This window comes from Asparagus officinalis, chromosome 4 (genome assembly GCF_001876935.1).
Source record: "Asparagus officinalis chromosome 4, Aspof.V1, whole genome shotgun sequence".
NCBI classification, from domain to species: Eukaryota; Viridiplantae; Streptophyta; class Magnoliopsida; order Asparagales; family Asparagaceae; genus Asparagus; species Asparagus officinalis.
Window position 1 is genome coordinate 23,653,760 of NC_033797.1, and position 72,089 is coordinate 23,725,848.

The 72,089-nt window shown below is 39.3% G+C and overlaps 4 protein-coding genes across 8 annotated transcripts in view; 2 read left to right on the plus strand and 2 right to left on the minus strand.

Moving 5' to 3' along the window:
* LOC109838355 (serpin-Z10-like) lies at positions 26,013-27,925 on the plus strand. The gene is given in 3 exon segments (XM_020406806.1): positions 26,013-26,239; positions 26,697-27,015; positions 27,047-27,925. Coding segments are annotated over 3 exon segments (930 nt in total). The 3' UTR covers positions 27,431-27,925.
* LOC109836951 (signal recognition particle receptor subunit alpha-like) lies at positions 28,051-33,650 on the minus strand. Its single transcript, XM_020405010.1, has 9 exons — positions 32,644-33,650; positions 31,092-31,176; positions 30,470-30,565; positions 30,210-30,362; positions 30,018-30,125; positions 28,892-29,011; positions 28,656-28,781; positions 28,450-28,533; positions 28,051-28,361 (listed from the first exon to the last, which is right to left on the minus strand). Exons 1-9 carry the CDS (start codon positions 33,579-33,581, stop codon positions 28,236-28,238), a joined length of 1,836 nt encoding a protein of 611 aa, XP_020260599.1. The 5' UTR covers positions 33,582-33,650; the 3' UTR covers positions 28,051-28,235.
* Positions 35,193-36,362, plus strand: LOC109838356. Its single transcript, XM_020406807.1, has one exon. The coding sequence runs from the start codon at positions 35,193-35,195 to the stop codon at positions 36,360-36,362; it is 1,170 nt and encodes a 389-aa protein (XP_020262396.1).
* Positions 46,507-72,089, minus strand: part of LOC109836952 (BEACH domain-containing protein C2-like) — a 51,937-nt gene continuing 26,354 nt past the window's right edge. For 4 of the 5 annotated variants that reach the window (XM_020405014.1, XM_020405013.1, XM_020405012.1 and 1 more), the window contains exons 10-31: positions 70,304-70,923; positions 63,126-63,210; positions 60,843-61,037; positions 59,235-59,786; positions 59,016-59,159; positions 58,394-58,885; positions 57,798-57,931; positions 56,744-56,813; positions 56,466-56,549; positions 56,324-56,380; positions 56,171-56,239; positions 56,023-56,109; positions 55,819-55,935; positions 52,214-52,363; positions 52,003-52,087; positions 51,803-51,923; positions 51,561-51,657; positions 51,370-51,483; positions 50,407-50,773; positions 47,371-48,158; positions 47,152-47,274; positions 46,507-47,024 (exon numbers count right to left, since the gene is read on the minus strand). In XM_020405014.1, the coding sequence (XP_020260603.1) occupies positions 46,959-47,024; positions 47,152-47,274; positions 47,371-48,158; positions 50,407-50,773; positions 51,370-51,483; positions 51,561-51,657; positions 51,803-51,923; positions 52,003-52,087; positions 52,214-52,363; positions 55,819-55,935; positions 56,023-56,109; positions 56,171-56,239; positions 56,324-56,380; positions 56,466-56,549; positions 56,744-56,813; positions 57,798-57,931; positions 58,394-58,885; positions 59,016-59,159; positions 59,235-59,786; positions 60,843-61,037; positions 63,126-63,210; positions 70,304-70,923 (4,617 nt within the window). In that variant the 3' untranslated portion in view covers positions 46,507-46,958. The remainder of the gene's footprint in view (positions 47,025-47,151; positions 47,275-47,370; positions 48,159-50,406; positions 50,774-51,369; positions 51,484-51,560; positions 51,658-51,802; positions 51,924-52,002; positions 52,088-52,213; positions 52,364-55,818; positions 55,936-56,022; positions 56,110-56,170; positions 56,240-56,323; positions 56,381-56,465; positions 56,550-56,743; positions 56,814-57,797; positions 57,932-58,393; positions 58,886-59,015; positions 59,160-59,234; positions 59,787-60,842; positions 61,038-63,125; positions 63,211-70,303; positions 70,924-72,089) is intronic. The other variant, XM_020405015.1, reaches the window with a different exon arrangement.

A 72,089-nucleotide genomic window follows, 5' to 3' on the forward strand; every position in this document is an offset into this window, starting at 1 on the left:
GCAATGCCTATGAAGGCCGCAGGTGAAAGTTCCTACCCGACTGCTGCTAAGGAATCCGCCTGCGACATCCCTGCTCCAAACAACTCCACATCCATTAAGGAGTCGCTGATAAATGGCTCACTAGTGCTGACGAAGAGGGCTCGTCAGAGACAGCGCCAGCGCCGTGCTCGTCAATTGGCTAAAGCCTTACAACAAACCGACGGGGTCCATTACTATGCGGACCTAGAGTCGAGGAAACAAAAAATGACTCAGTTGCCTCAACGGCAAAATAATCATATTTCTGCACAGCTTACGACGGAGGAGTGGACCCTCGTCAAAAGGGCTCGTTCAACCCTTAAGGAACTAATACAAAGGCGTCAGGTGAAGGCCGCCCGCGCCCGCGCTCTTCGTTAACAAAAACAAGGAATCAAGAAGGAGTTGGTGTCTGAAAAAACACCAAAGAACCGTAGAGTTTGGATTCTAAAGGCGCCGCAAACATCCGTTCCGGGCCCATCTACTGCAACCCCCGAGAAATCTTAAAGAACTCAGAGGGTTACAAGGTCGATTGGCATATATCCGTCGATTTATATCAAATCTGTCTGGAAAATGTCAACTGTTCTCTAAACTCGCGAAGAAAGGCGTATCGTTCGTTTGGGATGAAGCATGCCAGAAGGCGTTCGAAGATATTAAGAAATATCTGGCGAATCCACCTATTCTCGTTGCACCGAAATCGGGCAGACCGTTTTTGATTTATGTCAAAGCGACGAGCCATTCGTTAAGTGCATTACTTGCACAAGACGACGATAACGGTCACGAACAAGCTGTATATTATCTGAGTCACACGCTGGTTGGAGCTGAATCTCGTTATCCAATGATCGAGAAAGAATGCCTCGCACTGGTGTTCGCAATCCAGAAAATGTGACACTATCTAGTTGGACAGACAATTTATGTCATTTCCAACATAAACCCAATCCGGGTATTCATGACCCAACCAGCATCCATGAATTGGCGTTTAGCCAGATGGGCTCTACTGTTATCACAATATGATCTGTACTTCAAGCAACAAAAATCAGTCAAGGGACGAGCTATTTGCGACCTTTTGGCGGAAAACCCTACGAAAGATGTAGTGGAGTTGTACGACGATCTGCCGGATGAAACTCACGAAGTTAATACCACCTCACATCAACGAGTGTGGCAATTATACTTCGATGGAGCTTCCCGAGCAACCAACGTGGCGAGCGCGCCCGGATATTCTAAAATCTCCTCAGGAGTGGGGGTCGTTTTAGTTTCCCCGGGAAAGCATGTCTTACCTAGAGCATACTCGTTGACCGAACCATGCTCTAATAATGTAGCCGAGTACAATGCGTTGATAATTGGACTCAATTTCACCAAAGAGCTGGGGGTCGAATACCTTGAAGCTTTTGTAGATTCTCAATTGGTAGTTAATCAGATTCGAGGAGAGTATGAAGTCAGAAATCGAGACCTGATTCCATACCACCAGGTGGCCATTGAGATGGCAAGCTCGTTTGAAGAATTTTTCATCGAGTACGTTCCGCGTCTCCAAAATGCATACGCGGACGCGTTGGCGGCATTGTCGGTATCTTTGGCTCAGCCTCCCGAGACAGAACAATTAATTACAGTGAGAACTCACCAATTTATTGTTCCTATCTACGATTCGGTTGCCAAAGAAGCATATTCAACAAGAGTTGAACCTGAAGTTTGAGATTGGCATTTCCCTATTATTGATTATGTCCTACACGGTATCTTACCTGAAGACGTGAAAGAAAGGGATTCGATTCGGCGGAGAGCACCGAGATTTTACTACAACGCTGAATCACAAATGTTGTACCGACGGTCATACGACGGTCTGTTACTCCGTTGTCTATCCAATAAGGAAGCAGAACAAGCACTCAAAGAGGCGCATGAGGGGACGTGTGGCGCACATCAACCCGGTCCTAAGCTCTGCGACCGACTTAGAAGAATTGGATATTATTGGCCAACTATGATAAAGGACGCAGCTGATTATGCCCGATGATGTCAAGCATGTCAATTACATGCAAATTATATGCACCAGCCTCCAGAGCATCTACACCCGTCAGCAACGTCATGGCCGTTTGAGACTTGGGGAATGGATATTGTTGGTCCTATAAATTCCCCGTCAGTCAAAGGTGATCGGTTTATCCTAGCAATTACCGACTACTTCTCCAAATGGGCTGAAGCGATTCCACTCAGAGAAGTTAAAACGAGTAATGTCATTGCATTCATCAAACACTATATCATCTACCGGCATGGTGTCCCAAGACGAATCATACATGACAATGGTCCGCAATTCATCAGCAACGCCTTCATCAGGTTTTGCGAGAAGTTTAAAATTCAGGACATTTCATCGACGGCTTACAATCCCACAACAAATGGATTGGCTGAAGCCTTTAATAAAACAATCATAAAGCTCTTGTCAAAACTCGTGAAAACTAATAAACGATATTGGGATGACAAGCTTGGTGCAGCTCTATGGGCCTATCGTACCACGGTACGTACACCAACGGGAGCGACCCCGTATTCGTTGGTATACGGATGTGAAGCCGTTCTTCCATTGGAAATACAAATTCCATCTCTTCGGATTGCTCTCGTAACCCAGATGACAACCGAAGAACAACATCAGAAACGTCTCGAAGAACTCGAGATGCTCGACGAAAAGCGTTTAGAAGCTCAACAGCATATTGAGTTCTACCAAGCCAGAATTTCCCGAGCTTTCGACAAAAAGGTTCGACAACGGAGTTTTAAAGAAGGAGATTTGGTCCTAGCTGAAAGACGGCTTATGATCCTTAACTCCAAGAAGAAAGGAAAATTTGAACCCAAATGGGAAGGACCATTTGTAATAGAAACGGTCTATTCAAATGGTGCCTATCGCCTGATTAACCAGGATGGCAACAAATTAATGATGCCAATAAATGGAAAGTTTCTGAAAAAATAATATCCGTAATATATTCAGGATAACCTATGTAAGACGGGAAGTTCCCAGAGAATCCTGCATAAGGATATTTCGGGATAACCCGAGATCAGTCGATTGTTCTAAATGAGAAACTGATCATTCGAATAATTCATTGTCTGATTATCATAAAAGTTCTTTCACAATTCTTGTTGAGATGAGATTCAAATCTGTGAACAGTTAATCTCTCCTTGCAAAATCCCTCACCGATCAAATCGATCGACGAAGGGTACACTGGAATCCGTCATGGATTAAAACCATTCAAACCCCCATTGTGCCTAAGCCTTTAACACTCCTACTGTTGAAGTCTTGACACAACATCCAAAATTTCAATCAGCTAATCCGTAGCGATTATCAAACCCCTTCATGTTAAGTCCTTATAGCTTGACACCGAAAACTCCCATCAGGTGTTGTGTACAAGTTAACATTCCCATCGTTATTTGTACCTCACTCCCACTACACATTTGGTCAAACCTTTAAACAGTTAAGACCAAAGCCAAAATCCCCTCTCGATTCCTTCAATGAACGAGAGGTCCACAAATCAAACGATCAAACCTTCCTACAGTTAGGATCGTCTCAAAACTCCCATTTGGTCAAACCTTACTACAGTTAGGACCACAACCAAAATCTCCTTTCGATTCATTTTGTGAACGAAAGGTCCACTTTTAAATTGAATAATCAAATCTTATGACAGTTAGGATTATTCGAACCAATTCAGATTCTCTAAGTGGAGATCCCACTTCGAGTTTCCTTTACTCCAGGAGATAGAATATAAAATTCTTCCTCTCCGATTTTGGGTTTATCTCTACCAACAAACAAGAGACCAGGCGATAGAATATAAAATTCTTCCTCTCCATCATTGGGTTCATCTCTACCAACAAACTCTCTGATTTTGGGTTTATCTCCACCAACAAACAAGAGACCAGGAGATAGAATATAAAATTCTTCCTCTCCGATTTCGGGTTCGTTATCCTATATAGGAAACGCAACCTACTCACACTTTAAAATCCGTGTCATTCACACATGGGGGATGTTATCTCTATCCCTTATTAGAGATAAGCCTACATCTAACACATGTAGCCTACATATTCAACATTGTAGTTTAAAGTCTAAAAGAGTCTAATTCTTTTAGCATAACGTTATATGTGGAATACATATTCAACATTGTAGTTTAAAGTCTAAAAGAGTCTAATTCTTTTAGCATAACGTTATATGTGGAACGGACTTAGATAATCCACATACTAGCCCGATTCAAACGGTGGTCGGTAAAGGCATACCAAATCCGTTGATGGCTGAGGATTTGCCAAAAATCCTATAAGTATTATGGTTATTTATTCTAAACAAGAATGAGTAATCATAATAAAATCTTAATGAGCAAAAGGGTTCACTATATTGACCAAAAGCGTTCAAATAAATCTACAAAAAATATATGTTCTTCAATTACAAAAGTTTATGTTGACGAATCTGATCTTCAAGTTTCGAAAGCTCTAACGCATAAGCCTGTTCTGTTCAAGCTCAGTCGTCAATTTAACCTTGAAAGCTTCTTCGTCAACACTTTGAAGCTCGACAATCTCTTGTTCCTTTTCAGCAAGTATTTTATCCTGAAGATTCAGTTGCTGAAACAGGTCTTCTTCAGCTTGAGTTACCTTCGTCAACTCAGACTCCAGAATTTCACGAGCATCCTTGGCATTTACAAGTTGCTCTTCTAAGCGAGCTATCTCCGCTTGATTCAACTCTAAGTCCCGGCGCAGGTTAACCTTGGCGTGTGTTTTCCTGCCAACACTCACCCTAAGTTGATTACTGCGGGCTCTTAGCTTTTGGAGTTCGGAGTTAGCAGATTTCTGAGAATCACGCCACGCTTGCAATCTGGAGTCCATGTGAGAAGCGATATAGGAGGGTACACCTTTGGTGCGGAGATCCTTCAGAAGTTCAACATGTCGCCTCAAGTCGACCAAATAAGCACTGAGCGAATCGGCTAACTCACCATATCCTTCCTCTCTAATTTCCGATATGTAGTGATCAAGAGGTCTCTTAAAATTCTCAAAAGGTGACCCTTTGAAGAGAATGTGATCGATCATGGTGTTCAAAAAGGAGACAAAGCCTTGGAGATCAGAACAAATGACCGCCTTGTCCGGATCCTCGTCTGTCAACAGAGTTTGGATATGATTTGATAATGATGAAGGAACTGCGATGAAGGCAAATAAGTCAGTACAGAACATATATATGCATACAAGACAATGAGCTGAAGCATACCAAGTTCGACGGAAGAGCCTTCAGCATGACTTTGTTCACCCAAGGACGGTAGTTCGGCTTCCTGAACAACCAAAGTTGGTTCAGGAATAGCAGCTTTGGACACACCAGCTACGTCAGAAGATTTTTTAATCTCAACCTCGGAAAACTTCGGGTCCAAGCTAAGAGGCTCCTTAGGAGGGGATTCTACAAACAGAAGGATTACAATGAGCATAATGGGATGTTAATCCAAAATTTGAAACAAATGATGGGTAAAACTCACCAACTCTAGGCACAACATCGGCTGACGTACCAACTTCTTCAGTTGGTCTCGCTTTTGTTGCGACCGGACTAATTTGGGGAGTGACGGTGACTTCTATCATCATGGGGTCCATAGGAGTAGTGGGTTGAGATTCAAGAATTGATGATTGCAAATCAACCTCAGTTCTTGCCCATGGCACGAGGTCACGACTATCCGGTTGATCAGATGTTCCAATGATTATAGTAGTATCAGTTCCAGCAACTGGTCCTATAATTTGAATACTTATATGATTAATCAAGTTAAAATATATATGTATGTATATATGGAGTTTACAGAACCAAGGCCTTACTCTCAGAAGGACCTGCTTCTGTTGAACCAATTCCAACATCTGATCCTGTAGCTGCATCAGGAGCTTTCCCCGACAAGAAATCGGAGATTTGCTGATGTTCATCCTCCGAGATATCAAGATTAAAGTCGAAATCATTAAAATCGTCGACTTTAGTGGCATGAGTAGCCTCTCTCTCAGTTGATTCATGCATCGTAGCATCTACAGAACGTGTTGAGCCATAAATAACATATAAATTTAGACGAATTTGCTCAAGACAAAGATTAATTTTACCTTCGTTGACGGGGACAGAGTCGAGAGCTCCACTACTTGCACCCGCTTCTTTTAGTTTAACTAAAAGGAGACCAAACGCATAAGTCATTAGAGGAGGCACACGGTCCGACTCATTCATTTCTCGGATTTCTCTTCCGAATGGAGAAAGATCAGTACCTGTGTTTGAAGCTGATGGATCAATGTCAGAGGTTGGTGGAACGCCAGCTGGTCCTTCCTTCAGAGCGTCCTGCATTTGTTGGACGAAGCTGGTTTCCTCGGTCTCCATACCGCCGGGAGAAGCAGCTTCAACTCGATATTCTCCCTCTTCTTGACTCCCTACAGAAGTTGAGAATAGAATGAGTTCGAGCGTTAAAAAGTATGAGAACAATAAAAACGAATTGTTACCTTGTTCTTTGGAAGAAGCGCTACAGGCAGACGTTTCCTCTAAAGCGGGAAGACGAACACGTGGCTTAGAAGCGGCTTTCTTTCGTCTTTTTAGGGGACGTGACTCGTCTTGAACCCCGGGTCCTTCATGACGATGTTTAGTGCGCAGTTCAATTCCGGGAGAAGCTTGAGTTTGAGCCTGAGTGGAAGATTGAGATCTTTGCCTACGAGCAAGAGGCACTGTATCCTCTTCATCCTCTTCGTCTCCGCTGAGGACCTCTACCCTCTTTCTTTTCGGAGCATCTTGCGGTTGGGTAGGAGCGACGGAAGGTTTTACAAGTCCTCTCTCGAAGAAAGAGTCGGGGAGATCTGCTGCTTCCTTGGAACTTGAACCAGTTTCACCTTCCTCCTCAGAGGTTTCTGTTTCCTCAGAATCAAACTCTTCTTAGCTACCAGTTGGGAGGGCCAATTCCTTCCTTTTCTTGAAGATTCAGCAGCCTCTTTTCCTCGGGGCAACATCACAGCTTCACGGGTCACTTCTGTTGCTTGCCGTGGAGCTATCTCTTCCTCTGAGTCTGATATTCTCCTACGTCAAGTGACGATATTGGCAGTTATCAACCACTTACAATACAGGAAAGTCATCCGTAAAGGCGCCACTTCTAAAGGGAGATCAAATTCAGCATTTGTGCAGCCGGCAATGCTCCAGAACCAAGATCTCGCCCCGTCAATAAGTCCACCTCGAACGCTAAGGTAACGGTTCAGGTTGCCGACATATATTTGATCATAGCCGAATTGATGGGCAAATCGACATGGAAGATAGGGTTCAATGTGACAAACGTCTCTTACCCGGAACAATAAATAACCAGGTCGAATGTTCATCAGCCATCTGAAGCACCCGACATCCAGAATGGTACGGTTCTGCCTTGGCTCTTCAGCATCCAACAAGGTCGTATTGTACGTACCGGAGAATCGAGGGAAGCAGGGGAAGAATTCCCAACACTTGTGAATTTTGAACTGCCTCGTTATGTCCGGCCATCGATGTTTGATCCATTTGCAACCCTCAAGGGTCTGTAAAAGAGGAAGACTAGGATCCACCGTCTCAGGAGCTTTCATTAAATCTGGCTGGTGCAGAACCAACCATGTCATCAAATAAGTGTAGGGTAATTCTAGCTTCGGAGCAGATATACTGGCGGAAGGTTTCTTTTTCTCTTGTGTGAATACGGAAACTAATTGCCGTAATCCACTGTGAATAGCCGCCACCATAGCAGGAAGCAAGGATAATCTGCGACCTGTGGCTAACTGGACGGCTGGATACAACACTTCCAATGGCATAGCATCAGAGGACTGGTGGGGAACTACACACCTCTTTAACCATAAGGCCAGAAAGCCAGCCAACAGGGTGGTAGAATGAATCGGGACACCAGCTTGCCACAGATAAGAGCGGAATTTAGTACCATGCGAAAACTTGTCTTCTGAATGAGAGGTGTAAGATTATGCGTTTGTTTTCTCCAACAGCCGATTGATTTGATCGATCATCCAGGTTCTTGAACAGATAATCGGCGAATTGTTTTAAGCTGATCTGGGGAGATTTCTTCCTAGCTTTAGTATCCATCTCAGCCATGGCTATGTGATAATGACAAGTCAGTTCCCATAGAGTGTCATGGGTCACTGTTGACTGATCTTTCATCTTGTTCAGCTGACTGGTGGTTGGGAAGAATTCTTGATATGGAACATCACCTATGGGTAAACCAGAAACCTTCATCATTTCGTGTAATGGTAATCCGAGCTCTCCATTCTTGGTGAAGAATGTGTTGGTGTCAGGGTTATAAATATTGAATAAACAGAGGAAGTGACCCATACTGATCTGCAGACCATACATTGTAGCCCGGATCGGGACCTCCAACCCTAGTTCTGCTAATTCTCGTCCCCAACGGTTCAACACATATCGAGTCATTCTGGTCCACCACCACTTGTCTCCAAAATAATGAACCCATCCGTAGCATCTGAAGTTCTGATTGGATAGTTTCTTCTTCACTGCAGCTAAACGGTTCCTCACGATATTTGCTTGTGCTGTCTTTTCATTCTGTGGAATATTATCTTGACCTAAGATGCCCGGATGAAGTCCCCGCACAGAAGCTCTTTCACTGGAACCCGGGGTGGTCTCTTTCCCAATGAAGCCACAGTGAATACGTTCATGGTTCTCGGTCAACCTCCAGAACATTTCACGTCCAACTGACAAATTCCTGAACTTTAACAGTGAGTGCTCTCGAGGAATAAAGGGCAAGTACAGGAATAACGAACCATCATCATGCAACCACTATGCAGGTCTACAAGAAACGATCGCCGGATCTTTCACGGAGTCACCAAATAAGAAGTCTGGCTTCCTTATGCATTGGTTTGAGTCCTGCTCCGAAATTAAGGTTGCGTCTGTGATTAACCATCGTAAGATACGACAACTCCCTTGCTGAATCAGTTCTCTGGCTCCCTCGCTATAATCTGACTTGAATTGAGGAGCGGATTCGATTAGTGGCAACCCCTCATAATAAGAGTGGGTAACGCTACTTTGGCCCGTAACTTCATCAACGGTGAAGATCGTGGAAGGAAAATGGACTGATAAAAGAGATACACATAAATTGTGTGAGGATGGTCCTAAAATTTTAGAGAAAATGGTATATCTTACTCCATAAGATATAGTCACTATCTCATAACAGGTGTGACGATTTCCCATCTACCACATGTAAGAAGGGGATATGTGTTACTATGCACGGGCATTATAACGGCATACCAAAACCTTTCAATACATGTGGGATGATATGAAATCGCCCCTGTGTATTCTGAAGTGTGTTTTGTCCAAGCAAAACAAACACTTTTAAGCGTCGATCCCCTCAAAGGAGGATACCGACTCTTCTCAAAGGTATCTCAAAGGATACAAACGAGGATCCGCATTCAAACACAAATATATACACATAAAGTTGACAAAATACAGTATATAAATTTGTGAGAGGGCAAAAGAAATATACCCCCATGTAAAACGGCAGCAGGAGCAGCCCCTTCGGGGGACTGGACAGTCGAACGGCCTCGGGGAGCTCGAGATCGGCGCGGCGACATGATGAGTACACAAGCTACAGTAAAACCCAAGGGGAAAGTTAAAGTTTTGAACGTGAAATTGAACAAAATATCATGAAATGTCGCCGAAACAGTGCATGCAAGGTCACAGTTAAAGGAACTTGAAATTTTAAAGAGAAGAGGGAAAACAAATATACCAAATCCGAAGGAAATCTCCCCAAACGAAAGATCCACACGAATCAGAAACGAAGAGAAGGAGAAAAGACAGAGAACTGGTCGAAACTTGCAGAAAATCGCCCAAGAAATCAACAGAAATCGCCCAAAACCCGACGTGAAAAGATCAAAAAAACCCTAAGTCCGACTTATATACTCGCTGTCTTGCAGCGCGAGACAGAAAACTCTGTCTCGCTCAGCGAGACAGCAAACCCTGTCTCGCTGAGCGAGACAGCAAACACTGTCTCGGACTGCTAGACGGCAAACACTTTTTCGCACCATATGAGACAGCGGACGTACTCTTAATCCAAAACCAAATGCGATACAAATGGATACTCCAATGGGTACACGAGTCAAAACTGTTTTCCTACATTCGACGGGAAGTTTCTGGAGAATATTACTCTTGATATTCTTAAGGATAACCTGACGAACTCTTGAACGATAAACGCAGTGCCGGAGAAGTATTAGCTATTCTACAAAGAACTGAATAGACTAATGGATGAAGAGATCAAGAGCCGAAGCCATTTTACAGATTCTTCTACACGATCTACTCAACCAAGCATTGAAGGGATCGTAAGTCAATTACTTATTCCAAGTTCTCTCAGACTTTCTTCCTATAAACGAATTTGCGTCGGAATACTTTGGAGGGGTATTGTACGGCTCAAAATGCGTTAATAATATCCAAACTTTTAAGAGGGGGAAAAATTACCTTTTTTCCAAACTGACAGTCATCATGATCACTGTTATCCGCCGCGAGCTTGTGTTTTTGTTCGCCAGCGGACAGTGTTTACTTGTCAGTCGCGCAGCGTAGACCGCGTTTACTTTGTCTGCCCGTTCTCGAGACAAGTCTTTTATTGTCTCGCGGGCGAGCAGTCTTTACTGTCTCGCCGGCGAGTAGGTCTTTTACTGTCTCAGGGAGATGTCTTTACTGTCTCGCCCAGCGAGCGTCTTACTGCTCTCGCCAGCCGAGACGATGTATTTCTGTCTGCAGCGAGAGCGAGTGTTACTTGTCTCGCAGCGACGACAGTGTTGAACCGACCAACAACACCTTAAATACTCCCCCACGTGTCCACTTAACTGCAAGAGGACGTTGGAACATCGTAGTGCCAAAATTCACGGTGTCAACTGCCAAAATAACGGCTTTGACGTGGGAAGACAGTTAAACGAATTGGAGGATATTACTTTTTCCGAGACAAATTTACTGTCATCGGCGGGCCGAGACAGCAACACCTGTCTTCGCCCGCCAAGACAGTAACACATGTCTCGCGGGCCCTAACGTTGTTTTTTTGTTGAGTTTTTTCAGTTATGAACTCCAGAGGCTATAAATACCCCCCTAGGGTCATTTCTGACAAGGATCGAGCATATTTTCGAGCATTCCAGAGCAGAGAGAGCAGATTTGAGTTTTCATATAACGCCTTGAAATTAAGCTTTGACTTGATTTTAAGAAGAACGACTATCTTACTTTGATAAGATATCGTTTCAAATTCTCACTTCGATAAACGAAGGAAGAGTCATAAAGCCCCCTTCACGATCTGTGATTCGGCGGTCCACGAACCAAAGCGTTCCCGGCACAGGCAAAGTCCCACAAAAACAAGAATCGGTAGACGATTTTTGTGTTAGTTTCTCAAGAGTTGTAATTTTCTCATTTTTTTTTCATTGTAATTCGTTGTAAACGACCGAAGTTCAATAGAATTATCAATGGAAGTAACTTTTGACGCAAACACCTGGCTTAAGACGTCGGTACCAATCGAAAGCGGGCCCACGAAGGGTGCCAACGAATGACCGGACCATTAAAGCCTCGTTTCCAGAGATCATGTCCAAATGAGACTTGAAATAAATCAAGTGCTGAGTAGGCGAGCTTTTCCCGTCAAACGGTGTGAAGTTAATCAGATTGAATTTTGCCGGCTACGGTATTGAATCCCATTCTCTTGGATAGGGATATGGAATACCCGTCTTTTTCACTTCTTAAGCTGTAATCAAAGCGTTGATTTTGTTTTCAAGCTCTTTCATTTTCTCATCATCGTCTATGTCTTCATTCGAAAGACGTTGAGGAGAATGAGTTAGACCAACCCCTGTAAGAAGTGTCATTGAACCACCCCCAATATCGTTATTGGGAGGATGCGTTAAACCACCCCAGCGTCATTGCTATTGGGAGGTGTATAAGCCATAATGACTTCATCCACTTCTGGATCACTGTCATCTATAACATTCTGAATGTGACGGCAGGATTTAGGAGGTTGAGATCGTTAATTTGTTGGATAGCCAACTCCATCTCTGTCTTCATCTCAGCTGTAATTTCTTCACGTTGTTTGGCTAGAGCTTCTTGAAGTATTTGAGCGAACTGATCAGAGGTGATTGTGAGTACTTCTCTGGTTTGCCCTGTGCTAGATACTGTATCATCCGAAGCGATCGCAGAACAGGTGTCCGAGAGCCCATCCTCTGATGACATTCCTTCATGCATTCTCTTGTAGTCTCTATGTCTGTTGGCTCCTAACTGGAGTCGGGACATCCGTTGAGCAATTCTTAAATTGACTTTTCCTGTCGGGGAAAAGTCAGGATCTGAATCACTTGAATGCTGCTTAGACTTTCTTTTATCAACCATGTTGATGGTGACTTCAGGGAATTCATCCTCTTGGACAGCAAGTTTCTTGCAGAAATGTCTCGGCTTGGGCTTTGACATTTTGGTGAAAAGTCTCTGGAACCTTGAGACTCTTTGCGGGATGGCTCCTCGTTTGGAGTAGTCATATTCCGACAATACTGTTCTAATGAGTCGTGCACAGGAACAATGAGAGCTTATTTCTCGAATAATTCTCTTTCGAAATTTATTCACACCCCCAACTTGATAATACGATTCATCGGTATGATTGCCAAAAAATCGTATCGTCTGTTGGCATGACCTCACAGGTATAACGATGTCTTTTAGAGAGCACGTCTTCTTCTGGAGGTGTAAAACCTTGTTGGCATTCTCAGGACAAATCATTGTTGCCTTTGAGCGATCCAAGGTTATGTCAGGAGTCACACGTTTAGAACCACCCCCTTGCGGGTGCGGAGTCTTAACGGGCTCCGAATGCAGATTTTGCACAACTCCAGATTTTGGAATCCAAACTTTGCAGAGTTTTGGTGGTTCTTTGGCCACCGTTTCCTCATTTCTTTCCCGTCTTTGTTGTAAGAGAGCACGGGCATGAGCGGCGTTTACCATACGCTTTTGTATGCGTTCTTTGAGGGTCGAACGGGCCCTTTTGACAAGAGTCCATTCCTCCGGCGTAAGTTTTGCTGAGATGTGAGTGATCTGATGTTGAGGTACCTGAACCACTTGATGTTTCCTCGATTCTAAGTCCGCATAGTAACGAACTCCATCGGTTTGTTCCAAGGCCTTAGCCAATTGACGAGCGCGACGTTGACGTCGCCTCTGACGAGCCCTTTTCGTCAGAGTTGGCGAACTTCGATCGAACGACTCCTTAATTAGGGTGGAATCATTATGAGCAGAGCTTCCGGCTTTGGGGGTCGCCGGGATAATGTTGTGAGGCAAGGCCTCAACAACGATTGGGTGAGAGTCTTCACTTTTAGCCTTCTTTGGCATATAAGCCTTCTTCAATGATGAGGCCGATCTGGAGGAGGATGACAAGTACTCCTCGTACTTCTGCTGGTCGAACTCATATTTGACCTCTTCTTCAACCGAGATGAGAATCCGAGGTTGCAACACGTCAGCCTTCGCAGAAAGGCCGTTGGCTCCCACTGTTGTCGCCAGTTTGTTTGCGTCAAAAGTTGGTCTCGTTGTGGAATTCATTATATCTTCGATCGATTACAATAAATTCAAAAGAGATAGCCTTTTTATAAGACTTCTTTTACACAACAAAAGGAAAATTACAACTTTTTAGAAACAAACGCAGGATCGTTGTTTGGATCGCTGCTTGCGCGGGATCTTTGCCTGTGCCGGGGGTGCGTTAGCCCGTGGACCACCGATTCACAGATTCTGATTGAATCGTGAAGGTTTTGGGAATTCTTCCTTCGTTTATCGAAGTAAGAATTTGAAGCGAATATCTTATCGATGTAAGATGTTCACTCTTCCAAAGATCAAGTCAGAGCTTAGATCTCTAGGAATCGCCAAAAGCTTCTTGAGGATGTTTGTGAAGAAGAAAGACTCTCTCTCTTGCTCTAATTCACCAAAACTCAAGGCTCTCTGCTCTAATCTCTATGGAAAATGCTCAGCCCCTGTCAATGATGGCCATAGGGGGGTATTTATAGCCTCCTTAGACGATAACTGAAGAAATAGCCGGTCAATAACTGTCTCTTTAGGCGCGGCAGCTGATGCTGTCGCGGCTAAAGGGCGCGACAGTCGACACTGTCGCGGCCAAAGAGCGCGGCAGTCGACACTGCCGCGGCTAAAGGGGCAGTTACACCCACGTTCATACGTGTTTGAAACAGTTCTCCCACGACCTTTAACCACCTTTTTCGTGGTTTAACTGCTTTTCCACGTCAGCACACGTTCTATTTCTGATACGCCGCCACGTGGACTTTAAATAATCATCAGATAACTGTATTATAACTGCTGTAGCATCCTGCTTTAACTGCCGCGGCACCATAGGTTGCAGCGGTTAAGCCGCGACACCATAGGCTGCCGCGCCTTAGCCGCGGCACCTTGGTCTGCCGCGCCTTAGCCGCGGCACCATGTCCTGCCGCGCCTTAGCCGCGGCACCATGTCCTGCCGCGCCGCCATATCCATGACGTTGCTGACGGGTGTAGATGCTCTGGAGGCTGGTGCATATAATTTGCATGTAATTGACATACTTGACATCGTCGGGCGTAGTCAACTGCATCCTTTACCATAGTTGGCCAATAATATCCAATTCTCCTAAGTCGGTCGTAGAGTTTAGGACCGGGTTGATGTGCACCACACGTCCCCTCATACGCTTCTTTGAGTGCTTGTTCTGCTTCCTTATTGGATAGACAACGGAGTAATAGACCGTCGTACGACCGTCGGTACAACATTTGTGATTCAGCGTTGTAGTAAAATCTCGGTGCTCTCCGCCGAATCGAATCCCTTTCTTTCACGTCTTCAGGTAAGATACCGTGTAGGACATAATCAATAATAGGGAAACGCCAATCTTGAACTTCGGGTTCAACTCCTGTTGAATATGCTTCTTTGGCAACCGAATCGTAGATAGGAACAATAAGCGTCTGCGTATGCATTTTGGAGACGCGGAACGTACTCGATGAAAAATTCTTCAAACGAGTTTGCCATCTCGATGGCCACCTGGTGGTATGGAATCAGGTCTCGATTTCTGACTTCACACTCTCCTCGAATCTGATTAACTACCAATTGAGAATCTCCAAAAGCTTCAAGGTATTCGACCCCCAGCTCTTTGGCAAAGTTGAGTCCAATCGGCTACGTTATTAGAGCATGGTTCGGTCAACGAGTATGCTCTAGGTAAGACATGCTTTCCCGGGGAAACTAAAACGACCCCCACTCCTGAGGAGATTTTAGAACATCCGGGTGCGCTTGCCACGTTGGTTGCTCGGGAAGCCCCATCGAAGTATAACCGCCATACTCGTTGATGTGAGGTGGTATTAACTTCGTGAGTTTCATCCGGAAGATCGTCGTACAACTTCACTACATCTTTCGTAGGGTTTTCCGCCAAAAGATCGCAAATAGCTCGTCCTTTAACTGACTTTTGTTGTTTAAAATACAGATCATATTGCGATAACAGTAGAGCCCATCTGGCTAAACGCCAATTCATGGAGGCCGGTTGGGTCATGAATACCCGGATTGGGTTTATGTTGGAAATGACATAAATTGTCTGTCCAACCAAATAGTGTCGCATTTTCTGGATTCGGATTGGGTTTATGTTGGAAATGACATAAATTGTCTGTCCAACCAAATAGTGTCGCATTTTCTGGATTGCGAACACCAGTGCGAGGCATTATTTCTCGATCATTGGATAACGAGACTCAGCTCCGACCAATGTACGACTCAGATAATATACAGCTTGTTCGTGACCGTTATCGTCGTCTTGTGCGAGTAATGCACTTAACGAATGGCTCGTCGCTTTAACATAAATCAAAAACGGTCTGCCTGATTTCGGTACAACGAGAATAGGTGGATTCGCCAGATATTTCTTAATATCTTCGAATGGCTTTTGGCATGCTTCATCCCAAACGAACGACACGCCTTTCTTCGCGAGTTTAGAGAACGGTTAACATTTTCCAGACAGATTTGATATAAACCGACGGATATATGCCAATCGATAAGAGAATGGCGTTTATCGTCTTCTCTTTGCCTTGAGTGGTATTTGGATGTCTGTAAGCATTTTTTGACACCTACAGATATTGTCATGTATGATTCGTCTTGGGACACCATGCCGGTAGATGATATGGTGTTTGATGAATGCAATGACGTTACTTGTTTTAACTTCTCTGAGCGGAATCGCTTCAGCCCATTTGGAAAAGTAGTCGGTAATTGCTAGGATGAACCGATCACCTTTGACTGACGGGGGATTTATAGGACCAACAATATCCATTCCCCAGGTCTCAAACGGCCATGACGTTGCTGATGGGTGCAGATGCTCTGGAGGCTGGTGCAGATAATTTGCATGCAATTAACATGCTTGACATCGTCGAGCGTAGTCAGTTGCATCCTTTACCATAGTTGGCCAATAATATCCGATTCTCCTAAGTCGGTCGCAGAGTTTAGGACCGGGTTGATGTGCACCACATATCCCCTCATGCGCCTCTTTGAGTGCTTGTTCTGCTTCCTTATTGGATAGACAACGGAGTAATAGACCATCGTACGACCGTCGGTACAACATTTGTGATTCAGCGTTGTAGTAAAATCTCGGTGCTCTCCGCCAAATCGAATCCCTTTCTTTCACGTCTTCAGGTAAGATACCGTGTAGGACATAATCAATAATAGGGAAACGCCAATCTCGAACTTCGGGTTCAACTCTTGTTGAATATGCTTCTTTGGCAACCGAATCGTAGATAGGAACAATAAGTTGGTGAGTTCTCACTGTAATTAATTGTTCTGTCTCGGGAGGGTGAGCCAAAGATACCGACAATGCCGCCAATACGTCTGCGTATGTATTTTGGAGACGCGGAACGTACTCGATAAAAAATTCTTCAAACGAGCTTGCCATCTCGATGGCCACCTGGTGGTATGGAATCAGGTCTCGATTTCTGACTTCATACTCTCCTCGAATCTGATTAACTACCAATTGAGAATCTCCAAAAGCTTAAAGGTATTTGACCCCCAGCTCTTTAGCAAAATTGAGTCCAATTATCAATGCGTTGTACTCAGCTACGTTATTAGAGCATGGTTCGGTCAACGAGTATGCTCTAGGTAAGACATGCTTTCCCGGGGAAACTAAAACGACCCCCAAATACAGATCATATTGCGATAACAGTAGAGCCCACCTGTCTAAACGCCAATTCATGGAGGCCGGTTGGGTCATGAATACCCGGATTGGGTTTATGTTGGAAATGACATAAATTGTCTGTCCAACCAAATAGTGTCGCATTTTCTGGATTGCGAACACCAGTGCGAGGCATTATTTCTCGATCATTGGATAACGAGACTCAGCTCCGACCAATGTACGACTCAGATAATATACAGCTTGTTCGTGACCGTTATCGTCGTCTTGTGCAAGTAATGCACTTAACGAATGGCTCGTCGCTTTAACATAAATCAAAAACGGTCTGCCTGATTTCGGTACAACGAGAATAGGTGGATTCGCCAGATATTTCTTAATATCTTCGAATGGCTTTTGGCATGCTTCATCCCAAACGAACGACACGCCTTTCTTCGCGAGTTTAGAGAACGGTTAACATTTTCCAGACAGATTTGATATAAACCGACGGATATATGCCAATCGACCTTGCAACCCCCTGAGTTCTTTAAGATTCCTCGGGGGTTGTAATTCATGTATCACCTTCACTTTATCAGGATCGATATGAATACCTTTTGTGATGACGACGAACCCAAGAAATTTACCGCTGAACATTCCAAGAAAGGACTTAGTTGGGTTCATCTTTAACTGATGAGTCCTCATAAGTTCGAACATCGTCTTCAGATCGTTAATGTGGTCGTTTTTATCACGGCTCTTAACGACCAGGTCATCAACGTAGCATTCGACTGTCTTCCGAAGATGTTCTTGAAAGATCTTCGTCATTGCTCGTTGATACGTAGCACCGGCGTTCTTCAAACCGAAAGGCATAACGGTATAACAAAAAACGCCCAGAGGTGTTCTGAATGCTGTATGTTTTTCATCGTCTGGGTGCATCTTGATCTGATTATACCCAGAAAATCCATCCATAAATGACATTCTCTCAAACCCGCATGTGTTGTCGATGATGACATCCGTAATTGGTAGGGGAAAGTCATCTTTAGGACATGCTGTATTTAGATCTCTAAAGTCAATGCAGATTCTGATCTTTTCGTTCTTTTTAAGAACTGGAACGATTTTGGCCAACCATTCGGGATGTTGTTCTTCTCTGACAAAACCCGAATCAATTAGTTTCTTGACTTCAGCTTCTATTGCCTCCATAATCTGCGGACGAAACCGTCTTTGTTGTTGTTTGACAGGTTTAACATCCGGTTTAATGTTAAGGTTGTGCATTGCTACATCTGGATCGAGTCCCGGCATATGTTCGTAATTCCAAGCGAACACGTCGATATATTCTCGAATGAGGGCTATTAGTTCCTCTTTCTCATCCGGTGGAAGATCACCACTAATAAATATAGGTTTCGGATTATTTTCGTCACCCATATTAACCCGGACTACTTTATCCTCAGTAGGAGGTTCTCTTTGCTCAAATCGATCACCGTATTGGATATTCATGTAATGTATCCAGGGATCTTCCCAAGTGGGTAACTGATCATCTCCTTCTGTTGTGGAAGGATCAATTGTCGCCATGTTCGACATTAGGGTTTTGAATCTTTCTCCAATGCTCACGTCAGAATCCCAGGTTGAAGCATCGGATGAATGTCCACTCTTATTTATTAGTTGGCTAATAATCTGTTGGCCATATTCGTCATCAAATGATGAAGTATAACCTAGACCCCTTTTATAGCTGTAATAATTATCAGGTCTCCCTTTTGGTACGTAGGCAGGACGGGGTGGAACCCTAACACCTTGACCAAAATGAAGACCTTCACCAAGCGAGAGGTCATAGCCTTGGCTCGTCATGTAACCATTCGCTTGTGAACCGTACCGAGAGAAATGTCGCCCGGGTTCTTCATCATCTGAATAAGTGTCTAAGAAAAGATCTGGGGTAGGGGATGGTTCTCCTTTCCCAAAAACTATTTCTTTTTCACCCCGTCTTTGCGGGTAGGAGCATAGTTGTTCCGTCTGAACTTTTGATGTGTTTCGTTGTCGTACAAGACGAACGAAGTGGCATATGTAGACTAGGATCGTCATACAATTCCTGCATTACATCATCGAGACAACGCGAGTACTCTAAATCATTGTTTATTATTTCATCGGCAAGCTGCCAGTTACAACTTTCATCCGACGAATTACCACTGTCAAGATCGATTACAAGAGGTTCAATGTCATTTAGCACAAGACCTTCACTATAATCGAGCCCAGCTTCGGTATCAGCTTCTTCTCCGCTGTCCGTACCATGGGGCGATGGTTCAGTATCGGATTCAGCACCATAAAGAAGGGAGTTAGTAAAGTAGTTTTCTAACCCCTTGAATGGTTGCTTATCCGCGACCACCGTCTTGACCTCATCATTAGTGTCGACATATTTCAGACACTGATGGAGGGTAGAGGGAACTATAAGATTACTGTGGATCCATGGGCGACCCAACAGTAAATTATAGGAAGTCTTCGCATCAATTACATAGCAGGTGACTTCAGACTTCAAGTCCCCGAGCTGACACTTCACCCGAATTTTTCCCAACGGTCTTGATCCACTAGTATTGAATCCGTAGATGACAGTTCCCATGGAGGCTAGTTTGCTAGCGGGAACTCCGAGGTGATACATCAACCGAAGTGGCATGATGCTAACAGCGGAACCCGGATCAACTTGAATCCGGTTGACGACGCTCGAGCCGATATATCCGGTGAAATATAGAGGTCGGTCATGCTTTGAGTTCCTAACTTGCATATCTTCTTTCGTGAAAGCAATGCAAGGAAACTTTGTGGCTGCCAGATTGCAATGCTGAATCGACGACTCTGGCTCTTCGGGAGTTGGCTTAATCTGAGTAAGGAATACCTCAGAATCAGACAAGGCTTCTTGTAATGCTTCTCTGGTATCTTTTGAGAGGCGCAGTAACTCGTATAGCGTAATCCTTGCTGGGATATTAGCTAGCTGAGCCATAACGTCGAAACGATATGGTGCGTTCGAGCTTTCCGGTTTATCTCGCCAGTTTGTTTGTGTCAAAAGTTGGTCTCGTTGTGGAATTCATTATATCTTCGATCGATTACAACAAATTCAAAAGAGATAGCCTTTTTATAAGACTTCTTTTACACAACAAAATAAAAATTATAACTTTTTAGAAACAAACGCAGGATCGTTGTTTGGATCACTGCTTGCGTGGGATCTTTGCCTGTGTCGGGGGGTGAGGGTGTTTAAAGATCCTTCCTTCGTTTATCGAAGTAGGGATTTGAAGCGAATATCTTATCGATGTAAGATGTTCACTCTTCCAAAGATCAAGTCTGAGCTTAGATCTCTAGGAATCACCAAGTGATGTTTATGAAAGATGGAAATTCTCTCTCTCTTCCTCAAAATCACCAAAAGCTCAAGCCTTTTCTGCTCCAATCTGCTCTCCCCCCTTTATTTCGTGTCTAGGGAGGTATTTATAGGGGTATGAGTGCACAACAGTTGAAATGGAGGCGAAACAACCGACCAGATGAACCCTCTTTGGCCGCGGCAGTCGATCTTGTCGCGGCTATTGGCACGGCAGTGTGGACTGTCGCGGCCAAAGAGGCAGTTAACAGCACGTTCCATCGTGCTTGAAACTGTTCTCCCACGACCTTTAACCACCTTTTTCGTGGTTTAACTGTTTGTCCACGTCAGCACACGTTCCATTTCTGATATGCCGCTACGTGGACTTTGAAAATCATTGTATAACTGCTTATTTAACCATCGTCGCAACTCTCTATAATGGCCGCAGCACCATAGGCTGTTGCGCCTTAGCCGCGGCACCATGGGCTGCCGCGCCTTAGTCGCGGTACCATGTCCTGTCTGTTGGCGTGTACGTGATTCTTCCATGTTGTCTCGCTTCCTTTGAATGATCCGCTCTGATTAAGAGAATGGCGTTTATCGTCTTCTCTTTGCCTTGAGTGGTATTTGGATGTCTGTAAGCATGTTGCATCCCATTTAGCAGGATAAGGTCGCACTACTCCCTCATCTTGGAGCTCGCTTCTGTGGGCTATAGCATTGAGGCGAGCTTTCAATTCCTCGATTTTAGCTGACTGAGGATTTTGCTTATTCTCATCTTCTTCTTCGGAGGATGATTCTTCGTGATGAGTTTTTTGCTCAGTAGTCTCATTCACTCTTTGTTTCCCCTTCGATACGGATGATCCTCCTTTCCGGGAGGGTTCCGACCGAGGTTGTGACTCAGCTTTCTGGAAATTGGCTCTATTTGCAATGATCTGAGCCATCATATCTCGAAGTTGATTGATGGTTTCCTGCTGTGCTTAGAGCATGGCCTCCTGCTCAGCAACCCTTTTTAAAAGATCTTCATAATTTTCTGCCATGTGGGCGAAGCTCTCATGCCCAACGAAAGAGCTTGATGATTGTGACTCCGAAATGGCTAAGTGTTCATCCTCGGAATTGGTTCATCTAGCTAATCTTTGATAGTTAACCGGAGGAATGGCTCCCGTTTAAGTCCGAATATGTTGATAAATTCCATCGGACCTATTCAGGAGGTCTTTTAAGCCAGGAGACTGATCTTTCTCTGACTCATCGGAGCTAGGAACTAATGATCTCCCTCTGTCGACCATGTTAGAAGTGACTCTAAGGTATTCATCCTCCAAAGTCTTCTTCGTGTGAGAACGTCGTCGGTTATTGAGCAAAATGATGTTCGTAGGTCGGTTGAACATCGACAAATTGACTGCGCATGAGCAACACTGGCTTCTCGAGAGAATCGCAGAAATCAGTCATTTGTATTAGCAAGAACAAGCAACTTGTTGTATCGGTCTTCCTCCCGATATGAACTCTCTCAAATCTGTTGCAAAAACTCGAGAAGAGTTACTCGCTGATCGCGAGGTTTGAATTAGAACCCCCAGTCTATGATTGGACGGGACTAGCTCCTGATGAACATGGATCTTCTTGAAATTCATTGAATCCATGGACTTCTTATATCCACCCCTCAATCTACCCGCGCTACGCAGAAACTCCACGATATACACCACGTTCTGTATTGGATTTCGTTACCCGAACGCATGCCTGAGCTCTAGGTTTTGCTGGTGAAACGTAGTCCTGAGGTCTGCGTTTTCCTGATGAAACGCAGTCTTGAGATCCGCGTTTTGGTTCTGGAACGCACTCCTGAGAGTTGCGTTTTGGTTCTGAAACACACTCCTGAGAGTTGCGTTCAGTTTGTGGAACGCGCCCCTAAGGCTACATTTTGATTGTACAACGCGCCACTGAGGGCTGCGTTTGGCATAAGATGAGCTCACTTCTTCGGAGGAGGGACTGTTCGAGCAATCTTGGCTAAAGGAGAGGACTTCCTTCGACATAGGAGCAACAATTGGAGCTTTAGTCTCCTTAAAGATTTTGCGGATCTTGCGCATAGCCTTAGGGCTAAGGGATCCGAATGAGAGTAACTTCTCATGCTTGGCTTGATCGAACTCGATGATCAGAGTTTCAACGGTCGTTCCAGCAAGCTTGATGTCGGATTGCACCACTTCTTCCTCGGTGAAAAAGCTAGTCCCCAGCGAAGTCGTAATCTTTTGTTTGGTGGGAAAATTCAAAGAATAATTCCGAGAACCATATTTGGTTTTATTCTCTCTAACTGATTTAGAAAAAGAATGATTTACAATTCTCTCAAAGTAATCTCTCTCTAACAAGCTTAAAAAAAGAAATTACAAAATATTCTCAATCGGAATACCAATTTACAAAAGAGAAGAAGATCGATAGAGATCCTCTCATTTGTTTAAGTATGGGTTCTTCACAGTAGCGATGAGATGCCTCCCTCGATGTTCGTATCGAGTTTGTTTCTCGTTGACGATCCGACCACCTTGTTTTGTAGAACGTGGTTGATTCCTCTGGATTAACGTTAAGGAGAACTTGTGTGGTAAGTTTGAAACTCTTGACGAGTTGACAACTCAGAGCGAGTTTAAACTCTTAAAAAGAGTTGATTTGAACCGAAAATCGGTTAATAAGCCAAGGATGAAAGCTCTAAGGACTGCTCCGCAAGATGAATGCCGATCTTTCAATCTTTTTGGTGCCGAAAGAGGATAAAATGGTGATCCCCTTTGTTGATCTCTAGATCCGAAAATACTCAAAGATCCAAAGATCGTAAAAAGCCAGCCCCTAACTCAGTTGAGTTTTCTGTGATTTATAAGGGATTAAGGGGTGTAACCTCCCCCTTAAATCTCTCTTTAATGAGGATTTAATGAGGTGTAACCGCCCCCCATAAATCTCTCCATGCTAGGGTGATGATCCCCTCAAATCGTGGGGAGAAAATGGTTTGAGGAACCGTTCAACTCGTTTTTGAACGAGTCAAACGCTGAAAACGGCGTTCTGGGCCCGAACTCTGCGTTTTAGACCTGAAACACAGAGTTGGGTATTTCCATTTGGCTCAGAATGCAGTGGCCGCACCGCTTTAAGAATCTGAGATGCAGGAATGAACTCTACGTTTGGATCTGGAACGCAGAGTTAGGTTCTGCGTTTTGGGCTGAAAACGCAGCAATGAAGCCTGCGTTTTGATGTTGCAACGCAGGAAAGACCTCTGCGTTTTGATGTTGAAACACAGGTCTGACCTCTGCGTTTTGATGTGAAGAGACCATTAATTTGTGATATCTTTTACTAGAGCATTACAAAAATCATCATCTTGTAATCTTCTTCTTGGCTCCTTAAAAATATGAGAGTCGTCAGATTGTAACTCCCGATGCATCTTGTAATCTTCTTCTTGGCTCCTTAAAAATATGAGAGTCGTCAGATTGTAACTCCCGATGTTGATTGTGAAGGCTTCGTCAGATTGTAACTCCCGATGTTGATTGTGAAGGCTGTTGATTAGAGCTTTCATCAGTTGTTGCGAATATCGTCAGATTGTAACCTTCATCGATTTACGTGAAAGTCTTCATATTGTAGCCTTCTGGAAACCATCAAATTGTAACTTTTATCATCGGTGTTTGATGGCGGATCAGCTATCTACAGTGATTTTTAGACAACCTACAGGTCTTCCGCCATTTTTGGGCTACAAGACCTTAGTCTATCAACTTGGTCTAAACTGAAAACTTTGGCTCATACCACCATTACTGATGTTCAATAGACATTAAATTGTCATTAAACACAATAATCGATCCCTTGAATTTTCACACTAAAAGGAACCAAAATCCTTTCCAATTTATGTGCCATATTAATGACTGTGATCTATGAATTATTATCTTGGTAGTATGCAAGCAACACTATAGATTTGGCGAAGGAATTGGTTTAGAACATGTTTTGGAAGCAGGAATTGGGTTAGCGATGTGCGGTCGACCGCGGTGCAAGGTCGGTCGACCGTATTCGTGCACGGACACTGGGCTTGATTCAGGTCTTGGTGTGGTCGACCGCTAGACCATGTAATCCAAACCCGTGAGTCTGGAGTTGGGTGCGGTCGACTGTCGCGGTCGACCGCCAAAGCCTGCAGCTGTTTTTTTGGGCTCTGTCATTTGTCGTGATCGACCGCATATCGGGTCAGACTCAAATTTGCAGTTTCCTATTCTCAATTTGTTTGGTGTTTGGTATATATACCAACACATTTTAGGGTTTCTGGGGAGCTGTTGAGGGGATATTTGGAGCACAAAAAAGAGGTATTTTCTAGAGCTATTGATTAGGGTTTTGTTTGAGAGACTAAGAGATTTGTTGGTGAGATTAATTGGTGAGTTTGAGTGATTTGTAATCTCAGTTGTACTCTTCTTCTCTATTAGTAAAAACATCATTCCCTTCTTGCCACGTGGACATAGGCAACTTGTCGAACCACGTAAAATTCGTTTGTTTGTGTTATGCCGTTATTTTGGATTATTTGACCTTCTCTCTCGGCGTTTGGTTTGGTTCGGTTCCTCGAAGCACAACAAGTGGTATCAGAGCTCGGGCTACACTTGGCTAATTGGAGGAGTAGATCGCTGTGGAAGTTCGTCCAGGGCTTCGATTGGTGATAAATGTGAGATTTTTACTATTATAGATCTTGTCTACCGTCGTATGGGGGTGAGATCTTTCGGAGGCTCTTGTTAGGGTTTCAGTTGAAGGTAAAAATCTCTCTTTTTAGTTTGATCTATTCTTCATTTGTTCCACATTAGTTTGGTGGTGCTTTGAAAAAAGATGACCGAAAAAGAATGAGTTGTGGAAAGTACTTCTAGTAGTTGAGCCCTACGCGATCAGCAAACTGTATGCACAAATCTGCACTTGGTTGATGAGTCATCAACATCTTCTAGTGGATGAGTCGGATAAGCCAGTGAGTAAACTGATTTCGCTCACTCGTCTTCTTCTACTATTAACAGGTATCCATATAGCGCATGCTCCGGGCTCTGCTGGCATCAAGTTTAAGCGAGACCGTTTGACAAGTGCAGTAAGGATCCAACGAGTTGCTCTTTCTTCACGTGTTTTGATTCCTTTATGGCACCGCTCCCTGGCAGCCCAGTTTTATAATAGAAAAAGAACAAACAACCAGGTAATGGGGGTCTTTATAAACATTTAGGATATACAAACACAACCGAGGGTATAAAAGTGCAAAGCAGGGGAAACTAAAGGAAGTTAAGTGCAACTAAGCCTTTATAGAACTTAGTTGGCCATTTAGGCTAGTGCATTAGTCCGAAGTAGTTCAGGTTCATTCATTCCTACTGCATCAATCTAAAGTAATCGCTTGGACTCCGAGTAAAGCTCATAGCACTATAAATATGATGCCATGGGAGACCAGTGATACCAATACACTGACTCGCTTTACCGAGTCCAGTAACTAAACGATCAACAAGCATTAAGTTTGCTGACCTCGTAGGACTCTAGGCTGCAGCCAAGGGCTCTAACTTCGTATTCTCATCGCTGTCAATTAGAGCTGCGCTCAGCCTGGCTGCAGTGGGATCAAAAGGGTCAGACTCTTGACCGTTTCCTCTCTTTCCACGGTTCAACCCCAGTCAAGGATCTCAATGTTACAACAGTTAAAACTACTGGAATCAGCTCGTGCAACTGGTTCTAATGATTCTAGTGAAGATGACGAATGTGATTCAAGCGAAGATGACGACCGTGCATCCATCTTATCATTGGCGAACGGTTTATGGGTTAACCGATCTTTGGATCTGAAGCCATCGTTCCAGGAGACTGCTGCCACCACCAACAATGCTGTGGCCAAATTTATTGACTTCAAGCACACAAGGTAATAATCAAAATGTCTTTTTGACAAAAAAAATTTTTGCATATAGCTCCCTTGGATCATGCGTATTTATAGAATTACCCCAAAATCTATGTATTTGCAACACTACCCAAATCATCAAATCAACATAGGCTGATTTATAACTGCAATGTAAAAGTATCAACAAAATAGTCAAATTTTTATTCACCACATCCAAGACAATTTGTTATGGGGAATTTTTTTCTCCCCAACAGTTGATGATCTAAGGGGCCACTTCGCAAATACGCATGATGTAAAGGGGGTGTGCGTGCGTGCGTGCATATACAAAAATCCTATCTTTGATCCCTGGAATTCTTATACTTTTCAAATTAACCATAGTTGTTGCATCTTGCGTATTTTTGTTGTCTTTCGATCAACGTAGCCTACAAAAGCAGCTCAAGTGAATCTCTAGGTCAAAAACAAAATAAACAAGCTGATCAAGGGACCCGGCTGATGCTGTGACCTCTAATACAAGACTCATCTTCGCTAATACTCTCTACTTCGAAGGGGCATGGACCAAGAAGTTCGACTGGTCTATAACCAAGAATGGATCATTTTATCTCCTTAATGGAAGAAAAATAAAAGTACCCTTTATGACAATCGACGATGATCAATACATTTCCTCTTTTGAAGGCTTCAAAGTCCCCAATTTGCCGTATGAACCAAATCAACTGGGAGAGCCTTCCATGTTGACCTTCCTTCCTAACAGTAGACATGGGCTTAGCAATGTCATACAAAAGGCTGTATCAACTCCTGATCTTTTTCAATAATCATGTTCCTAGAACGACCGTCAAGATTGGCAAGTTCATGATTCCGAAATTCAAAACTTCATCTGGATTTAACTTTCTGAAAGCTTTACAGGAACTGGAGTCACGAATTCCTTTTACTGAGGGTGTAGATTTCACAGAAATGGTGTCATCCTCAGATACCAATAATAAGCTTCAGATTTCAAGCGTGCAGCATAAACCTACTATCAAAGTAGGAGAAGAAGGGACCGAAGCATCCGCTGCAGCTTACTGAAAAGCATCATATTTGTGTTATAGATCTCCTACAAATTTTGTTGCAGATCATCCTTTCATGTTTGCCATTAGAGAAGATAAGACCGGTGCTCTGCTATTCGTAGGGCATGTGGCGAATCCAATGGAGAAGGAAGCATCAATGTTTACTAAAGAATAAAAGAGTGTGTGCCAATAAAGCAAAGGATTGATGTACTATTTTATCTGAATTAGAGCATGTATTTCTATCCTCACCTGCTGCAAGCAAAACCATCTTGAAGGTGTATCTATGTGTGTCTGTGTTTGTGTGGATATGCATATATGAAAAAATGGATACGAAATGACAAACTTATTTGTTTAATGACCCGCGAAGAAATTATCCAGTAGTGAGAGCCAACCTGTTAGTCGCATGCAAGTATATGGATCACATCACTCACATTTCTCAATGTTATTTTTTTGCCAAATGAGATGACAGCTCAAATCCATTATATATCTGTCATGAATGTTTGACTTTTGATCAAATCTGTTAAGTAACATTGGAGTATATCAATCTTATCACTCACATTTCTTGATGTATTATTTTTTGCAATGAAATAACAGCTCAAATCCATTATATAGATGTTGTCGATATTCGTAAAGCTTGACCTGACTAATTTTGCAAATCTTCTAGTCGAAGGAGAATTGCATTCAAGGTTGGACTTGGAAAAACTTGAACTTGCTACCATCCAAATCATACATCTACTTGAGCACAAATGCATGCTTCTCAAGTAAAAAAAGAAGCTCAAAAGAGATCAGGAAAGTAAATTTTCAAACAAAAGCCATAAACTAATGATTCATTTCCAGTACCAAGACAGTGAGATCACAGGGGATAAGTTCTTACAAAGTAGCAGTCATGATGAGAGGTGGACATATTAAGGTTCTTCATATGTCATGATGAGAGGTGGACATATTAAAGTTCTTAATAGGCAGAGTGCCAAGATTTACCTTCAATTAAGAAGGGTTTTGACAATGAACTTGACGTTAAGCTTTTTGAGATCGGTATAAGATTGACCGCAGCCCACAAACATCACAGGGGCTCCACAGATGTAGACCATGGAAAGTGCGGCTCCAACCTGAAACAAAAATCACAAAGTATTTCAGGGGGATAAAATGCATATAGTCAATTCCGTGCCATTAAAATTTTGGTTGTTAAATATCAACCTTATCATCAATTGTGTCAAACTTAGTGAGCAAGATTCCATCAATCAACCTCGCATTAGGCAATGTAGAGAGATCAGCTAATTTCTGCACAACGCATGAATATTTGTCAAGCTTACTGTAACAAAGTGTTAAACAACATTTAGCATTGCACATCACTCGTCTTTTGAAGAACATTACAAGCAGGCATCCCCAAGAAACTATATTACCTGGTTAAATTTTGACAGTTGATCAACAGCATCATTTCCGACCAATGCCTCTCCAACAAAGAGAACCAAATCTGGGTTGTTTAGATTTATCAGCTTTGACAGGGCTCGCATCAGTGGCTCATTATCCTGAGATTTAACAGAAGATCATATATGGCATAAGTACAACAGTTCAGGGCTGAAAGATAAAGGTCAACCTTAAGCAAATTCAAGCTGAAGGAAGATCAAAAATTTCTTACCTGCATCCTCCCAGCGGTATCAACAAGAACAACATCTGAATTATTACGACTAGCCTCTTGAATAGCCTCCTTCGCTACAATTGCAGGATCTTTTTCGTAGCCCTTCTCAAATATAGGTATCTGGAAGCATATTCTTAGTCATTGATTCAGATCGTGTCCAGCAAGCAATACTATTTAGAAATGATATTGTATGCATCTAAAGACCCATTTGCATATGTGGTATCAGTTCATTAATTCACCTCACACCAGAAAAACAAAGTAACATATGTAAGGTCCTTTTCGCCCAGAGTTCCAATTGTATATCAATGTACCATCACTATTGCCTAAAAGGCTAAAACCTTCTCCCATCACAAGTCAAGGAACAGTTCAAGGCCCAGATAGATATAAAAAGAAATAAAACCAAGTTTCTACAATTTCCTGTGAACATGGCATCAGTAGCAGTGTCCAGAATATAAATATGTCAGTCAAGGAACCAAATATATGAAAAAGTGTCTCCTTCAATATTAAGAAATAAGAACCAACGACTACAAGAAAAAACATGTTTTGTGTGCATATTTGTTGAATATATGAGATCATGAGGGAGTATATATAATTTCTTTCCTACGGAAAAAATGAGGAGATTATTAGGCAAATCAGAAGTATTTACGAACATCTACCATATATACTGGGCAGAATTTGAGGGCCTTTGTTAACCTATAGCAAAATAGGTTGACACAGTCACACGTCACAAGTGAAATGCTGTTGCTAGGTAACGAGCGGAAGATCACTGTCTAAGATCATGGGTCCAAGACTAGACTATGGATCTTTTCAGGAAAAGGGAAAACAATTGGACCCAAAATTAAGGCCTTCCATACGACATAGAACTTTCCCTATTGTTTCACATTAATGAACTCCAAATGTATGTCATATGTCAATGCAGCAAACATATACAAGATATGGAATGTTCCAATTGGTATTTTTGGAACAGTAAAGGACGTCTCCAGCAATAATCTGGGACAGCACTATATGTGTTCAACACCAGTAACTCAAGCAAATATACCAGGTCATTAAAAAGAATGCTATGAAAATTTGAAGGGTTGATATAGCATGAAGAAGGGTGATATAGCATGAAGAAGGGATCATATACCTGGAGTCTACGAGCATGTGTCCTCAGCTGCTCAACAGCACCAGACCTGAAGGTATCACATGCTGCCATCATTACACTAACATTATGCTGTAGCAGCCAGTATGCGACCTGTAAATCAGAGAAATTAATTAGATATTTAGAAACACTGGTGCACCAATAAAATCAAAAACTGTAAAGGGCAAGAAAATTAACCTTCGCAAGATTTGTGGACTTCCCAACTCCATTAACACCAACAAAAACAATAACATATGGTTTCCCCTGTTCCTTAGCAGCATGCACATCTCTCAAAATATCAATGGATCGCCTTGGAGTTAAGATACGAAGAAGGGCCTCTTCCATTGCCGTCTGTGCTTATAACCAACTTTAGAATATGACATTCTAATTATAAGTCTTTAACTCTAGTAAACAAAGTTGAAGACAACAAGTTATCTGGGTAAAACAAAATAACAAACCTGGACAGTCGAAGAGACTCTCGTGAATGATCCCAACTTCTTCCCTTCAAGACTAGCGGCTACTGATTCACAAAGCTTCTCAGCTATTTCCTCTGCCTGCAAATGGCAGGACGATACATCACAAGAAGAAACCCAAATACAATGATTTGAATATGACAGGAAAGAATGTCATTATAACCGGAAATCACATAGATTGATAGTTTCAACGATTGCCATTTTTATTTAACAGAAATCTCACTAACCGCTTATATAGTTTTAAGTAGTCTGGAATAAGAGTTTTTTTTCATTTCTTTTCTTTCATTTTTCCCTCTTCTTTTCTTTGTCATTTCCTTCTTCCTTTTTCTTCTTTTTTGCCACATCGCCCCCCCTCCCCCCTTTTCTAGCAGCATTTCACCAATATATAACAGGCTCGTTAAGATTTACTCTTATAATCCAAAAAAGGAAATCTCCAGAAGTGTATACATGAATGATAAGGTAAAAATGTGACAACACTGATTACTAGGGAAATGTTTCCCCAAATCATAGTCAAACTGGTGATTTATGTGAGACCTTTATATTGAAAAGAATATGGATAAACTCCAACACTGTAAAATGAGCATAACAGATGAGGAGAGCTACATACCACATTTTTAGTCATCAACCTATCCTTGAGAGCCTTCAGTGCTGGTTTCAAGTTCGACTTCTCCAAGACAGAGTTTCCTGAAATGCTGAGATCAAGAGAACACAAAATATAACCAACAATACAAACCCAAAATCGATAAATTCAATTGGAGTACATGACAACGGACATAGTTATGAAATATATAATACAGGAGAATTAAAATACAAATATCACCATGCATAAGCCGAAATGGCCAAGGTATAATACATAGAAAGTATTAATTGATATCACATCTAGTTAGAAGTTATTAGGCAACTGAACCCAATAACAGGTTCAACAAGTAAACTGCAAAAGCTTATCATTTTATTAATACTTATTTTCCTTTTGAAGAGTCTATAGGCAGTTATCCAAGTTTCTCATGACTCACATGAATATCCATTCCCCAGATTCATTATGAAAGTATGATGTTAAGGTGTAAGCTAATGCTTCAAGAAAAAGGTTATTAGCACTTTGGTACCATAAAGTTCACAACCTTTTTTAACTTCGATATCTCAAAGTTCGAATCTGACAATTTAATGCCCCAAATTTTACACCTTTTTTCCCCAACACTTTGATACCCCAAAGTTTACATATTTTTAACTTTGATCCACAAAGTTGATACACATTTATTAACTTTGATACCCTAAACTTTGGGTATCAACGTGTCAAAAACAAAACTTTAGTGGGCATTATGACAGGCTTGTCTTGAAGAACAAAACTTTGTTCTATAAAGTTTGATGCAGCCACAGTCACTGTCATCAATGTAATATAGGGGATGATGAACGACCCATAAAAAATACTAAAAAATAAACACTGAATGAGAAACAAATAAAATTATGGGTTCTCCTGGTTTTAGCTCCACAACCATGTATAGTTTGAAAGGTTTTTCATATTAAAAAAATTCTCTAATTTTTTGAAGTGACACCAGACAGGACCTGTTCAGTGTGACTTAGGGCCAGTTTAGTATTGTTGGAGCCTATGATTGTTGCTTATAAAAGCATCTTATAAAAGTAACTTATATAAGCTGTTGAAAATAGCTGCATGGTAATCAAATATAAAATTCAGCTTAAAAGGCACTTAATGTGTTTGTTAGAACTGTGCTTGATGATCATTATTAAAAGATAAAAGGAATATATGGTATATTAACTAAACAAAATCAGAAGCTACTTTTAAAAGCATCCTCATATTGCTTCTAAAAAGATCCCCTTAAAAAGCAGAAGCAATTTCAATAAGCATGCCAAAAAATTTCACTAAACACCATTATTGGCTGCTTATTGAAAAAATAAGCAGAATCACCCTACAAAAAACAGTGCCAAACTTACCCTAACAAAATGGGGATTTATTTGATAATATCATATTTTTGAGACCTATCTCAAATAGCCTTTTATTCCCAGGACCAATATCACAAAAGCCCAAGAAATCAAATTAATCAAAGACGGTAGGAAATTCATAGTACCAAAAGAATAACTAGCTAATCAGTAATCATATGCGGAAAAAGGTATATGCGAAAGAAAATGAAGTTATAGTGTTATACCTCTGAAACATTGACGAAAACCAGCCCTTCTTCTTTGCACTAGGCTTAGCACTCTCCATTTCCTCATCATCCTCGTCCTCGCTACTCAGAATTTCCTCCTTATCCATCATACTCTCACCCTCATCAACTGCCACAACCCCTCGAACCTCATCCCCTCCCTCACCAACAGGATCCGTAAAATCCAGCTTGGCATCCTCCTCCTTCGCGTCATCCCAAACCCTATTCTTCTTCACAATCTTTTTCTCTTCCCCTCTCACACCCTTATTAGTGTTAGTGTTAGCATCAGTCTTCTTCCCTCCTTTCGCTCGCAATTTCTGTAACTTATGTACATCGAAAGCCCCCTCATCGGGGTTCCCATTCTCTTTACCTTTAACAACAACATTGGGAAGCGATCGGGATTCTTTAACCCCATTATTCTCCTTCCCATTTGCTTTACCATTAGCTAACCATTTTCCATTACTCTCATCTCCATCTCCATCTCCATCATCGCCGCGAGACTTACCATCATTATTACCACTTTTGCCACTCTTCCTCTTGTTCATCAACGACCCAGTCCCCCAAGCCTTCTTCCCTAAATTGGAAGGATTCTTTCCAGACTGTTTCAATTTCTTCATCTCCTCCGCCCTCGCCTCCGCCTCCTTCTGAAGCTGCCGAAAGATCTCATCGAACTCGTCGTAGCTAGTCCTCTTCGGATCGTAGATCTGCTCGAATTCACGACCGACGAAGACGAGGCCGAGATCGTTGTGAAAGGTCCATTTCAGGGTGTAGGCCCCACCGCCGCCGCCGGCGTCGTAGTTGAAGGAGGTCTCGGCGGATCGCTCCTCGAGGAGGCAGGATTTGATTAGGGTTTCGATCGGAGATCCCTTGAGAGCGTTGCTTAGTTGTTTGTACCAGAGAATCAGGCCGCCTCTTGAAAGGATCAGAAGCTGCTCCAACATCTTTTATTTTTCCTTGGAAAAGTTGAAATCTTGATTGAAATTAAGGTGAATTCAGAGATTTGTACCCTGCAGAACTTTTCTATTTTAAACCTATTGTATAATTTATTCTTTAAAATCGACCCTATTTTACAAAAAATTGATCATTTTCTCGTCACGTCAGTACCGTAACAAGAATCGTGGGAAGAAACTGAGTTAATTTTTTAATATATTTCATATATAGTCGTGGTTGGCAACCCCGACTATGAACAAATTTTCAAAACAGACCATTTTGGGTTTTTATTTGCAAAAAACGACCTATTTCGAAAAAAATTACAAAAACCGACCTGTTTTCAGCCCAGCGCTGAAAACAGGTCGGTTTTTGTTAAAAAATTTTCGAAACTTTACGAGAGTCCAACTCCCGTGAAGTTTAATGTATTTTTAAACTTCACGGGAGTTGAACTCCCGTGAAGTTTAATTTATAAATAAATCTTCACGGGAGTTCAACTCCCGTGAAGATTTATGCCCAGATGCAACGCCAGGCTGCTCTCTGGAAGTTGGGATTTCTAAAAAAGCTATACCCTCTAATTTTTGTATTCTCCCACTATTTGATTGTGATTACATGTAGAAATCTAGATTTTAGAATTTAATTGTGAATTATTTATGAATTTTGTGAAGAAATGTGAAAATTAGAGGGGAAATTATCAATAATTTTGTGAAATTTGTGAAGAATTAGTGTGGAAATTATCAATAATTTTGTGGAATTAGTGTGGAAATTTCACAATTAAGAGGGGAAATTATCAATAAATGTGAAAATTAGAGGGGAAATTATCAATAATTTTGTGAAATTTGTGAAGAATTAGTGTGGAAATTATCAATAATTTTGTGGAATTAGTGTGGAAATTATCAATAATTTTGTGAAATTAGAGGGGAAATTATCAATTAATGCGAAAAATAGTGTTACCTACATATGTATAACATAAATTAGATTTTAGAATTTAATTATGAATTATTTACGAAGGACAAATTTTCGCATTTAGAATTTAATTGTGGATTATTTACGAATTTTGTGAAGAAAAATCAAATAATTTTGTGCATTTAGAGGTGAAATTATGAAAGAAAAATCAAATAATTTTGTGCATTTAGAGGTGAAATTATGAATTAATGTGGAAATTAGAGTTACTACATAAATGTAAAAATTAGTAACAATCAATATTTATTTTGCTTTTCGTGTAATATTGATCTTGAATTTTTCACTCTTCAGAGTTAACGATGAACGATCGAATCGTAATTCTCTGTTCTTATGATGGGAAGATTAATTACCTCGAGAATAATATGCCCGTTTATGAAGGAGGCACGACGAGACCGTTGTTCATAACAAAATCGTGTACTTTCGATGAGTTGGTTAATGAATTACACAAACTTACATTAACTAACTCACGTGAGTATCACCTCAGTGTGGTTTGCAATTATCCTGTTGTGGGGAACAGAACAAGTGGCATTCAAATATCAAGTGACTACGATATGGGTCTCATTCATGTCTTACACGACGAGAAGCGTTCGGTCGAATTATTCATTGAAAAACATCAGAGGGATTTGGGCAAATCGTTGAACTCCCAAGGAATGTATTCCCGCATGTTGGAGGATTCTGAAGTTGATTCTGTAGGCTTTTTATCTCCTCAACAAGATGAATGTTGGACACAATCACAATACATGAGCGGTCCTTCGTTCGTGGGCACTTCGAATGCTTTCGATACTAACACGGGAATTCAAGAAGATAATGCAAGTGTTGAATCCGAGAATGATGATGAAGAGGAGGGATTACAAATTAATAGCATGACCTTGATAGATCGTGATGACGGGGAAAACCAACACATCGACGGATGTTATGTTAATAATGAGTATGTCGTCTTAGAGGATCCGCCGCCCGATGAACTTCAAGGAGATGAATGGATTGATAACTCTGTGATGGAAAGTGTTCCTATTGGCACTAATAGTGGTGTTGATACACAGGCCGAGGACTTCTCATTCATGAAGGGAGATCTTTACGAGAGTAAGGAGAAATCGATCCATGCTATTCGCACGTATTCCATTACAAAAAATGTGAAGTTCAGGGCAACAAAAAATAATACTACAAGCTATAATGTGGTTTGTTTCTATCGCAAAGATGATGATGTCGAAGATAATAGTGGACACCACGACGGCAATGCGAGGTGTCCGTGGAAGCTTAATTCACGCTCTGGTGTAAGAGTAGGCGGGCAATTCAAAATCACGGCATACAATGGACTCCACACTTGTAGCAATCCTCGATTAGAGATGAATAACAAGAATGCGTCCTCTTCTTTTATATATCGATTGATTTTACCGCATCTGAGGGAGGATCTTGATCTAAGGCCGAAAGATATCCGTCTTTTAGTGCATAAAGCCACCAACTTGGATGTATCATATCACAAGTGTTGGAATGCTAGGAGGAAGGCGATGATAAAAATATTCGGGGATTGGGATAAATCGTATGAGATCTTACCTCATTATCTTGAAGCACTCAAAAGAGAAAATCCGGGGATTGTCTATGAAGTATCTTCGGACCCGGTTGATGGCGGAGAAAGGCGGTTCACCGGTGTATTTTGGGCATTTGGGCCCTATATTGAGGGGTTTCGATATTGTCGTCCTCTTCTTAGCATTGATGGAACCCACTTATATGGTAAATACAAAGGTGTTTTGCTTGTTGCAACCGGAGTTGACGCGGATGGCGGGTTGTTTCCTTTAGCATTTGCTATGGTTGATGTTGAAAACACAGAGAATTAGGCTTGGTTTTTTGCATGCATTAGATATCATATCCCTAGTGTGGGGACGCGGGCGATTACATTCATATCCGATAGGATGAAAGGAATTCCAAGAGCACTCCAACGACATTTCCCGCCACCACATGCACATCACTATTGGAGACAACTTCAAGAAGAAGTATGGTAATGCTCAGGTTCAAGACTTACTTTGGCAAGCCGGTTGTGCAACAGAAAAATATGTTTATGAACAAATACGAGAGAGGATTAAGTTCATTTCACGAGCTGCACATGATTGGATCGAAACTAGTTTGGGTCCAAACAATATTGATAAGTGGACTTTATGTGAGGATGGTGGCAAACGGTTCTGTATGATGACTACGAACGCGTCTGAGAGCTTCAATGGTGTGCTCAGGGGAGCACGCGGCATGCCAATACAGGCACTAGTTGCTAAAACTTTTTACAGGCTTAATAAATTCTTTCTACGACGTCGAGAACTTGGTGAAAATATCCGCTCAGAGCTAACACCAAAGGTTGATGAAATGCTAGAGGCTCGGATTGTACAAGCTCGGTCCTTTCAGGTCGTACGATACAGTTTTAATGAATGGGAGGTTATCGAGGGAATAACCCATAGAGAAAGTCGCTCTTACAAAGTCAATATGTTGGTAGATCATACTAGTACATGCACTTGCAATGTACCTCAACTACAATGTATTCCTTATTCACATGTTGTAGCAGCTTGCTCCGATCTACAGGGTGGTGCTCGAATTTCACATTATGAATTTGTCGCAGCTTGGTATTCTTCATACAACTATCAACAAACGTACAAAGAGTGTTTTCGTCCACCGTACGATAGTCGACATTGGACACAAGACGGGCCACGGATATTACCTCCCTTGTATAAAAGATCGGCGGGGGCGCCCTCGTACCGTGCGTATTAGAAATAGTATGGATGATGGACGTGAAGGAGCTAGGAGGAGAAATAAGTGTAGTAGATGTGATCAGCCGGGTCACAACAAAAATAGGTGTCTGGTTAGTATTAGGCGTTGATTTGTATTATGTAGCGTTTTGCACTATGTCAGATCCTGTATGACAATCGTATGATACTCGTATTCGTATTTGTAATATGTTCTGTATGACTTGCGTATTCGTATTTGTAATATGTTCTCGATCAGGCTGTGTTCATTTCATACATGCATTTGTATTATGTAGCGTCTCATATTTCTGTATATATGCTCATATTTTAATCACGGGTCTTTTCGTTATGGATCCGGGACCTTCATCTCCCGACGTTTTGTACCTTCAGGCGAGTCATTGTTCAGACCATATTAGTTCGGGACAGGTAATACGATTAAATTTTATATATATTTCTTCGATTTATTAAATTATGCATATACTTAAACATTTTTTGTTTTATGTGCAGCCCGTACCAGACATCACGATGGTCAAGCATTCCCAAAGTCATTCTGCTTGGGTCATTGAGGATGAGAGGGTACTAGCTCTGATCGCTCAGGCCGGATTTCGGGAGTGTTCGACGATTCGATATATTAGGCTTGATTGGCCGCTCATCACTACACTTATTGAGAGGTGGAGGCCAGAGACCAACACCTTTCACATGCATATAGGGGAGTGCACCATCACCTTACAGGACGTGGCCGTCATACTTGGACTCCGGATCGATGGACCGGCAGTTACAGGCACCGATGATCATAGTTGGCCGGAGGTATGTGCTAGGCTTCTTGGTCAGGTTCCCGACTTGAGGAGTGGTACGATGAAGCTATCGTGGCTTCGTCAGACATTTCAGAGCGATATACCAGAGGATGCCCCTATTGAGACGCTCCAGTTTCATGCTCGTGCGTACATATTGCACATGATAGGGTGCGTACTATTTCCTGATGCGAGCAAGACACTCGTACATGCACGATGACTACCACTCATGGAGGATTTCGGTGTATGCGGCGCACTATCGTGAGGCAGTGCGGTGTTGGCATACTTATATCGAGAATTGGATAGGGTATCCCTGATGCAGAATAAAGAATTCTAGGGATGTTGTACGTTGATACAGATTTGGTCATGGGAGCGCATTCATATTGAACGACCCATTTTACTTATGCACCGTGACCTAGAGGGGTAGTATCCTTTGGCATACAAGTATAACTGTACACACATATTTCATTCGTAATGAATTTGTACTTATATATTCTCTATTCTGCATATAGGTATAATGTGCGATACGTTCAGTACAAATCAGCGACGCATCACCGTTAGTTTTATCGAAATGAGCTTGATGTCCTCCAACACGAATAGGTAAATATAAAACTCAAGAAGTATGAATATTATAGTTTTCTGTGTGATACTGATAAATGTTTTATTTTATTTCAATTCAAGTGGAGACCCTATACACCGCCGGAGCTTGATATGCATTCTCTTGCACCTATCTGCCGGGATAGTCCCGACTTGTGGAGAGCCAGAGTTCCATTGATCTGTTGGGAGATCGTGGAGATGCATGTCTCGGACCGTGTGCTGCAATAGTTTACGCTCTCTCGGCATATTCCAGATCCTGTTGAGCAGATCGAACGTCGGCGGCGTCCTACATTGCACCGTACTGACTGGGCTGTAGTCCGTGCGGCCTATATAGATAGGTGGGTTCACAGGTGGGATTTCATACAGGATACGAGGCCCACAGCTGTTGACTATACCGCGTATATGCGTTAGTATTGGGATATCACACGTAGATGGATCACACGTGACCCACAGCCGTTAGCTGGACACATGTCACGCCCACCAACAGATAGTTACATCCCTAGTGGGATGAACGAGAGAGATTATGTAAGTTTCTAAGCTAAATTATAACATTTTTTATTGAATTGATACTTAATAAATTGTTTACCTCGCAGGTCCGTGTTTTAGATAGCATTGATGCTGATATTGATGCGCACGTGACTGAGATTCAGGATCAGGTGGCGTTAGGGCTCATCAGCAGGATCAAGAAGAGCATAGCGCAGGTGTTTCATAAGACTCACGTCGACGAGTTCGTAGGCCGTGAGGACAGGTCTCGCTCATTTGGACAGGCGTACGCTCGACGTCGACGGCCACGTGATGATGACGTCGGCACTTCGCATGCCGATGGAGCCGGTACTTCGCATGCCGATGGAGCCGGCCCTTTGCAGCTTCATACATAGCCGGATACACAGATAGTTGAGGCTCATCAGTAGGAACCCAGGGGGCGGGGAAGAGCGAGGGGGAGGAGGAAGAGAGGGAGAGGAAGGAGAGGAGCTATATTGGGTTGTATTTGAACTTATTTTGTTAAAATTTATAACTTTCCTGAATTTTCAAATACTAAACTTTTGAAGATCAATTATTGTTCATATATATAATCGTGCATGTTTAATTCATGGTTGAATCATGTATATATTGTTGTGATTGTTTGCAAATAAATTGGTGTATATATGAGTTAACAGGTATGTATACAAAACATGCATAGCATTCTGTGCATGTTAAGTATAACCTGCAACTTCACGGGAGTTCAACTCCCGTGAAGTTGCAGTCCCAACTTCCAGAGAGCAGCCTGGCGTTGTATCTGGGCATAAATCTTCACGGGAGTTGAACTCTCGTGAAGATTTATGTATAAATTAAACTTCACGGGAGTTCAACTCCCGTGAAGTTTAAAAATACATTAAACTTCACGGGAGTTCAACTCCCGTGAAGTTTCGGAAAATTTTTAACAAAAACCGACCTGTTTTCAGCACTGGGCTGAAAACAGGTCGGTTTTTGTAATTTTTTTCGAAATAGGTCGTTTTTTGCAAATAAAAACCCAAAAGGGTCTGTTTTGAAAATTTGTCCCCCGACTATTTAAGAGGACGTCTGCTGTTTATAAGACAAATTAGTCGGGGTTCGAAACCCGACTAATTTAGTCAATGCAAAAATGGTCGGAGTTGGGAACCCCGATCATTTCGACATTTAGCACAAACTTTATCGCATGCATTTAGCCCATGCCAGAACTCAGAATAAGCAATGTCGAAATGGTAGGGGCTCCTAACTCCGACCATTTTTGCATTTCGAGGTTTCTAAATAGCGGGCGACCTTCTAAATAGTCGGAGTTGTCAACCCCGACTATTTAGGAACAACATTAAAAAATCGACCCACTTTCTCGTCACAATGTTGACGTGACGAAAAAATAGGTTGATTTTTATAAGAATAAATTATAGAATGGAAATAGAAAATTTATTTTTTGTACAAGTGTTGAAATTGAAGAAAACGTAACGGAAAAAAAATTTTAAAAGTAAAAAGGGGCGAAAAGATGGGATTTGGATGACTGTTTCAGGTTTGGGTGTATATAAAAGTAGGGGGAGAGAGAGAGAACCGTAAACGAGTCAATATTCAATTGCTATTTTCATTTTCTTTCTTTTTTTATTCTTTTCTTTTTCCTTCTTCCACCCACTGAACAGATGATAATTTTACTCCAGTGATTGGAAAAAGAATCTCAATTGTTTTTTCGGTTTTTTTCCTTTTAAAAAATGTCACTGTAATGTAAAATTTCTTATGATCTTCCTTTCTATTCTATCACTAAATTAGGGGCATATTTAGACCGGAGGTGAAACTAAGCATGTCCAAATGGGCCGGCCTGACCCGGTCCGGCTCGGATTTTTAGGTCCAGGCCGGACGAAATGTCTTTGCCCGGGTTAGATCTGGCCCGGACTCGAGTCTATGTCCGAGTTCGGTCCAAACTAGGGTGGGCTTTGGGCCGGGCTGAAATTATTTATTTACTTATTTTTTATTTGTTTTTTTTAAAAAATATTAAAAAATAGATTAATCTTATTATATTTGTATATAAATATTATTATATAGCTATATATTATACTTATATATTAGTATATAGTTACATATTAGTATATAGCTATAAATTATATATAGCCATATATTATGTGTAAGTATATTGTATATACTTATAATATGCTTATTATAGTTATATACTTTACTTATATGATATACTTATATGTACTAGATGCAAAATACTTATAAATAATTATGCTTATGTACTTATATAAAATATATTTATATAACTATAAGTCTATAATATACACATATAAGTATACTTATAATTACCTTATATATACTCATATCTTAGTATTTTTACCATAGTAAGAGTATACATACAAGTATATAATACAATAAACTTGTATGCTTACAAGTATGTATATATATATAGTTGTACATAAATTAACTTCCGTACTTAAATAAATACAACTATATACACTTAGAACTAAGGCGCTATGACCATGTTTCTCAAAAAAATCATATACACCTAGAAGTATATATAAGTATACATCAATGATCGGGCTAGATACCGGGCTAGGTCCGGGCCGAAGCCCAAATGGACACCTCTTGGTGGAACGTATAAGTTAGGTGAAGCGTTAATTTGTTTGGACATTCATTTGATGTGGGTGTTTTCTTTTTTTTTTCTTTTTTTTCAAAAATATCACTGTAATGTACAATTCCGTATGATCTTCTTTCCTATTTTATCACTAAATTAGGGGCATATTTAGATTGGGGGTAAAATGAAGTAAGGAAAGTTTGGTGTATCATTAATTTGTTTGGGAATTCATCTAATGAGGATAATGAAGGAGAATTTTAAATGAACTGAAGTGAGAAATTGTGTGATTTTGTTCTCTTTCAAATTGGGGTGCGATTAAAGGGAAGGAATTAATCAAATAATAATTGTCCCGCATCGAAAATTTTACCCCCTCAAGATCAAATCCAGTGATTAAGATTGAGTTTGGAGTTCCCTTCATTTCCCTTTATAGTTCACAAACACATCGAAATAAGTTCCTTTCCTATTTCTATAATGAATTCTCAAACAAGGTTTACCTTTCTCATCACTCCCCATTACTTCCCTTAATCCCTCTTCACTTAACTTCACTTTTCCCAGTGTATTCTCAAACAGAGCATAAAGCTTAACCGTATATTTTGATCTAAAATTCTTTCTGCTTTTTGCCTTTTCCTTTTGTTTTTACCTTACATGAAAATTGTTGTTTCTTTTTTGGATAAATTGCAAAAGGCACTAAGTTTAAGACTTTGCACTATATTTATTCAGAATATAAAATATCATTTTTGCAGAAATAGCTTGCATGCATATAATAAATAAAGTTCGTTTAGGGGTAAATAATTCTTTCAACATGTAAAACATAAATAATAATAATAAAATAGAGAGAATTGTAGGATACATTCTCGTAGGTTCCCCACCTCTGATCTTTCGCCATTGGTGTTATGTAAGGCTTTTATCAATACCTTGTTATAGGGCTGTCCATCCGGGCCGGCCCGGTCCGGCCCGGCCCGGAAAACCGGGCCCGGTCCGGCCCGGCCCGGAAAACCGGGCCCGGGCCGGGCAAAACCCAAGCCCGGACCGGCCCGGAAAACCGGGCCCGGGCCGGGCAAAACCCAAGCCCGGACCCGGGCCCGGGTGGTCCGGGCCGGTCCGGTTTGATATTTTTTTAGAATTTTTTTTTTAAAATTTTAACAAAACCATAAACCATAAATTATTATAAAAAATATCATAAATTTAATTAATAGCTTGAAATGAAATGACATAAATTACAAGTACAAAAAATGATAAAAATAACTTCTTTATTAATAATCGGTAAATCCTTTACAAATCCTTTACAAATATAAATTTATTTCGAAATTCGTCGCATCACAATAGATGAGTACATCCCAACTAGGTTGGCACCTACTCACCCATATCACTATCATTTGCAACTTTTTTCGAAATAATTTAATTCAAATTTAAAGCTAAGAAATAAAAATTACAATTTTATGAATATTATCTAATCATTATATCTATCTGCTAGTCCCAACTCTTCAAATTTATCTTCAATCATAGCAATCCGTTCGATGCCTTGTGTTCGCTTCTCGTATCTCCACCAATCCTGTAAGCACATCACCGCTTGTACAGTATACGGATCTAAGCATGTCCTGTGGTCGTCGATCAAACGTCCTGCTGTGCTGAAAGCGGATTCCGAGGCTACAGTCGAAACCTGCACTGATAGTAAGTCACGAACCATGGTGGAAAGTATAGGATATGAAACTGATCCATATACTTTCCACCATTGCAAAATATCTAAAGCATTTCCTTGACATCTAACTAAAGAAGCAGAAAAATATTCATCTATTTCAGAAACATCTAATCCTGATGAAGTTCCAGATCCACCAGTTAGTTCAGCTACCATTGCATACCTATCAAAACTTACACTTTTACCTCGACCTGTGCTCGAAGCTGAAGGTGCCGAAGCTGAAGACTGTTGTGTAGCTACACCATATCTAGCTGCATACTCATCATATAAGGTTTGAAAATAATTTCTAATAGCTAAATAATGAGTAGTAGCAGTAAGGGTGGATCCATCATCTAAGTCTATAATCTGTCCACCATACAATGATTGTAACAAACTTCGAAGGCCAATTTCCTTCAAGCATGGATCAATAAGAACACCAATACCAAAAATATGAGGAATAGGCCTAAAATACTTATTAAATTTACTCTCCATTTGAAAAATTATATTTCCAAAAATATCATCCATACGATATTTTGCAAAATTTTTTTGAATATTTAAAATTTGTAAAGCAGCTAAAGTAATAGTTGGATAATAACAACCAGATAATAACATAGTAGCATCATAAAAAACTTGTAACATCTCATTTAATTTACATATAACTGTCCATTCATCTTCAGTTATTCCATAAGCACTACCAGAGCTAGAACTAGAAGCATAAAAATTTATAAAATCATTTATAATTTCTTTATATTCTATTGCTACAGATAACATTGCATAGGTGGAATTCCACCTATGGTCAACATCTTTTGGAATTAGTCTAGGCTTATAATTTTTTCTTTTACAACATTGTTTCCATCTTTTAATTCTCATTTCAGAAGCATTATGCATATTAGTAACTGTTCTAACTTTTTCTATCATGGGTTTAATTTCAGAAAATGCACTTTGAACAATTAAATTTAAAATATGACAGATACATCTAACATGAAAAAGCTCACCATGACATGGCAATGACAAAGTTATTTTCAGAAAATCAACAGCTACATTATTATTACTTGCATTATCTAGTGAAAGAGTAAATATTCTTTGATCAATTTCTAGTTTCATAAGTTCTTCAACAATTAAATTTGCAACATTAATACCAGTGTGTGACTCTTCAATTGCAATAAAAGAAACAACTCTTTTAAACATTTTCCAACTTTCATCAATCCAGTGTGCTGTTATACATAAATAACCAGTTTGCACTCTAGATGACCAAATATCAGAAGTTAAAGAAAATTTGCAGTTTAAATTTTTAAAATAAGAAATTATTTTTCCCTGTTCCTCAACATAATATTTTAAAATATCACGTTGACAGGTTTGACGAGAAAATTTTGTAAATGCAGGATAAAAACCATCTCTAAATAAATCTTCAAATTCATCATCTTCTACTAATTTAAAAGGAAGGTTTTTAAGAACAATAAACCTGATTACGCATTTCCGGGCTCGGGCAGCGTCATAATTCCAACTGCCGAGGGTACCTGAAGAGGATGATTGGGAAAGCATAGACTGCCGGATATCACCTTGTAGATTTTGGCCTTTGTTGTGTTTTTCAATATGCCGTTTGAGATGGTTGGTGCCGCTCTTATGATGAGCTTTGAATATCTGGCCGCACAACGCACATTTCGCATTCTGAGAGATGATCCTACCGTGTTCATCCTTGGTGACGTCTATCTTCTCAAAAAAATTCCATACATCAGACATCGGCCTTTTTGGAGCTCTTGGTGCCGTAGATTCGTCGCCACCAGATTCAGGATTAACACCGGTAGGATGAGGAGGAGTTGTTGTAGGAGGACTCATCTCTGGATCGGTAGGAGTTGCATGTTGCTCTTCATAATCAGACCCAGAAGCCATTTGTTGGAAGTATTAGAAAATACAAAAGATTATAGGATAGTATATTAGTATGAGATAGTATAAGATTGTATAAGAGAGTAGTAGAGAGAGAAATAGATGAGTTTTGTTGTGAGAAAATGAATTGAAACCCCCCCTCTATTTATAGAAGCAGCCCCCTAGGTAAATGACCAAAAAACCCTCGATTTTTAGCCGTTTTTTGACCGTTTTAAGGGGCAAAACGGTCAAAAGACCAAATCTGGCCGTTAGGCCAGATTTGGCCCGGGCCGGGCTGGGCAACGGTCACCTTTGTGACCGTTATGGCCGGGATTTTTCGGCACTGTTCCGGGCCCGGGCCGGGCCCGGACGTGGCTCGCCAACGGCGACCCGGGCCCGGGCTCCGGGCTTTTTGGACACCCCTACCTTGTTATCACTTTCTAAATTCATCTTTCTAATAAAATAGAGAGAATTGTTAGAGATATATTTACCAGATCTCTCAACTGCACATCTAAATTCATCTTTCTATGATTTTCACGCGCTAATTCTCTCTATAGTTCATTCAAAATCATTTTGACGACTTTTTCTTTCTTACTTTCTCTTCATAATATGTGTTTTGTCTACAACTCATTTCCAATCTTTTAACGTTGTTTCTCTTTATACATTTCTTACTTTCTGCCGCTTCCATTCGCTCAAAACTCAAAATCAGAGAGGTTTAAAAAAATAAATTAGAACCTTTAAACTTTTACATTATTAGGATCACTTTGCTAATATGTTATTTTCCGATGAACATTAAGATATACTCATTATTTTACACTAGATTTTCCTTATAACATATCATACTGACAGCATAAATATTTGATAGGGAGGCGCTACAGGCACACCATCGGACATACCCTCAGCCACACTCCCTCTCCTGCTACAGTACAGGGGTGCCCGCATGAGATTCCGTAGCAGGAAAGGGAGTGTGGCTGAGGGTGTGTCCGGTGGTGTGTCTCTATCATTATTCTATTTGATATCAGCTGGTTTCTGGAAAAAAAGATCACTAAACAAAATCGAGGTAAGTGCCGAACCTCAAGGTTTTCAAATGATGTTATGACAAGATACAACAAAAGAAACGTATCAGATGATATTGCAAGAATCTGTAGTTGGCCCATCTAATTAAAGAGGGGAAAATGAATAACTCAAAAAGACAAATTATCTACATAAACTAAAACGGCATAATGAGCCCCCACCAAGAACAGCAAAAGCAGAATGTCAAAATACAACATATTCCTGAAACCACCAAACAAGAGTACGTATGTGAAGACAATCAGCTATAACATCCCTCAATGACACTTTAAATTTTTCTACTCACTGTCCCTGAAGAGACAAAATGCTTAACTCGTAAGAAAGACAATAAAAAGAGGGCCGGAGTTAAAATTGTATATATTCAAAACAAGAAAAGGAAAATGTAATCCTTTTGGAGAAAGAAGGCTGCCTCCCAAAATTTGCTCTTCTTTTTTCTTCCTCTTTTTTATTCTATATTAAAAAATGAATGTAAAACATACCTTTATCTCTCCTCTCACTTGTCTACCTTTTCAATGCTCTAGGGGAATATGATTTACAAATGGGGCAATTTCCCAGCTGGTGTACAAAACAAATGTAGCCTTCTTCATATAACCCTATCAAAAAATCTTCTACCCAAATAATTCTACCCCTATCTAACACTATTTCTTGCTTGGAGTCCCACCTCCTCTCTTCTCGGTAATTTGTTCTCCTACCTTTCTGCACAGCTGCATAAGAGAGAAGAAGAAGAAATATATATATATTCATATATTCATATTAAACTTGGAAATAATCCGTGCAAGGACTCATAATCAACCAGTTCTTGATTTGAATAACTATAAACGAGAAACTTACGTCAGGATCAGTGAACACAATCAGCTGTTTATCCGCTGTGGAGACTATAATGCTCATATTATCCTTGGTTAGGGATAGAGCGGTGACATCTTGACCACGTCTGAGAGCCAAAGAATGGAATACCTGAAACCATAGATCTTCATCAATTTCAGATATAACAACTTGAAATTAATGAAACTTTTTTGTTTTCGTTTCAGTCAGTTAATGCAATATCGTTACCTTCAGAGTGTGCAGATTGAGGAAGAGAATAGAGGGAACCGGTATTTGTGTTTCACTGCCTTCATTTGAGAGTGATGAACCAAGTTCTTGAGAACCAGGACTTCTTACTTCTGATTGACCATATTCTCTGGAATTATCATCTCTAGAAGAGCAGGTACCTAGCAAAGCATTCTCTCCATCATTGGAAATTTGAATGCAGTTGATAGTTCCTGAGAAGGGCAATAAAGTTTGGGTCTGAATGGGTATCCCATTTACAGTGAAGGTGCTAAATTTACTCTCCAACTCATTCCAAACCAAGACAATTCCCTGAGGTGAAAGGCATATTGCATGGACATTCTCAACATTTATCCTCCTTATTAGCCGTCCTCTATTCAAAGAATGTAATAGAACACCAGTAGTATTTGAGCATGAAGCAATAAGCCCTAGATCAGAACTAACACAGCAACAGACCACCTCCTTATGATGGCCTCTAAGTACATACATAGGGCCTTGAATCCTTCGACTCCGACTATTAGCTTCTGAAGTAATGTTTGTGCTATTTCGAGCTGTAAGAGGACTTCTGGGTGTTGTATGTGCACTGGTTGGAGTTTCTGAAGCGGTATTTGAATGTGAAGGAGAACTTCGTATTCTCCAAAGTATTACTGTTGTGTCACGAGACCCTGTAACTAGATAGCTACTGTCTGGGGAGATAGCAAGACAGGTGACAGGTGCACAATGTCCTGCTGCGGTTTCAATGGTTTTTGCTCCATCTGATGAGATCAACTTTACAGAGTTGTCAGCATGCCCACCTACATATTACATAACATAACTTAGAAACAAGATTACCAAATTCACGCAATGGTTCCAAGAGCAGTCCATTATCTAAAAAAGGTAAGGATATGAAATAATACCACTGAGAATATTTCGATGTATATGAATCATGAAAGCACTGCTAAATCTTGAGTTAATGCGATATTTGATAGAGTATCATATAAGAGAATATCAATGGAGAGAATTATCAGCTTAATTCGAGAATTTAACAGTGACCATTTTTTTATTTTTCTTCTAACATTTCTTCGGAATCACAAATAAAGGAATAGCAGATATTTTTGTGTGGGATTAACCAAACAATTATTTTCCAAATAACAATCTTGTATCTCACTAATGGCTTAACACAACCTTACCCACTCGTCAGGTTCCTCTGTCCAGATTTAATTCAGGTTTATACTAATGAATTTGGAATAGATCAGAGGAGCCTTTTTATATTAGATCAACTGATTGACCACTAAAATTTAATGTCCCATTACGTAGAAGAAAGATTCAATTTGGAAATGATCTTGTGGCACCCTCTGCACGTTAAAGATTCATTTTGGAAATGACCTTGTGGCACCATCTGCGCATTCACTTTTTTACTCACTTTCCCCATTCTTCAACAAAGTAAGATTTGGTTTCAGTTTCAGTCCCTCATTAGAGCTTTGGTTTCTTAGTTTATGGGAGATGATTAAAATAGTTGCGACTGAGGANTCCCTGATAACTCACCTTTGGTTCCAGTTCCGTCCTGAGTCTCTCCTATAAACTGAAATTTGAAAAGAAAGGAAAATTTGGACCTGTTTCGGACATCTTCCCCAAATAAAAAAAGGTTTTTACCTATATACCCCATAACGTACCCTATTTTGCAAATTTACCTCACATTAACTATTTTGTTAATTCACACCTACATTCTCTGAGATCATTAAGATAACCTCTAAGGCTCTAAATGCTTTTGTTGTGGAATATACTTGGGTATATTCCCATAATTATGTTAAGAGCTATCATTAAAAAATGTCTATCTTCCCTCAGTTAAATTTACTAAAATACCTCTAATTAGTTTTGGGGAAAGAGAGATTGCGGGAGGGAGTCGTCATCGCTGCCAAGGAGGTTGAGCTAGGATATGGCGCTTGTAGGGGGAAAGAGATGGGGGCCCTCTTATTTTATAAAAGGGACATAACATATTTTCTTTTTTACATTTTCTCCCTCTTCCTTCCAAAAACCAACAGCTTTAAATGAAAGGGATATTTTAACCAAATGTCAGGAATGTAAGGAAAATTAGCAAATAGTCAGTTTGGAGGGTATCTGAAAATATAGTAGATATCATAGATTGGGGGGTATAGAGGTAGACCATAAAAAGAAAAAGTCCAGTTATGTAGCAAAGATAGAGCGTGGGTGTGTAAACAAACAAATAGAAGTATAAATGCATGAAAGCACACACATATTTCAAATAATATATCTATATAGAATATTTATATAACTACTAAAAGTAAACAGCATGCTTTTTTATCTTTTGCAGAAGGAAAGGAGTAGCCGAATAGGTCATGGCTTTTCAACTTTCTACAGAATATGTGAATTAGCTTATTCTTAAGTTACTATACCCTGCAGATGTTATACATTAATAGAAATCATTATATGGTGCCCTCTTTCCAGTAAAATATACACTTGAATAGTTACCAAAGGTACACGTTTAAAGTTTAAACGAAAGTGTGATAAGATGTTTGGGCAGTGCAGTAATTATGTCAGAGAAAGTAAGAATTGACTGAGGAAGAAGCCATAACACGTAAGAAATAACAAGGGGCACATTTGCAAAGTGATTCACACATGATAGAAGAGGTCCAAGAAGAGTAACATCCAACACACCCAATATGCGCAAGGCTTCATCATAGAAGTGTTTTCACTAAAATCATCCAATCAAGTTTTTAGAATAATATATAAGGTACTAATTTATAAAAAATTAAAAGGCAAGAACCTGAAGATCTACAATCCTATAATATTTTCATATATAGAACTAAACAGAAAGCGAAGATGGTCTACTTTTTCTTACATATGAATATGATGTCAACAGTACAATCAAACTTGAATACAACATTGAGCACTGTAATCGCAATCTAGAAAACATTAGAGCCAGAGGAAACACTAATTCAACCGACTTCTAAATTATTTTTCATGCAGATTGTCAGAAAAGGGTGATTTTTTGAAATTCATTAATCAATACAGTGAAGAATAAGCTGAGAGCATATCACGTACCAGTGATGATTTCTTTGTTACAAATAACAGCGACAACAGCTGAACTTCGAATACTAGATGCAGCAAATGCTAAAGCCCGGGGGAATTGCCACTCTTCTGAAGCAGAACCTGATCCTTTAAACATGCGTAGAAAGGCTCCGCTGGTGGAACCTGCAGCTGATCTCCCATGATGAAACATGAAAGGTGTTCCCTGTCCATCAGGAGTATTTGGCAGCCATTTGTGCATTGCAATGTTTGCAGCAGGTGCATTTAAATCTACAACTATGATGGAGTCTTCTGATGCAGAAATAGCAGCAGCAGGCACATTACAGTGCTCTGGACTTGGAACAGCGTAAGGTTTAACTTTGCTGGGATTGTAAAATATAGTCTGAAAATAAAGCAAAGCAATCATAAAGCAGATAACTATAACACTGAACATAAAATAGCTCAGTTTCAAGGAATGATCATTAATTGACGATATAAGGAAAATGAAGCAAACACTGAGAAAGGGGTTTAGCCTCTTTAAGTACTTAGGAAATGAAAATATCTAAAGTAAATGCAGTAGCATTTGGAATTGTGACTTTAAGTTTTGATGAAATCCGATAGCTTCTTATTTCCAGGCAATAAATTTCTTTATTAGAAATGCAATGGAGAAAAGTCAACAAAGAAAATGACATAACCAATGAACTGCAATTAAGAATTCAGTCATATGAATCACATGGAGAACTGAATTGATTAAGATTCCAATATCGGACGAAGATAACATCGGATTTTAAATCAGAATCAACCTAACTGAGCACAAGAAACATTCTGAGAGTTATTGTTCAAAAATAATATGACTTATGAGATGCTAATGCACATATCAATATCTTGGCAATTCCTTGAAACAGAATCGTGACAACAGAGTTCATACTAGCAAGTTACTAGTTCAATAAATTATAAACTATTAGTATAGATACATGTAAATTTATAGATAAAATGTACCTGCAGGTGCAAGGCATCTGCCAAAGGTATTCTTTTCAAGTGTGGTGCTGTCAGTAGCTGGGTGGGTGTCTGTCCAAGGAAAGGGATCTGATCTTGTATGGCATGTTTTTGTACCTTCATTTTTTTGCTAAAAAAATATAAGAAATCATCATAATAAACCGAAACTAATGTATGTAACGAGTAACACTTACTGGATCAGATATCTTATCAATGTCAACCATCCCTTCGTATGTTATGTTAAGGAAAACATTATTGGACAAGATGGCTTCCTTACCACGCTGTTTGTAACTGAAACACAACTTGATCCGTGTAAACTTTTGACAGTAATAAATAAGAAAACAAAACACACCTATCTATAAACATCTGTCTTAGATGGATAATGTTATGAAAGAAAGAAAAGGAAAGTAATAAAGTTTCCACAAAACTCATGTACCCAAAAATGAGGTCGATCCACTCATGCAAATGGCCTGATACATGCTCGCTCTCAAGAGCCATACGATGCTTATGAATAAAATCCACAGAGTTGTCAGCCCAAGGAGGAAGTTTGATAGAATCTGCATCAAATGAACATAAACAAGACAAAGTATTACTTCACATGTCATGTATCCGAGTTCTGTTATCAAAATTACTTACCCAGCTCTGCTCCAAGTTGAGCTGCACCAAGATTAGTTGACTTTTCAGTAGTTAGAATTTCAGGAAGATAAAACATCTCCGGAACCTAAATATACACCAGATATGTCAATTTACATTTGAGAGACTAGTTGGTAAAAAACAAGGCACATCTTTTGTACTGTTCTAGAGGTCAGCTTGAATGTAAACTGAATGTTATACATTAGACACCTACCAGTTCTTTCACATCATTTACGTTTTCAAGAACACTTCTCCAGGTACTGCCGATATCCGATAACGTATGATCGGCATGGTTAAACTTGCCACCTTGTAGTTCAATAGAAAGAGTAGTAAATGGGTCCAACCTACCAAGGTAATAAAGGGCCTGTAACATATCATTGTAAGGCAGTCACATAAACCATGTAAAAAAACGGATATCATGTACATACTAAGGATACAAAAACCTTGAATAGAATATGAATTCAAAAAGGAAACATTCTAACAGTATGATTGGAAGAAATAAAATCATTGACTTCCTATAATAGCTTGAAAGTACAAGAAGAAAGTAATGTTCACAATATAAACTGGCAGAAAACTTATATATTGGTAGAGAGTGGGCACGGAAACTATCCCTGCAGAAAATATTCCAACAATAAATATTAGGCTTAATTGCACGTAAAGTTAGTTTCACCTACTTTGCACATATATGCCCCCAGTTGTATTTCAATGCACTTAATACCCTAAAGTTTCAAAAAGTTGCACTTTGTTACCTTTGATTATGCAAACATGAGAATTTCCACCAGAAAATTCTCATATGACACTCACAAGGTAGTTTTAGAACATTTTAATCCTTATTTTTTTATTAAATCCACTGTTAAACCTATCAAAATCCCATTGTAGGATAGAACTAGGGTAGGTTTAAAATGGGATTTTGATAGGTTTAACGGTAGATTTAACAAAAAAATAAGGGCTATGGTTATAATGTTCTAAGATAGCATGTGATTGTCGCATGAAAACTTTCAGGGGTAAATTCTCACACTCGCATAACCAAGGTACAAAACTGCAACTTTCATAAACTTAAGGGTATTTAAGTGCGGCCAAATACAACTGGGCTATATATGTGCAAAGTTGGTGAAATTATAGGGTTTTTAAGTGCAATTAAGCCTAAATATTACTACAAAGCTATTAAAGGGTTTCAGTAATTAAGAAAAGGTCCCATTTGAGCATGTTCCTCTATTACATACGGTCATCTAGAAATCAAAGCTAGCTTACTTTCTTCAATGGTATCAGACCAATTTATAAGTCAGAAGCATTAGAAATTGTTACAATTTTGACTGGAAATCTACTCTTAAGTATTCTCAGAAACGTATGCTATGGAATAATAATCACTACATACAATCTATTAACTATGGGCATGCATAGTTTCCAAGTTCAGAATGAAAGTTTTTGAATTTGACCACACCTTAAATGCTAGAATGTGTGGAACTTATTAGAAACCAGAATTTCGTCTGCACAGTTCCCATGTTCAGAATAAAGTGTCCAAAAACACCATGTACTAAAAGGTAGGTCTTGTACTGGTTCTGGGAATAAAGAAAATTAAAAGAAGATATTAAATGATGGGTTTTTTGCAAAAAATGACTAACCAATAACAGAAATTTGTTTTGTAGTTCTCTGATGTGACTAAAATATGAAAAATAAAAAAGAGATAATTTTACATTTTAACTCTCTCAAAAGATAGTACTGAATTTAACCACAAATTAAATTGTTCCACCAAATTTAGTACAACGACAACAGACAGAGCATTTTGAACAGCTGACATCTTGAGAAAGTCTTCAAATTGATGCTTTAATCCTAAAACGTTCACAACACCATCTGTGTGAAGTAATTATAATAACTCCAAATTATGAAATTATAAGTTTCCATGGTATATATGGCCTGAAAAGGCATCAGCGGCGCACTATGCTTACAAGAGGTCTAGGTTCAAAGGGCACAAAGTGAAATGTGATTCGTCTTCTAAATATAATCGTTAAAATGCAAAGAGTAGCTAGAGCCTGACATAGGTGCAAAGACAACTTGACTTTATATGTAAGATATAATGAACCTCCGCGAATGGATTGGCTGTGCTTGTATCCATCCCTTCTAATCTTTTATAGTTACAAATAGATTCCATATACTTTGAATTGAGTTGAATTGAATTTTTCCTTTTGGATAAGTAATTAAATGTGTTGGCAGCTCAGGTCCCTCACTTTTTAATCATCTGATGAAACTTTTCCTGTCAAAATAAGGCTGGCTATGCAGCAAATATTAAGGTTACACCATGTACTATAGCATTAATCAAATATCATGACCGGGGTTGAGAAACACTGAAGTGGTGAAGGGTGGAAGTGTCTGTCACTGTGATATTCACAACAGTAAAGAATCTGAACTAAATTATACTAACTAAACATAATGTTAGTGACTGATACAAAGATAAAATTTGAACTACGATATACCTTTTTCCAACTGATCCTATAAAACCGACCTTCACCTAGTTTTGGAATAATTTGGATCCAATACCATCTAATAAGCAGTGCTGTGCAAACAATGAAAAAAAAGCATGTAAAGTGCTTAAAAAGAAAAAGCGGCACTTTGCCACTCAGCTCAGGCCGAAAAGCTGCCGAAAAGTGATTTTGAGAAGAATATGTTCTAAGAGCAGTCTAAAGCGGTCCAAAGCGGTCGAAAATCGGCCCAAAGCAGTCAAAAGTGACCCAAGCTTGATGTGGACCGCTTGATGTGGCTTCTTTCAATGATTACATGTTTTTTTCCTCTTTTTCTTAAAAGAATTTTACTTGAAGTTTGGAAGGAACTTGGACTAATATAATGATGATTGTAGGTAATATGTATGTATTTAATAGGTATCTAATAATATCAAATATGCATTTATAGAAAGAAAAAAAACCTTCAATTTTTGCTTGTTTTAAAATTTTTAGATTATTCATGATTTTTTCTTATTTTTGTTGAATTTTTATCCATATTTAAGTTTTAATAGGATTCAAACTGATTTTTCCTTGGTGTTTTTTTCCGCTTAAACCCGATAAAACCTTAGCGGTGTCTCACCACTTCTCTCTACTTTCCGCTTTCCACAACCTTACTAATAACTCCCACTATTGAAAGGAAATTCTAAAGCTATGGTGAAAATTGAGGAAATTGTTTTTATCAATGCTTTAGAAAGTGCGCACTTTGCGGTGGGAAGTATTCTAATCTGTGTTTTAGAAAATATTTGGTGACTCCCCATGCCCAGCTGCTCAGGAGGGAACCTAAAAAGTGTTTGGCTATTTTTTTAGTTTTATTTTTAAATTTTCATTGAAAAGCCAAACAAATCACCAAAAATACAGAAAATACAGGAAAATTAAAGAAGTTGATGTTCAAGTGTATAACTATGAAAAATATCATGATAGTTTAAAATAACAAAAGAATAAGGAAAAGGAGAAAAGAGAGAGCATTAGGAGAAAGAGAGGTAGGATCAAAGAAGAGAGATAACGATTGTCATGAGGAAGAAAAGAGGAAGAAGAAGAAGAAGAAATCAAAAGTGCCATTCACAGCTGTAAATGGTGCCAACAGGAGAAGAGAGAGAAAAAAGGCACTATATTGTTTGAATAATGAAATTCGAAAAATCAATAGAAAATTAAACAGAGCAATTACTTTAAATGAAAAATCAAGCAGGGATGGTGGAGAATAAAAAATATATATATAGTAGCGAAGAAGAAATTAAAGCAGACAGGGATATGTAAGAATGAGTTTATGAAATATCATAGAACTTAGCCAAAATCATCAAAGAAGAAAAGAAGCATATGGAATTACCGTTGCAGCGCTAGAATAATGTGAATCATAATGAAACTTGGGGATAGTCGTATCTTCAAAACTGGAGTACCTCTCCAGAAACTTCTTTAGCCTGTCAGGATTTAGTGCACCAACCGGCTACATGATGATAGGAATACTAGCATTCAGTGTGCTGGATTTGGATAGACACTAAATGAAGGGGAAAAAATTATGGTGCACATATACCTTTGAAAGATCCCTGTATGAGGAAGAATCCTTAAGATCCAATGTCTTAGAACAATAATCGGCTAAGATCCATGGGAAAACAGGATACTGTAAAGAGTAAAAGGTTATTTCTAGCTTACAAGAGCTCATATAAAGATTATAACCCTACCTGTGTGATGTCATTGTAACTGCGTCCAGCAAGAATGTTGAGCTCCATTAGATATTCAAAATTGCTAATCTGCAACAGACGTGATTCCACGAGCTTCACTTCCCTTCCTAGAAAGTAACAATATGTACTCTAAAGGGAGGCGGCGTACTTTACCTCCCACCTGGCCCAGCGCTCCATAAGTTGAATTCTTTTAAGGAGTTTCTCAGGCCTCTACAATGAATGTAGGCAATTCAGAGACCTATTCACTGAGAAGACTGAAACAGTTCTAAGGCATTTATAGCACAGGGGCACTGACCTGTGTTTCCATGTAGATACTGTCCAAATGAGGTGGCCTTGCATGAGTAATGGCATGATATGCTTTCTTGCGCCCTTCAGTACTCTGGATAATAATACATAAGTACAAGCTGCTTAGTTCAATGTAATCCAAAAGAGCGGCTGATTATAAGTTGCAACCCAAAGGGGAACTGCTTTATGCTTTGTAAAAAAACGGAGCTAGTTGCTAAGGGCCTATTGCAACTAAGAAGGGGTTTACAAGCACAATAAAAAACAATGCTATTATCTTAGAAATTTTACCCCAAAATCAAAAAAGTAGCTCGACCTGTCATCCATGAACAATTCTAAAGCACTCCTTCTCAATAGATATCTGCAAACACCATTCCAAGAAGGAGATACATGATGTAGATAAAGTAACGTAAACATTAATTCAAAAGATAATGGAAGGTAGACTATCTAATCTATGGCATTAGCAGTTGGAGAGAAACAAGCAACAAAATAAATGCATTAAAGATGTTGTAACCTTCCAAAGTATAAATAAAACACTGGCAAAATGAGGACACCTGCGAAAAGGTAAAATGAAGAACAAGCTGTATACTGTTTCAAGCATGTTTTCCCTCAAGATAAGGTAGTATGACAGGCGCTCATGAAAAAGATTGTGCTTGGATAACTATTTTCTCAGCGCCTTCTACTAAAACTTTAAATAATGTCATGAACCTATGTCCAAAGTAAACATGCATGTCTTTCAGAGACTTTCAAATAAAAGTTTTCACAATCAAACTAATACAGCAAGGAAACTAACTTGTAAGCATTATCGTCAGCAGAAAGAAAAATAATTGGATACAAATACAAGCCCAGAACTTGTAAGCAGTGACATTAGCAGAAAATAATAGTTTTATGAAAATACTTCTGAAAAAATTGATTGGACATCTCTTGGATCAACAGGGAGAAATTTTTCAGATAAACGATTACTGGAGTCTAGTACTTCATAGGAAACTGAACAAAACTGGAGTAGAGTAGTGCAGAAGGAAATATGAAAATAGAACTTGCAGGGAACAGAATGTGGTAGAAAATAAAATGAGGTTAAGTTCTTTATATAACAGATATACTGTACATAATTAGATGAAAAGGATTCACAAAACAAGTGCTAATATAAATTTACTGATAGAGAAGAAAAGGAGTTGAACAGCATGCGCACAGTAAGATAAGAGAAATTTTTGGCAATTGAATATGGGACAAACAGAGAAAATCAGTTCCAGTTATTAGGTGTACAGACTGATTATGTATCACTAGTATGAAGAGGATGGACAAAGTCCAGCATTAATCAATAACAAACAGAGTAGAAAAAAATTACCTTCTACTATATACTTGATGAAGGGAAGAAATCAGCCAGCTTCTGCTCTTGTCCTGCTCATTTATATGAGCAGCAGCAATTGAACTATCATTACTGGGTTCATCAACTATGAAACTTATTCGCTTTGTTGTTATCTGGAAAGAAATGAGTTTCGTATCAATTTATGCTCTTTCTTCAAGGTCTACATCTTCTGTGTTCATCATACGTTGATTTTCACAATAAATGACATGCCAGAATCTTGAAATTTTGAGAAAGAGAAAAACAAACGAATGTTTTGTAAATGATGTTGTTTTCAACAGTGTTATTGGTCAAAACATTGTGGTAATGAAATATTTAACATTGATAGAATGTAAGACCTCCAATTTATCACAACATAGGTTTCTGATGGTAAAGCACGTGCCATTGCAGGACTGCAACGTTGCACTTCTGCCTAGGCTTAAGTCTTGGCATAGGTTAAGTAATGAGTTCAGAAAAACTTTAGATATTCATGGTCCAGGTTTCGTACGTATATCACATAATAAATGGATATTTTTACAGAAATGTAGAAAAATATAAGCACATGGACACATGGACATATATCTAAATTTTAAACTCACTTGAAAGTTTCCTCGTACCACCCTCAATGGACGCACCATCAATGAGGGAAGTTCAAGAACAATCCTCTCATCAGCTTCATTGGGAACAAATCCAGGCGCAAACCTCAATGTAGAATGGACCAGATTCTGATCAGAGGAAGCGACAGAGTTTCGAGAATCCATTGGCTCAGCAGTAGAAGAAAGCCTCTTTCTCTCCATCATATTGGGCTCAACGTTATTCGTTGACAACTGCTTAAAATCGTCATCATCATCTTCATCAATGTTGCCATTTATAGAGATAGCTTCTATAATCGGAATCAAAGTAGAAGGAAGACTTGTTTTCAGGTAAGTTTGTGGGTCATTTGTATGGAATAATGATTCTTTGCTAGATTTAAGGTGTAATCTCCCTTCATGATTGTCAGCTGCCTTTAGATGATCATAGCCCAAGTAATTCCTTTTTAAATACCTTCTCATCCTTGAAGAACTCACTGTAAAATCTAACTTCCAGAAAACCTGAATACATAAATTAAGTGGTTCTCAGAAATCTCTAGTTTCCATAGAGAAAATCTCACATTCGGTATAACAAACAAAAAACAAAAAAATCATCTTTCCATTTTAGTTAAAATGTTACTAACGCACGTACAAGCTCGGGATTGCATAGGCATTCTCCTAAGGGTCCAAAAAGTCCACTCATCTCTATTAAGTAATGAAGAAGTTTTCGCCATGCACGAGTTCCAGTGGATACACGGTATCTGTTCAAAGCTTCAAGTTGTGCACGCCTATCCACCTGCAACCATTCTGATATTGTTAATAAAGAACAAAATAATCATGAAAAATATAACAAGATATCAACGAAGGATACCTCCATCCTCTGCATGTTTCTCGCCAATGCAAAACTGGTGACCAAGACAGCAACATATTTATAAGATAATGCAGACAAGTCTCTTCCTGAAACAGATTTAGAATCAAACGGCTGGAGGCATTCTGTCCAGGCAGAAGCCATAGCTTCAGAAGTACTCCATCTCTTTGCACGATCTGCATCCATTACACTCCTCCTTTGTGCCGATGTTGCCATTGCTACTGCGCTAAGTCCTCTTCCGGTGCCAATCTTGGCATTGCGCTCAAGATCCCTTGCAGCAGCAAGAGCAGCGGCTTTCGCAGCTGCTTTGTCCTTTGGCATAGGTGTTGTTTTATTAGGTGTCTCAAGAGGCTTCTGGAAGCTAGAAAATGTGTGTAACTGTAATCGAGTTGTTTTTCGTTCAAGCAATGAAGTGTCACGCCTAAGTTGTGAAGTCCTGGGAGGAGGCAAAGTTTCTCCACCAGCGGTACCTGCAGCAATCATTGCTAATGCCATTGCAGCAGGAGGTGATGCAAAGGCAGAAGCCCAGCCAGGGGATACCATTGAAAGAGCAGCCTGAAATAAATTGAACAAAATAACTGACAACTCTGTAAGATATTGATGAAAACCTTGACTCATCAAGCACGTGTTGGTATTGCGCATGAACTTTCATACAGCAAATGATGTGATTTATTACCAAGAAAGGGAGGAACAAGCAATACATGGACATAAAGGATAACAAAGAAAGTGACAACACCAACAAAACTAATCACGGTGGAAAATCGCAACAAAGATCCGCATAGCTTCTCCAGTTATACTTGGTCAAAATTGTAAGTTGCCAGGAAGTTAATAGCTAATTTAGATTTCACTGTTCATTTATAGATTCAATGGATTGCTGACGTGACATATGTGACAGAGTTATTTGTATCATTCATAAAAATAAGTAAATACACGGAGTAGATTTTTTTGTACAAGTTAATAAATGATAACTGAAGAAAGCGCAGTAATATAATTATTTCTTCTGTCTTCATTAAGTTATAACAAAGGACAAAAGTTAATAAAATGTAATAATACAAAAGGAAACTAAATTCCAAGAATCAAGCTTGGGTTGCACTGAAATCAAATGATAAACTGGTCAACTGCACATTAGGGAAAATTTTATCCATAAACCTTCATCTAACATCAGAGTGTTTGTCGTGATAGGAGCTTTAAGACAGTACTGTAGCAGCTCTAGTTCAACTTCACTCAGCCATGCATTTAAAAAGGAACAATAAAAGAAGTATTGTTGCATAAAAAGTTGAAATATCATCCCCTAGAAAGAGCTCTCAACTTGCTGTCGAGTGTTAAGGGTATGAAAGTATCCTTCAACGGAATCAACGCTGATAATGTAGAACATCAGATTTTCAACATAGCGGCTTGGAATTCAAGACTGCCATAATTTTTTATAAATAAAATGCCTAGTAAATGTGTGATTTTTTTTTGAAGAACACTAGTAGTTTTGTAGGAGATAAATGAAGATTTTGGTGGAATCCATTATCATACATCAAACAAAGCTATAGATCGTTACTTTTCCTCTCCAAAGAACTTTGAACAATCAAATCAGATCAAATCCAAATGAAAGAAAACTAGTACCTCAAGTGGTAACGAATCTGATGCCAAAGCAGGATCATCGGCAGTGAGAGGATTCTCATAATCTGAGGATGTAAGCTCATGAATACCAGCCAAAAGAGGTTTCCATCGCCTTAGGATGGCAACAAATGGCGGTAAAATAGTTTCAACATACTTTTTTCTAAGAGGTGTTCCTTCCCTGCCAATGGCATGCCATACCTGCATCATCAGATTGATTGAAGAATTTCGTGCTGATATGTATTAAATAGGGAACAACATCACAACAAGGAAAAATAAAGAAATAGAACAAGAACTGTATGTAGAAAGGTGTACAGTTAGGAGCTTGATGAAGACAAATGTGGCCTGCTGTTAATCTACAAATTTGGTTGTGGTAATTGTGTAAGAGAGCCAAGTCGAGATTACCACTGTAATACCCCAACCCTTGAGAGGGTGATGTGATTAGTATTGATAGATTTGATTGGAATACTCATACCACCAAGATGCATCTTCTTTTCGGGAACCCAACTCCTAGAAACTCCAAAGTTAAGCGTGCTTGGTCTGGAGAAATTCTAGGATGGGTGACCCCCTGGGAAGTTTTCCAGGGAGCGCGTGAGTGAGGACAAAACGTGCTGAAAAGACATGTGGTGATTTGTGAGGCCAGTCCATCAGATCTAGTAGCGTACCGACTCCGGGATTCCGGGGTGGGGCGTTACAACCACTGTGAGGGACTATATACAGGCATCTTGCGTGTATCAAACAAGAACCACGTTTTTATATTGGTACTTCATTATTATTGGATATGTGGAGTCCAAACAAATAATTAGTTCACTACATAAAGCAGTTTTAGGCTGCAAGTTAGGAGACAAATATTTGTCAAAACAATTTAGCTGGTGTCCATGAATACGCTTAACACTATGTGATACCCGTATAAAGGTGACACTCAGGAATAAATGAATAAGCAGAAATTTTAATGTGCGTCAGGAATCTCTCAGTATTTTGGCAATATGTTAACCTAGACAGGTTTACAATTTAAAAAGGATTTCGTACTTAGGCAATTAATTTAGAATAATGTTCCTGCACTTTATCCTTACAGAAAGTATATTTATGCTATCCTGCCATAGAGTATATATGAACCACTGGATAGGATACATTAATTATTGGCCCTCAAGCAATTATCTGGCCTTCTCACAGCGATTACTTAACCTTCCCTTTGGGAACCTATAAAAGATTTCATCCTTTGGGAACCTTTAAAATATTACAGGCCAATAGATGGCTTATGAATCCGTGTCATCTCTCTGCACTTTGCTTTTGCATGTATCATCTAACCGAATCTAACCGAAGACTTGTAATAATGACCTGTGAAGAAGTTTCTCTTATCCTGGTTTGAGCTCGGGATATATTTAGATAAATAAATACCTTCCCTAAGACCTATTATCAGCATGAAATTTTCTTAACTTATGCGAAGACATGAATTGTTTGAGAAACTTCACATGGACATGGACTTTTTCTCATACACATTCTCCCTCCTTCACAGTTTCAACCCTGAGCATCTATATAGAGAAGGATACTGAAAGATTTTCAGTAGAAGCTCTCAACATAAAGATCTAGGAGGAACAAGGCTAAATAAGGTGTCAAAGTTCACTTCAGTCATGTTAAACAATTGTACAAGAAAAGAAAAGCATGAAAATAAAGCAATTACAACTATCATAATGCATATAAAACAAATTGATCCTGTTGTAATTTTTATGCGGATGAAGATTTAAAGGCCATGACAACCTGTAGGGAACAAGTCAAGTTTTTCAGGTTTAACTAAGCAAATTCCAGTTTCCTGACTAAAAGACAGATTATTTCAAAAACATAGGAAGATCTCAGGCTATGGACAGGTCAAGTCCAAGCTGAGAGATTCAGATATCACAATAGCTGCCCAATTATAGCTTCATTCACACATAGAATCTTACCAAATCCATGCCTAGGGATACTTTGGATATAGATAGGTTGCAAGAGGGTTGGATAAGGTTTAGTGACTTTAGTCACTGTTTAAACCAACCTCATTAAATCAATCAGCATTATATTGGAAATTTGGAACTAGCTGAACCCACCAGGATAAGAATAGAAGTTCCAGAAATGCTAGAAAACAGATAGGCTACAATGAAAATTTGATCTTTAGCTCTTAGTTTCAAAATATTCTAACATCCTAGCAAATTTATAAATTCTGCAAACTGAATTCAATATCTTGACACAAGTAAAATTCCTAGTTTAGAGTTTTGAATGGGAAACCTGGCGTATACTAGGGAAATTTTAACTGACCTCAGAATACAGAATGCACGATGCAACCAATACCCTCTGCCTTTTGGATTCAGATACCGGCATGTTAAGAAGCGGTCCAAGCACACTGTATGATATTGAAAAATCATTAGAGCAGTCAGCTCAGATTAAAATAGCAACAGAATGGCAGATTTTAAAGAAAATGTTGATACAAGTAGATGAATAATAAATAATTGTTAAATAACTGAAATGAAAGTAGATTTCCTGTGAAGGCCTATTATAGTCAACCCTTAGCAATTGCACATAAACTATTACATAAATTTAAGCACATTTGCAATAATCCAGTGGAAGTAAAATAAATGTCAATAATTTTTACTCACTGAATGTTGTTTTACGTCATTAATATTGAATACTAAGAAGCATGCATGGACACAGAAACTGACATAACTGCACGGACATGACAAGGCAATCTTCAAAAAGTAGTGCATGAAAGTATGGTGACATTGCACGAAAATATGTATAAAATTAAGAAAGCATACATATATACGCATATACATGGAGATTGCAATTAAATTCACAAATATTTTGTAATAACATAATTTTTTACATATATTATATCATATATGCTACAATTTCAACCATCCCATGTTCTGATAAATTCACAAAAGGAAATGTTTTTTTTATTCAACTTTTTATCAAGTAGCCAATGTATTATTACTTCTTTTATTGAAATATATATTAACCTTGCATAGTCTTATACAGGTCACTATTTAAACGATTTTTTCCACAAAAATAGTTTTTAACATATAAATAAAAGTATATAAATATGTTAAACATGTAATATAAACAAAAAAAGTATGATACTTATAGGGGAATTATCTAATAAATGTTGAATATTTAGGACTTATCTAAAAAATGTCAAATATTTACTATGTAACTGATAACACGGTTGAGAAATGCAAGGCATGTGTCCAAGGAGTGCTCAAACATGTGTTGCAATTTGACACGTTTATCGTCATGTCCCACATGTAACAGGGATCAATATATTTGATTCTATTCCAAATGGACTTGGCATCGTAGATCTCTTTGAGATAACATCAGATTCTATTCAGTCTGAGATAAGGGCTGATTTTATTTGGTTATTATTAGGATAAGAATACAGTTATTGATAGGATTGAGATTGTTAAATTTTGAATAAGAATTATTGATCAAAGAGATTTCTGGAGTGATTCCAATTGTGCATTTTTTTAAGCTTCCTGTGAACAGTGCCTCGTGAACAATGCCCAATGTTCACGACGTCGCAACCTCACTCACATATCTAATCCCTACAGAATTTTACAGCGACAGAGCTCTACAAAACTCAGATCTAAGCACATATTCCCATTTAATCATAATTAGATTGCTTATATTGTGGTTAATTAGAACAGTTATATCCTTGATCTTATATTGAACTAACCCTTTTATTTTGATATCCTTTCGCAAGATCTAGCTAATAGGAATTCGACTCTGACACTGAGTACCCAATTAGGATTTGTAGACTGTGCTCGACGTTTCACGCCTCAGGTTTATCGCGAACACATTACTTATTTGTTGTAGTTTTAGCATCATTTATTACTATTAGTTGTTAGTTTATATTGTTTGATATTTAAAGTTATTTTTCGTTGCAATTTTAGTGTGAGTTTGCATTTACTCTACATATTAGTTTGTTTAATCACTTTTCGTAGAACTTACATCAGATTGGTATGAGAGACTAGGTTTAAAATCATTAGCAACCAAACAAAAAAATTATCATTATGAAGTGTGAGGAGTGTCACATAAATGATGTTAATCCTGATTATTACCACATGCCTATTTGTAATAACCCATTTTTCCATAAACTCTTGGTCAAGTTCTTAGATACAGCTAGCCTCTTCCACCACCCCAACCTAAGATGTAGGTCGGTTTTATTTTATTAAAAAAAAATTAGTTCATTCAATTTTAGAAAAGGCTTTATTTCTAGTTAACTTGATTTAAGCGAATTTGCTTTTGGAAAACTTGATTTTTTTAGGACAGTTTATTTCTAGTTTAGGTTTAAAAAAAGAAAAACTTGTAGTTAGTTTATTGTTTCTCTTCAATTCTTTTCTATTATAGGTTGCTAATTGTATGCAGCTACATAGCGAAACGATCTATATAGCTGAACCGAATATAAATGAAACTCTAGATAAAATTATGAAAACTCTAGAAGATTTAACGCGCGAGTCACTAAACTCGAAGCCGATCGGTTAAAGGGTAACAACCACGATAGGAATGAGCATCCCAGAGATAACCCTAGAGCACGAAACCCAAATAATAGACTTCTCCTTCCTCCTCTTAGAAGGAATTTAGATGGAGGCCAAGAGGATAGGAATAGGTCCGATGATATAACAAAGCGAGTTAAAGTGGAAGCCCCTTCCTACGACGGGAGACACGACCCCAGGCTTTTAGTGATTGGATGGCAGACATAGACTACTATTTGACTGGTATGACATGTTCAACGATCATAGGGTTAGATTCGCAAAAATAAAGTTGTCTGGCCCAACAAAAATTTATTGGACCTCAGTTGAAAGATAGCTAGAGCGTTTAGGACACCTACCTATAGAATTTTGGGACGAGATAAAAGAAAGATTAAAAGAAAAATATTCACCCCTCACCTATGAGATCCAATTGTTAGATCAATTAAGCACTTTATGACGAGGTAGTCTATCCGTTCGAAAGTACATGAGCAAATTTGATGAACTTAGGGTTTGTTGTAATATCCAGGAAGACCCTAGTGTTGCTTTGTCTAGGTTTCATATAGGTGTTAAGACAGACATCAGCAAAGAAATGATTCCTCATACAATAACCTCGTTAGAACATGCCTATCAAGTTGCTCAAGATTTCAAGCAATATATCAAGATACCTAGCATAAGAAGTTCTCTACCCTAATAGGAGTGTCGTCTAATAGACAATAAATTAAAAAATTATAATAACGTATCTACAGATCAAAAGGGAAAGACCACTGTAGGTATCTCCACAAAGAAAGATGGGAAACCCAAATGATGTTTTAATTGTGAGGGTAAATAGAAGAAGATGAGGAAGAAGACGTTTACGAGGTTAATCATGGGGATAGCAATGTTGATGAGTTATTAGCCACCTTGTTAGGCTTTATGAGGTGTACGTTAGCAACAACACGAAATGAAGATGATTGGCATAGGAACTCTATCTTTCACACCTACTTTAAAATTAACGAGAAAATATATAAGCTTGTAATAGATGGAGGTAGTTGTGTTAATGTAATAGCCAAGTCAGCACTTGAACACATGAGTCCGCAGCCTTATAGTGTCACCTGGGTAGATAAAACCGCTATACCTATAGCCCAGAGATGTTTAGTTCCTATTCAGTTGTCTAGCTACTCAGACCATATTTGGTGTAATGTCCTCCCTATGGATGTTGGCCACGTTCTATTAGGACGACCTTAGCTATACGATAGAGATGTTACTAGTTTCGAAAAGTTAAATAACTTTGTTTTCACTTTCAATAGTAAAAAGATAGTCTTGAATCCGACAAAACCAAAAGAACCTAAAAATGCTAAAGGTAGCACTCCACCTATGAAAAGTCAGAAAAATAAATCTGTTCACATCTTAACTCAAAAGGAATTCATTAAGGAGAACCCTCCAAAAGGTTTTATGTATGCAATAGTAGTCATTAGCGAGAGCACGATTAGTGAACCACCAACACACCCTCCTGAAGCTCGTCAAATCCTTTTTGATTATAAGGATATTATGCCCAATGAACTTCCTGATGAGTTACCTCCAACGCGAGACATCCAACATGACATGGATCTAGTGTCAGGGGCCGCCTTATCAAATTTGCCGCATTATAGGATGAACCCTACTGAGCATGCTGAGTTACACCGTCAGGTAGATGAATTATTGCGAAAAGGCTTTGTTAGGGAGAGGTTGAGTCCTTATACCGTTCCTGCTTTACTTGCCCCTAAGAAAGACGGTGGTTGACAAAATGTGTATAGATAGTCAAGTGATTAATAGGATTACTGTTAAGTATAGGTTCCTTATTTCTAGGCTAGAAGACCTATTAGATGTCGTGGCAAGATCTAACATATTTTTTTAAGAATGATCTTAGGAGTGGGTACCATCAGATTCGTATCTGTGAGGTGATGATTGGAAGACCACATTTATGACTCAAGACGGATTGTTTGAATGCTTAGTTATGCACTTTAGATTGTCTAATGCACCTAGCACCTTTATGAGGGTAATGACAGAAGTTTTGGGTCCTAGGTTGAGTGCTTCAGAGCACTCATTTGCACAGCATATGCATGACTTGCATCTAGAAATTAGGTGGAAGATTGCTTTAAGTAATGAAACTTATAAACTGGCAGCGTATAGTCATAGACGTATGCAGGAACTCACAGCATGTGATTGGGTGCTTGTTCGGGTATGGCTTGAGAGGTTCCCGCTAGTGATTGTGAAAAAGCTTCATGCACAACGAACAGGTCCTTATCGTGTCATTCAGCGTATTTGACCAAATGCTTATGAACTAGATTTGCCAAAGGGGATGGGTATAAATCTAGTTTTCAATATAGAAGATCCAACTTCGTATAATGAGCCAATGAATATAGCAGCTTTTGATGAAGCCACCCCACATTGAGCTAGCTTGCCACCGCCGCCTATTATGCCTTCTAATAGAAGGCCACAGCCAGATGTGATTGAGTAGATTTTGGATGATGAGATTGTATCGACCGCCGATGGAGGATTTCAGCGATATATGATTCATTAGCATGGATGTCCACCTTCAGAGGACTCTTGGCTCTAGATCGATGAGGTTCAAAAGCTCGACCCGGAGTAGCTCCAAGAGTATCAGCATCAACATTCACCATAGGTGAATCTTTCCAAGCCAGGGAGAGTTTATAGGGATCAATATACCCGATTCTATTCCACAGGGACTTGGTATCGTAGATCTCTTTGAGATATCATCAGATTCTATTTAGTTTGAGATAAGGGCTGATTTTACATGGTTATTGTTAGGATAAGAATAAAGTTAATGATAGAGTTGAGATTGTTAAGATTTGATTTATTTAGAGAAAAGCATTTACATGCTTTAGATAAGATTTGATTAGTTTAGAGATAAAATTTGATTTTCTTTTTAGATAAGATTTGAGTTATGTTCAACTCTCTATAAAAGGGAAGAACTTTTATGTTATAGGCAGTAAATTTTGAATGATAATTATTGATCAAAGAGATTTCTGGAGTGATTCCAATTGTGCATTTTTTAAGCTTCCCATGAACAGTGCCTTGTGAACAGCCCTCGTGAGCAATGCCGTGAATAGTGCCCAGTGTTCTCGACGTCGCAACATCATTCACATATCTGATCCCTGCAGAATTTCACAACGACAGAGAACTACAAAACTCAAATCTAAACCCTTATTCCCATTTAATCAGATTACATATATTGTGGCTAATTAAAACAGTTACATCCTTGATCTTATATTGAACTAACCCTTTTATTTTGATATCCTTTCGCAACATCTAGCTAACAGGAATTCGACTCTAACGCTGAGTACTCAATTAGGATTTGTAGACTGTGCTCGACGTTTCACGCCTCAGGTTTATCACGAACGCATTCCTTATTTGATGTAGTTTTTGCATCATTTATTACTATTAGTTTTTAGTTTATATTGTTTGATATTTAAAGTTATTTTCTATTGCAGTTTTAATGTGAGTTTGCATTTACTCTACATATTAGTTTGTTTAATCACTTTTCCTAGAACTTGATAGATCATGTTATGTCAACATGTCTACAGTAAAGGATACAAATATCTATCTACATTTGACATCATGATTAGGTACACTTCTAATGAATCTATGACAAGATCAATTGAAACAATCTTATATTTAGCTTTTTCTGGAAACCAATTATTTCTCAAAGTTATACAGCGTTTTCTAGAAATCAACTATTTCTCAAAGTTATGCAGCATAAAGCAGAGCTCACGATTTGAGGAAAAACACAAACATAATGAAGATTGGGAACAAAATAACTGTGTATTCAAAATTATGATGATTGTTGCTTCTTATTAACTAAAGGACTATCTCAGAGAAATTTTCCCCTGTTATATAAAATGCTGAGCGTGTATACACACATATGTATGTATGCATACATATATAACACTATAATGTATGCATGTATACCAATATATGCATGTGTGTATATGAATGTATGTATGTGTAGTTTAAAATGGGCCTTCAGGCCAGCTGACGTTGGCCGCCGTCCTCCCCCCGACGCCCCCCGCTGGTGAAAAAAAGCCCTGCACTCCTCCAGCATGTGACCACAGAGGGGCTCACAAGCCCCTATCTCTTGGCAGCTCATTTTCTTAAATGGACTGTCAGCTCATTCTATTTTTGACATGCACTCACACATGAAAGCGCGCAGTCCAACTTGAGGGAGAGTATTCGAGTAGTTAGTATATCAGAAAAGTTATAGAAGACTGTTTTGACCTATACTATAAGACTGCAAACTGTATTCTGCTTGTGATATTATAAATAAAACCTGAGTATGCCTAGGATTAAGTCACTTCCCAACATGTTGATGTCAGGAGACATAAGTTAACATTTTCAGTCAGAAGGAAGGGAATCACCACCAATACCCCAACTCAAATTGAGTTTACATAACACTATGGTTCTTATTAATGTTAATATATCCCTCCAGGTCAGCAAGCTTCAACTATTGCAAATTGTGGCACAAGGAAATGCAAAATTACACCATGCATATGCTGACATCCAGTAAACATGTTCATATTACTGACATATTGACATGTATGCAAGTGCACCCACACATTTAAGTATGCAAGCATGAACAAATATGGTATGTACCTACACCTAAACAAGTTCAGAGCTAAAAGAAACTAAATAAACAATTCAAGAACCGAATAAAGTAAATGAATCATGGTTAAATAACTAAAACACAAACAACAATGGAGGCTTTCTCCCACATTTTAGCGGTCGGCTATATGAATCATACTCTTCCATTCAATTTTATTGAAGGCTATCTCCTCCATTAAGTTGAGCATTATCATATCTTTGTTAGTAGTTTCTACCCAGTAACTCTTATGCCTGCCTCTGCTCCTTCATTCTCCATTAATTATAATTTTATTGACAAGTGGATATGTATAAAATTTTGAACATCAACAAAACAGACTTAAAGAACATTACCTCCAAAGAAGTGCAGAACGTGGCTTCCTTATCAACAAACGGTTACTGTTCTCTGATTGTGTCAAGTTGCTAGCTTGATAACTCAAACCTTCTGAAATTCCATCTTTGATGCTAATGTTTCTCATAAAGATATCATCTTCCCCATTGTCATCCTCCCTCATTGAAGCAAGTATCACGCGAAGCATGCACAAGAATGGCTGGTCGCTGTCCAGCAAATGATGCAGTGCCCTCATTCCTCCTATTCCAGTGCCAGAACCACATCCAACATTAAGTCCGCCACCAATTGCACATTCATCTAACAACAGTGCCTGGAGCATTGTTACTGATTTCTTCACCAACGGGAGTTCAATCCAGTTTCCATTTGAGTCCTTCTCCAGAACAGACTTCCATAGTTCCCAACCACTTCCCCCACCACCAAAAGTTGCTTTTGGGGGAAGGCCAACCCCATACCAAAGCTTGCTCCTGTACTTCCAACCCTCTGCTAGATCTAAGGTGCAACTACCATAAGCTACAAAGGCACAACGAACAGATTCATAAGGCTCTGCTGCAGCAGCAGCTGTGAGACGCTCCATAACTGCTGCAGAAACCTGGCCATTTGAATCAGCGATGGAAGCAAGAACCTAGTTTGGAGTACGAAGTAATAACTACAGTAAGAACAACACTAGATTGTTACCGAAAGACAAACTCAAGAGACGGTTATTGCAATTTGAATTAGTTGATAAAAAAACAAATATAAAACAAATAAAATTTCAATAAAAAGTTCGGAGAACGGCCTGGGAAAGAATACGTTTCATGGGAAAATAGAAAAGAGTATGTCACAATAGCGCATTCGGATAAAAGTTAACATCACAAACACAGTGCATATGAATACAAATTTGTGCATACTGTATGTGAAAAGTTAAATACACCAAAGCATAGATTAGAAATCGCTAATTGACACTGTGCTGCTGATGCAATCTATTTCAGTATGCTACAGGATGTCATCTGAGGCCCGCCCCTGTGATTGCTAGTGGAACCCCCAGCCCAGAGTTTGTATCAAAATAGTACCTTATTTGAAGTAAAATTAACATTCACATCTTTTCTGCAATATTGTAAGGAAAATGGATCCTTTCGACAATAGAACAAAACATTTATAAAACAAAGGTTCACCAATGACGCCTCCACCAACAATATTAGACAGTTTAAACATTGAACTATAGTTTTTTAAGCCTATAGTTATTTAACACCTGAACTGAAACCGTCTTAGGAACATTCGAACAAGCACCAAAATAAAAGGAGAAAGATCTTGATTTTCTTCTGCAAACGATTCATGCTGTTTTTTCAAATGTTACTTAAATGTATCCTTTCAACAGTAGAACAAAACACTTTTAAAACAAAGGTTCACCAATGATGTCTCCACCACCAATATTAGAAACTTGAAACATTGAACTATAGTTTTTTTAAGCCATACAGTTGCTTAACACCTGAACTAGGAACATCCGATCAAGTAGCAAAATAAATGAAGAAAGATCTTGATTTTCTTCAACAAACAATTTGAGGCATTTTTTTAAATGTTATTTAAATGTATCCTAAGAGCCTAGAAAAAGATGCAACTGCACGAGATTTTGATTATAGGCCCTGTGCCCGGAACCTCAAAGTGCCAGATTCCAGCACAACTAATTTGCATTTACAACAATATGATCCTTCACTGCACCATTACAGCTATAATAGGTTCCAACTTCAGTTCTAATTAACATATCGCATTTGGTACAGCTAAAATCACATATGAAATTTCATGGAAACTCAT

Coding starts and splice junctions, on each gene's coding strand:
- LOC109836951 (XM_020405010.1), bottom strand. CDS start 33,581: ATGTTGGAGCAGCTTCTGATCCTTTCAAGAGGCGGCCTGATTCTCTGG. Junction 30,566..31,091: donor GGTTGATGACTAAAAATGTG/GTATGTAGCTCT, acceptor TGCCATTTGCAG/GCAGAGGAAATAGCTGAGAA. Junction 30,126..30,209: donor AGTCCACAAATCTTGCGAAG/GTTAATTTTCTT, acceptor TCTGATTTACAG/GTCGCATACTGGCTGCTACA.
- LOC109838356 (XM_020406807.1), top strand. CDS start 35,193: ATGTTGGAGGATTCTGAAGTTGATTCTGTAGGCTTTTTATCTCCTCAA.